Source organism: Siniperca chuatsi, linkage group LG15 (assembly GCF_020085105.1).
Source record: "Siniperca chuatsi isolate FFG_IHB_CAS linkage group LG15, ASM2008510v1, whole genome shotgun sequence".
NCBI lineage: Eukaryota > Metazoa > Chordata > Actinopteri > Centrarchiformes > Sinipercidae > Siniperca > Siniperca chuatsi.
The window spans coordinates 13,937,494-14,007,001 of record NC_058056.1 but is presented as its reverse complement, the minus strand read 5'-3'; the positions used below and the strand labels follow the sequence as shown (position 1 = coordinate 14,007,001).

The window sequence follows — 69,508 nt, the reverse complement described above, 5'->3', positions numbered from 1 at the left end:
ACACAAAAACCAAAACAGGACAAACAGCCCAAAATGAATCAGTGGTTTCAGTCTTAGTTTGTGCACACGTTCACTCCAAAACAAATAAAAAGGACACATGGTTAAAACAAATGATTATTATCTTCACTGTGACAAATGATTGTTTGTCTTCCTTGTGCTCATTTAACAATGTTGGATCAAGTTCTGGTTAAATGTGAGAAGTGAGTTTAAAGAAGGACAGGGGAATGCTAAAAACCAAGCTGACTTTATGAAGCGAGACAAAGTCTATTTAGTTGGGCCTTCTGTCTCAGCAGCAGGATGCCAAAACCTGTTTCAGACACGAAGAGAGAATTCTGGAAGTGTAAAAGGGAGGGGCATGGTAGGCATACTGTTAGCGAGAGCAGCAATTTGCCATTTTGTCCTTTCCACAGTAAAGTCCTAATGTTCTGTGGAGCTTTACCACTGTGTTTTGTAAATTCAGGCAAAGCTGAGGGACATAAGGAGGCTGATTTGACATATCTTGAGGGTTATTTGGTGAGTCATTTCAGGTTAGAGCAAAAGCCTGTTTCTTTTTCATTCCAATTACAAGGGAGGGAGCCTGCACATATACATATTTATGTCGCCTCGAAGTGGAGTTTAACTCAGGCGTCCCACGGCCCCACCTGCGATATTCCGTATAAGGCAGCGTGACTGACTAAACAGCCATGGAAAGATTTTCTTTTTAATCTCCCCTTTACAGGAACCGGGTGGGACACCCCCCTACATTACCATAGGGCAGCCTTACAGCATGGAGACAGGAGCTGAATGGAACAGCAGGGGGAAGAGTAAGCAAGCCCCAGTCCACCCAAACAGGGGTCCTACAGACACTCTTCCAATTAGCCTTAAGTCCACACATGACCCTAGAACATATGTTGTTGATAATGTTGAAGCCAAAGTGCCACAAGAAAACACTATTCAAATCACCAGTTATTCATTCATTATCTGGCAGTGTACCCTAAGGTGTAGCAAAGCTAAGCAAAGCAGCATACCTGTGCTAAGTTGCCTCAGAGCTTAAGAATAATGAATGTCTGTGTGTGTGTGTGTGTGTGTGTGTGTGATGGGGGACTTGAGAAGTGGAAGAAGAAGGTTGGAGGTGGGGGGCAAATGGCCTTGTGGTGCTGCTTCTCAACATCACATGAATAAAGCTTTTCAATAAATCAATAAACTAATTCCCTCTTTCAACATAGGCTGAGCATACTATCAACAATATGCCCATTAGACTTGCATATGAGCCTACTTCAGTTAATATTAACACTATTCCAACTCAAGGATGAGCAAATATTAAAATGTAAATCATGCTGAACACCTAAAGAAAGTAGGAAATGTAATAAAAACATGCTCACATATTCAAGTAAATATTAATATTATGTTAGCAAAGGTTTAATATTAGTCCAAACAAACTGATTGCTAGCACTTAAAACATTTACAAAGCAGCTAATTAACAAACAGGGAGCTCTTGTATAGTTGCTGAAGGTGTGGAAATGGTGTGAGGTTGAAGACAGTAAAACTGAACAGCCTAACAAACGGATCACAAACTGCTCACATACCCTCAACCTCAAGGCTTAACCACCACCGCCTGATGTGTGGATACCTTATCTTTACCATACGTCCCACTCCACCCTGCCACTCAGCAGACTTTCACAGTGGTAGTCAACATGAAGGGGGGTAGTGAAATGAATGAGTAAGTTTACATTTGTGGTAGAGGCCCCCGTCACAAGCTCCACTCTCACTGCTCCACAGCACATGCACCAGACAGACATCAGCAGCTTTTCACAAACTAAACCTCCAAGAAACATTCATTTATCTCAGCTGGGCTACTCCTCTGCCACACATTAAAGCAGCTGGCTTGTTGGTGACAGAGTTGGCATTAGCAGCTGCAGAGTAAGAGACACAAAAATACTTCTAGCAATACACAGCTCCGTGCTCCTGTGTCCTGCCTGGTATTTTCTCCTATTGCCAAAGGCCACGTCGGCATGCATTTCCTGTCAGGCAAGCACACCCTAACATTCAGTCTAAGGGACAGCGAGGACATCAACCCACTCTGAAGCTCGGTGCAGGCACACACAATGCTACCAGTACTACAGCACCTGTGAAATAGATGGTCAGAATGGGGCGTTGGCTTTCTGTTAAAGCAACAAAAAGCAGTTTAGAATCAGTAAAACTATTACTATTCTGTTCTTAGGAGAGTGAGCCTCCATCCAGCCTCTGCTTTTTCTGATATGTAATGTATCTTGCACTGTAAGACCATAATACCAACTGTAGTCTAATATATACTAATGTCTAACAAGCATATATATGATTTCATTCTCATTTTTTCCATTATGTTATACAGTATTGTGCAATAATACAAGTAGAGGAAAAACTAATTGATTTGAGTGCATAGGTTATTGTAATTTTAACTGAATAAAGTTATAGCTATATGCTGACTGAGCAGGGAGCAATTCTGAGTGCACTTACGGCAGGACCAGCGTGTTCTCAGAGTAGTCATAGTAGTCATATAGGCTGGTCTGCTGGGCATACATCTCATCGTGTAGGATGGGCAACTTGCGCAGGCTCATCACAAAAGCATTGGCTTTTGGGGCAAGCACTGTGGGTTACAGAAACAGAAAAAACTGGTTATTGTGATATTTCATAGCTTGCTTCCTGTGGGATTACTGTTAATCAGTAACAATGTAGGAGAATTTTACAGGGGATTTACAACCATGTCAACACCACACAACAGTCTCATACTGAACCCTAGTGGTGAATGTAAGAAATGTCATTGTTGCACAAGATGAAAAATCCATTTATGTTATGATTCTTACATACACTGAGTTAATAGTTTTTAGGCTACTGAACTAGGTACATTTATAAAATCTATAATAAAAAAGTGAAGAACTGTGAATACAGTGGGCACAGCACCACTGCCGCTGTAGAGGAGCTGTGGCTCTGTGCAATCTGAATGAACGCCAGCAGAAATACTTCACAACAAAATGAGATGACACGTGGCGACAGACAGCCACATGAGCATGAGGCCTGACGACATCAAGAAAGCTTCCTTCATAAAATCAAGACAGAAAGATAGGTATACTTTATTAACAGTAAAGGGGGAAATGGCCATGCAATCATAACCCTAGAGAACACAAAGTAAACATATCAGAGGTCCAAAGTAGACTCAACTCATGTTTCAGTAACTGGGACATAGCATAGGTTTGGTCGTGTAATTTCCAAATTCCAGGACAAGCATTTGTCAAGATATTTCCGCCATCCCTGGCTAAAAATGGATGATCCCAGTGTCTTTAAACATAACAAATGTGAGAGACACCATGTTGTGTGTGCATGTAGACTAATGGACCTACATATCCACATTTAAGCATACTCAGTGAAAAGTGTCAGCTCCAGGCCATTTAATCAGATTTAGAAACTAGCCTACAATATATATACACAAACATTATATAGCATTTATCAAAACAATGCTGCATTATGGGGTGAGTAAATACTACAAAGTAAATAACAGAATGTCTTTTAATATAGGAAGTGAAACATTGATGGAGAAGTCTTGTTCCAGCTTTTACCTGGTAGGACCTTTGAATGTTATTTTGACTCCACGTGCTGCAGATGTTGTCCTCATGTCAACATCTGGTTATTCATTGAGAGAATCTGTGATGTTGCTCCAACTACATCATGAGGGGGCAGCTTGTACAGTCTCTTTAGCATTGCCTCCCTCAGAGATTCACAAACTTCAATTCATGCTGATGTGTACACCAATGCAGTTTCATTTAGCTTGCTAACGGTTATTAGCTAGCTTCGGCTGTGTAGTTAAGCGGTTAGCGGGACTATTTTAGGATGCAGTTGCATGTTGTTGTCACGCAGGGCTTACACCATATCTCATGCTCACAGTAACATGAGAGCAACATGTGCCAAACCCGCTAGCAACAAGCTACCTGTTGTGCTGGCGAAGCTGCCACGCTAGAGTTGCCGATGGGCATTGGACAGAAAAAGAGATAAAATGAGTTAAGTTAGCCATAGCTACCGTTATCATGAAGCGTCATCCCGATCGTTCCTCCAGTGTTGATAACCAGGACTCGCGCCTCGGCGACGGAAGGCGAAGTCGCCGTCTCTAGGGACTCAATCGAGTTGCAGCTCGTCAACTTTCTCCTTCGGCAGGGATGAAGCTGAATACTTCGCGGAGGACAAACATCAGCCATTTCTATCAGATCCAGTTTTGGTTGTGACAATGCCCGGGCAAGGGATTTCATGTTGTTGAAGCTGGAGTCCGCCATGATGACGTACAAGTGAGCCGCTGCTGCCCCTTTAAAAGCGCTTGTTTCAAGTGTTCAAACCACGGCTCGCTTTAGCTGCTGTAGGTACCGTTTCTTCTGCCTTATATACAGAAAAGCAGCGTCCACTGTAACCACGTGATGTAGTAAACAGAGTGGGACCATGGTTTTAAGTATAGTTTCACGTAGACTACAGTACTTGACTTGTACTGAACTCTATTGGAATCGCTCAGAATTTTATTTATTGTTTTTATTTTTGTCCGTTGGTAAAAGTGGTACTGCAGCCTACACCGTAAGAGCTATGCAAGTGAAATTCACAGGGGTGGTATAGAACCGTGCACACGCCTCACACACCAAAAATGACACATGTCAACCAGCAGGTGGCGCTATAATCAAGGTAAACGCGTTCTGGCCAGTAACTCCCACAGAGGACGCCGCAAACCTTACATGCACGCGTTTCCTGAATTGAGCTGCAGCCTGTAATATAGGCCACGCCCATTCCCGCCTATATTTCTCCGCAAAATCGGGAAATATGCAAACACCTACTTTTTCGAACTCCTCCTATGCCATGAGTCCGATCTACACGAAATTCTGCACGTGGAATCTATGGACCCTCATGATCAAATGATATTAAAATAATTTTGATACTCCAAAAAATGTGCAAGTTGTAAAGGTCAGGAAGTTGTAAACTTCCTGTAGGTTGCAGTGAAACAGGAAATTATGTCACATCTCCACATAGGTTTGTCCGATTAACACGAAACTTGGGCCAGTACTTTCTCGTGCTCCAACAAGGCTCAGGAAAAATTTGGCGCCAATCGGCCACTAGGTGGCGCTACAAATGCAAACGTTTATATCTCGTAAGCGGCTGCATAGATTCGTACGAAATTCGGTATACACGATCATGGGTCAAGACTCAGTTGATGCATAAAATTTGGTAATTATAAAAGTGGGCGTGGTTTATTACAACAAATTCCATTCCAAACTTCAGAAAAAATCACAGAAAATCACACGTACGTCCTACAGGGCTGAAATTTGTTCAGCACATCCACTGGTGTGTGGCAAGTTTGACTCACTGCAAGCTAAGGTCAATTAAGAAGTCCGTCAACTCCTGCTAACTCCTGCTAAGCGGTGAATCTGATCTTTGCACATAGTATCTATGGACCCCCGTGATTCTATTAAAAGAATTTTGATACTGCAAAAAATGTTGTTCCAAAATCATGACATATGCGAAACCTACTTTTTTTTAACTAATCTTAGATTGCAAGTCCAATCAGCATAAATTGTGGCAAAAATAAAAATAAATAGAATGAGTAATCTAAGGCATGGAACAAGCAGCAGGCAGTGGCTTTAAAATCTTGAATGACACTCGATGTCACTTGACTTAAGGCTACATGTGCTTAGCCAGCTGAGAAATATTTTTTATGACACCACTGCTTTGTCTAATTGAAATTTAACCTTAAGTTTTCTGCCAATCTTTCTATCATCAAAATTGACATAAATTGTTTTTCTCATTTCCATCAAATTTCACAGTACAAACAGTGCCAAACACTCCATTAACAGACCATCCGTAACATCTATATTTTTGATAAGCATAACACAAGCCTTTGTACTAACACTAAGCAATCTATCCAAATATGTTTTTTTATCTTTGGTATTCTTATGTGCAAATCGCCCCATTTGAGGGTTTTTATCAAAATCTTGAGCTTGAATTTGCACAATATCTGAACATACCTTGTGCAACATATTGAAATTATGTGTTTGCACTTCACTGTTTGTTGCAAAAATGTGAAGGTCCTCTGTGTCTTCGCCCATGCCTTTCTCACATTGTTTTAATAACACTTCATCCTCTAGCTCTACTAGTTTTTCCTCTTTGGTATGTTTCCTGAGTTGATTTAGTGCCAGGGCAAACTCTTGGTCTATTTGCCGCACTATTTCTGTCAACTCTGTGTGACTGAAAGTATTTGTCCATAAGTTGGTCCCTAATTGCTCTGTGTAAAGAGGCCTTCCTTTAACTGGTGGCAGCTGATAAAAATCTCCAACAGCTATAACAGAAACATTGCCAAAGGGAGAAAAGTCAGCACATTGTTTAGTTTGTCATAGTCTGCCATGGATATAGGCCCAAAGTTTCTGATTAACCATGGGAATTTCATCTACTACCAGTATTTGTAGATTGATTTGGCTCTTAATGTACTTTACTTTACTTTTTTCTCCCTTAGATGTTGATATGGCAATGACGCATTATTACCAATTGCAAAGCTGTTGTGTTTACTTTTATTAAATGAGACTTTCCTGCGCCTTCTCCTCCAGAAATGAAATTAAATGGGTACTTCACAATTGATGTATTTTGTAAAACACCTGTACCTGTAGCTCATTTAATGAGCACATAATAGTTAATGCTTCTGATCGATTACTTTTCTGCATTTGAAATTCAACTGACACTGCCCTCCTTCCTAGTGGCTGTAAATCTGGAATTTCTTCTTTTTCATTAGGACACACATCCTTGTTAATACTCACTTCTTCTAAACATTCTAATTGCTCCAGTGCAACAAACTTGATGGACAGTGTCACAGCAAAAATCCTCTGCACTATTTTTCAGAGTTAAATAATATTATATTTGAATCATATTTACTACATAAATACATACAAACATAAATACAGTAGATTTGCACCCAACAGCTTCAGGGGTAAATAAATAACAGCATTGGGAAAGTAGTAAGTAAAGTAGTGTAACCTCACTATACCTATCATATCTTGCTTTCACATGCTTTATATTAATTACTTACATTTAGCGTACTCATTTATGTTGTGTAATTAAGCTGTACCATACACTCTGATATACATTATTTATTTTAAATTTGGTTTCAAGTCCACAATGTAATTTTAGACTGTTGCTGAGTTATGTTTTATTATTATTATTATTACTCCAATAGTTATTATTTCATTGTAATTTACAGTATTGTACTTATTATTGCATGTGTGAAATTTAAGTTCATGCCCCCCTACCAGTAATTGTTAGTGCCTGCTGTTGTTTTAAAGGGGAAAGTTCTGATGTAATTAACCTGAGAGAATTAAGCTTGATGATTATTCCAAAAGAAACTACATCCCAAAGTGACTGGAGAACACAACACATCAATAATCCAAGGCTACAACAATACCACAATGTAAAAAACTCCAGTACAGATTCACTGCATTAAAAATCTACTTAATTAAAAGTTTACAAAAGTTTTATCAGCAAAATGTACGTATTTATCAAAAGTTAAAGTATTTGTCAGGACATACATTTTTTATAGGCTATTAATACCATATGGTATATGCACGATCACATGTTAAATTTTAAAACAGAAATTCATCAAATCAAACTGCATGTGAAATAAGTGCTAATAAATACATATAGCAATTACTTCTGTATGTTTGTGCATCTCTTAACTCCTACAGTTTTTTTTATTGCATTTACATGTACATGCTACAGGATAAGAGCTGATGGTGAAGCATGGGGTCACTTTTATATCTGAAAACTTTAGGGTTTTTACCTACAGAGTACATTTACATGTGTGTCCTTCATTTGAAGCCACACAAAAGCAAATCAAGTCTTTAAATGGAGCAGAAGCTTCAAATTTGTAACAACCTATACAGTAACATGATCCAAGTGATCCAAGTGAACAGAACATTTAAATAATCAAATCACCAATTAAACAAATGTGATAAAACACTGAAACACGGGGGGGAAACTGTGAATCAAGAAGAACTGGTTTAAATAGCTCTTTTGATTGGTATGCCAGATCTCCTTTTGCAGCGTCTCTATGTCATTAAAAATGATATTTGTAGCATGATCATAAAACATAACAGCACAACAATAGCATAATATAAATGCCACATTCACATTGCAGTATGTTGGTATTTTTATGCAAGTATTGGAGGTATAAGTATAAATCTCGAATTTCTAATCCCATTTAAGGAATGCTTGAACCACTGTCCCTCTGAGCATAACTTCAGCTGTTGTAACCTTGAGTCATATACATTATACAAGTTTAAATGCAAAGTTACACTGTCAGTATTTCAAATTGGTTGAAAATGTTTGCCACTGAATCAAGTCTACCTTCTTCTACCAGATTGTATTTCTTCACCTTAACAAGGTATGTTTGGCCTCCAGGATCCAGAGAAAGAAAAAAGTACTGATGTATTATATAATGGTTAAACACATCTGACACATATCTGATTTGACCAGTGGCTTAATAATCATCATTTCTGTAAATGATGTTTGTGTGTGTCTGACATGAGCTACAGTATGATTAGTAACAGTAGTAAAAAAAAACTGATTTAGTCAATTAATAATGAACTGCGATTCTGTGAAAATTAGTGAGATTGCAAAAATAAGTGGATATGGTGAATGTTTAAAACGTATCTGTTTGAACATCACACAAATGTGATGTTTAGGTTGCGTAGGCATGAGACTAAAAGAAGACGGGAAAGTTATTTTTAAGTTTCTGGAAAAGAAAACTGTGGTTTGGCAACTCCTACATGAGTCAAACAGAAACAAGGCTAAATGTATCAGACTGCCAAATACAGTAGAAATAAAGAGACAGTAACTGAGGTAGCTATAGGATATGACAGATCGGGGGAACTGTGCAGTGGAGTCTATGGCTCTATTTATTCACTGATCTACTGTTTAGGCCACTAGGGCGCCCCACATTGTTTAGATTTTTATCAGAGAGAAGATTCTGAAACTCATCTGAGACATGTATAAATAGACGCATAACAGCCTCCATCATTCAAGTGTCTTAAAATTTGAAAAAAAGAGCCCGAAATACAATGCATGCTGGGAAGTATGCTAACAAGCAAACAATGTTTCTGAAAAAACTTGATTTTATGATTATTAGTTTTGAACGTGATAACTAATTTAATTAGACCTGATTTGAAACTACCAAACCTTAAAGATGAGCTGATTTAATAACATTGATTATGAGATTTTACATTGTAAAGGAGTCTGGTATAAATTAAATATGGAGTGATATCTGAAAGATGGTCTTCCTGCATTCCACAATAACGAAACAGAAGTTAACAGAGCTTTCTCACTTTGAAACAACGCTCTCACTTGTGCCAAAGCAAGAAATTAGCTTTGTTTGTTGTTCTTGTAATTTATATTTATGAGTTCTAAGAACTTGTGATCCTCAATTATGCCAAAGAATGTACATTTGTGTTTTTACAGTGGCACTGACATAAAATAAAAACTTAAGCTCCTAGAGTATGTCCCCAAAAATGTTCATATCTCAATAACTCAACTTTAAAAAAAGCCATTTTAAAGGTAAAGGCTACAAAGAAATGGACAAATATGCCTGCATTCATAGTTATTACAAGAAATATATATTAGGCCTCTGGCTGAACAATAGAATAATATAATGACATAAGATTAAATACAAACAACAATATTTTAAGCCCAGTGATGATGTCACTGATTGTAGATTGCTACCAGGTGATATTTATAAGGTTGCATCTGACACTTGTGTTAAACTTGCTCTCTAAAAAAACAAAGTTGAAACAGATATTAAGAAACCCCTATTTTTTTAAAAGCCAAGCCAGTTTCCATATTGACATCTTGACCTGCAAGAGGTTCATGCGCTGCTTGGGTGGGTATAGGGCATAGTAGTTTAGGGAGAGGCTAAGAGTTTGACTAAAGTAATGATATTTTGTAGTTTAAGGATAGCTGACACATCTGATATGACCATTAACCTTTTCTGTAAGTGATTCATGCTGATGGATGTGTCTGACATGATAATGACACGCGTAATTCATTAGAGTTGATTAGTTGGCTGTTATAGACAGTTTCACTTGGTTTATTATTACTGAAAATGTGACTCTGTAGAAGAAATAAAAGTGAGATATTGTAAATAATGCAATTGTAGTAGTTAAGTGTAATAAGTCTAAGTGGCTACACCCAGACAATATAAAAAGACAGCATAACTGTTTTTTAAAGATGGGAGGAAGAAAGGGAGACCGAAGGTGGGAAAGGGGACGAGTCGGTGCGAACAAGATAAAAATGTGCGATGTATAAATCATCTAATCACTTTTCACTGGGGCTGTCATGATATCACGCAAAAACCGGGACAATACCAACGCTGCCTATGATCGACCGGTTTGTTGTATACACCACACGGGATTATCGTGCGTAATGGCACTGCGCCTTGGCGCGGCACGTTTCAAATCACAGGTTGCAAGTGGAAGACACCTGTCATGTGGCATCAAATGGCCGTAGGGGTTTCATCAACTGAAAAGGTGGTGTGTATAAGGTACTACTACTGATAAGAACCACCCAATAAACATTCAACTCAGACCGTATTACTAAAATTCTTCTTATTTGTCCCATTTTTGATGTCAGTATCTCGGATGTGTGGGAAACTATGAGACATACGCTGCAGTTAAATATATGATAACATTTACATATAAATTATATTTTAGCAGTTAAATACATGAATGAAACGTGAAAATAACAGCCTTGATTAGTTTAATTTTGGGAGGCTCTATGCCTTTAACTCTTCTACTTTTCACGGGGAAATAGGCCTATTGTAGGCTAGGCTACTATACCTTTTGTTAAAATGAAACTCATTGTTATATCTAGTTAGAAATGGTTCGACCTAAACAAGTTAGAAAACAAAAAATGCTGATTACAGATTATTAAACATTTAACAGTGAAAAGTACATGACCAAATTTGACACATTTGATATTTTAACTGGAAGTAAACTTTACTAATAAAAACGCCAAGAGGGCACTGTGGATAACTGTTATAGTTCATTAGTGTTTGCGTATTAAAAACATAGACATTGAATACCAGAGCTTGCTTTTATCCACATTCGTATATGCTGGCAACAAAACTGGCAGGGCAATGGTTTGTTAAATATGAGTTTAACAAAAGACCTGATTGTCTTCCGTCGTCACAAAAGAGGATTGTCAAGGCAGACAAAAGAAAATACACAAAATGAAATGAAATGGCAATCACACTGTACATGGGTCTGACTGACTTTAGGTGACCTATAACTGCCACAAGGGGGTGATGTTACCTTTTACATACATAGAGTTAACAGCCTAATCAGATGAAAATATTAAATACTGAAAATATGCATGTCATGTATTCCATCAATATGTAAATAAAACCGTTTTCATATTTAATGTTGTCATTCCAAAGAAACCTAAAAGAAAACACTAACGTCGTTGACGGGCACAGTTTAGAATAAAGCATACCGTTACAACCATGAGCGTGAATTGCAGTTAAGTATAGCCTAACGTCAACTAACTACTAGATACATGGTGTACAAAGAAGTAGTAACGTTACATTTTATTTCATGTCAGTTTGGGTATTTCATTGTTTATCCTATGAGTCGTGGATGCCCCAGACAGTGAGAGCTGTACTAGGCAGCAGCAGCTGAATGAAATAGACGGGAGGAAGTGGCGGTTAATGCAGCTCCACACCTTTCCGGTGTAGCAGCACTGCGACCAGCTCGACTTAAAGGAGAAAGACGAGAGCAGGGTGTATTTATCGAGACAGGAGGGGGAGATAGGAGGTAAATCACTTATATTTTAATCAAGTGTTCAACTCAGAAAGATGGGAGCCAAACATTTTGTTACTATTGCATGTATTCTATATCCAGATATGATTAGTTTGCAACAGCTAACAACCGTTATCTAGTTAGCTTAATGCTAGCTTGCTAGGCAACAAGCTAGCTAATGTTAGCTCGCTAGCCTTCTTTAGCAGCCATGAGCGGTAGGTTGCTAATTTGGCATGTCTGACCGTCCTCCTAAATCTGTTTTCAGGGGGACAAGAAGAGGAGTTTCATGAGTGGATACATGTGTTGCTGAGTCACCGAGGATTGTTTTTCAAAGACGTCCCTTCCAGCAAGGTGAAGTTAACCGGCGCGACGCTTGATGGACTAGCTACAGAAAGCTGCTTTTCTCCTCCGGTAACCGTGAAGAGAACAAGGGCGCACCCGATGAGGAGGACCGCCAGACACAGACACCAGAAGGAATTCACAAGTACCGCGGCGTTTTCGGGGCCTTATATACACACCGTGTCTGCTCTCTGCAGTTTTTAATAGCCACGTCCTGTCTTTGTCACGCAGCTTAATGTTGATTTGGGCAACAAAATGAACGTCCTGCAACAGCCGCTGCCAAGTTCTTAGTGTAACCGTGCCATGTTGTGTACAGGCCCTGCAAACATTGTGATACTCTGAACATAAATGTCCCAGCACTTCACAGGACGCACAGACTCTCAAGTAAAAAGTACTGTTTGATAGGTTTTAACATGAGTGTGCTTTTTTGACTTTTTTTCACCCACATATGCTCTTCACTGAGTCATGTTTTCACAAGTAAGCCCATAAACTGAAGCTGTAGTCAAAGTGAATAATCATCAGCACGGTATCAGACCTTTTTCTCGCTAGGGACAAAGTATTTATGCACAAGAGTTCAAAATGGGGAAAGTGCTCTCAAAAATATTTGGCAACAAGGAGATGAGAATATTAATGCTTGGACTTGACGCTGCTGGAAAGACAACAATCCTTTACAAACTGAAACTCGGACAGTCTGTCACCACAATCCCCACAGTCGGCTTCAATGTGGAGACTGTCACCTACAAAAATGTCAAGTTCAACGTCTGGGATGTTGGGGGCCAAGATAAGATTCGTCCTCTGTGGCGACACTACTACACAGGCACCCAAGGGTTAATTTTCGTGGTGGATTGCGCGGACAGGGATCGCATCGACGAGGCAAGGCAGGAACTTCACCGCATCATTAATGACCGGGAGATGAGGGATGCCATCATCTTGATATTCGCCAATAAGCAAGACCTTCCGGATGCCATGAAGCCTCATGAAATCCAAGAGAAGCTCGGATTGACCCGCATCAGAGATAGGAATTGGTATGTTCAGCCCTCCTGTGCGACCACAGGTGATGGACTGTATGAGGGCTTGACATGGCTAACCTCAAATTACAAATCTTAATGATTGAGTGCAGACTGTTTTAGGTCAAAACTATAATAAAGTTGCAAGTAACAAATAACTTCTCAAAATGAGTATGGTTAAGAAAAAGTTGATTATCTCCCATTTATTTTTAATACTACGTTTTCCCCACAACTAATTTATCTTTAACTGGGTTTGCTGGCTTAAAGTTTGCTTGTACTCTGTAGCAGGCCTATATCACATTCATTATTTTGGGGCTTGCTTGATGAATATTGAATTAATTGGTCCTAATGTTAAAGCCACAGAGAACACCATCTTTGCCTATTCTTTTCCCTGTTTTGTATAATTTTTCTAATGAAGCTGAAGTTTTTATCTTCATTCTTGGACTAAAGCTTGTTTCAAGGTGCATCAGTCTCTGTTGCATTGAACTTGGATCTTCTATTTTTTTTCTTCTTCTAAGGTGGGATCTTTAATTTCATGTAGCCTACATGAAGGACTTTGACATTTGTCTTAAAGTACTGTGATGAAAAGTATTTCTTCTCAATGGTATTGACCAAAAAGTTTCACCGTGGCTTACATTTTAATGCCATGAGAGAAAAAGATTACTTCAGACATGTTTTGTTGCCCCTCCAAATCCCCTTATGTGGGCTATATAGTTTACTGATTGACCTTTTGTGTCAAGTCTTGATACCTAATTGTGCTGAATATTCAACAAATAGGCCTCCAGTAACTCTTAAACATGCTTGTCGGGATGCATTTTTAATTTTGGGTAACATGTAGTCAGTCGACTCAATCTTTCCAAAGGAATGACATTCAGCTCTGAGCTCTCTCAATCTGATACCACAGTTGATTAGTCTCAGTATCGGGACATTATATGATAGCCTATATCTGTAGCATGAGTACGAAAGTACAGTAACCCTACATCAGAATCCATCTGTCGTGCAGTCAGAGGGAGCTGTTTAACAGTGAAATGTTGAAGACACCCTGTGGTGCAGCTCTTACTCCTATTTTGACTGGGGGAACCATGTACAGAACAATGTCATTGTAATGTCTTATTAAAAAAGTGATTTTAAATCTGTTATGCCTGGGGGTTTTTTTATTTATTTTTTTAATAGAGGATTAAAGGCAGTTTGTGTGATTAGTCATGCGAGCAATCAATTTATTTATTTGTGAGTTGCAGAGCTTATTCTATGAAGTGATTTTAAAAAAACTGGAACGTTTCAATAATTTTTATAGTTCAAAGTAGAAGTCTGCAGTCTTAAAATTCTCCTGGGTTTTAGTGCTATTGGGTAGATTCTTCATAAATGGTTTATGTCCACCCTCAGACTAAGTTGCTGGCCTCAGTTCCCTTGCCAGTAAATGGGAAAATGTACAAAACAGGAAGTCCAACTGCTGGTCTTTTTGGAACAACAACAGAGCCACATGATAGTTTGCATGAGAGTTGGAGGGACAGCGGAGATATACAGCTGAACTGTGAATTCTTTTTGAATGTTGCGTTTTGGTTGTGAGCCATAGTGGAGTTGATGCTGAGCTGTCAGCTGTAGCTTCCTGAGTTTGCTTTTGGTTGGGACTGCTATTAAAAAGCAAGTCTCAGTTGTTCTATTCAGTGAGAATGATGACTATTCAAGTTGACTAATGCAGGGATGGTGTTGAGGAATTAGAAGGAAATGTATATAGGTTTTAAAAAAAAAATCCTCATGTGAGTAATGCTATTCTATGATTTCCTGAGTGGCCTGACATTTTACCAGCAGGGTAGATGAATAACCTGTGAAGAGATCCCAGCTGCTAATGAGACCATTTGTGGCGCTTTTCTAAACAAGGAGCCACTCACAACCATGTGTCGTACTCTTCCCACATAATCATGAGCATAATGTGTGTGTAATAACGATAACACTACAACCATAGTCTGTGTGTATATATTTAATCTCTCAAAAATGAGTGTGATATCCATCCAACCTATGGAGTGGGAAGAAGAGGCCCATATCCTTTGGTGTCTGCATTATTCCCCCTTTCTACTGCTAAAATACTGACCTCATTTAATTCTTGCTGCTGCTGAATAGTCATCCTAGTTTGAGTGTGTACAACTACATCACATTTTCATTGAAAAAAAGAAAGTTGAGGTATTTTAAAATAATATTCCTTTAAAAGTAGAAATTAATTTGTCAGTTCAACTGTTTACTAGTAAGTCTGACACCACTGTGGAGGAATGTTCACCATTAAAGCTGATTAACAAGAGTGTTTTCACTCCTGACAAAGACAGGATTGATGGTGACAAATGGTCTGACTACTGTGTTTAGGGCTACAACAGATTACTTAGTATTATTCCGCAGGTTTTGAAGGATTTTTCCACTCAGCATACTGAAGGGCACTGTGTCTTTGCCAATGTTTTACACATCCACATAAAAACTGGCACTATGTATGCTGTTCAAAAAGCACTGAGTTTGCTTTTTTTTCTTTTAGCATTTACAGGAATAGGTGCATACTGTCTCTCAAGGATACAAGTAAAGTATTTGCAGCATTCACTGACAATCAGACACTATCCTTGGGTGTACATGTGCCTGCATCCACAGACGTCTGGCTGCATAAACACGGTGACATTCACTGTGTGGAAAATCTGGTGCTTAGCAAGTTGCTGTAGAGGCCTCAGGATGTTTGCTTTAGCACCACAGAGGTTTCCGTCAGACAGGTCAGGTGACACAGACAGATATGACTCCGCTGCTACAGAAGATGTTTCGCACAACCCACACACCTCTTCCAGTTGTGATTTAAATGCTCCATTAAAAAATCATTGAAATTATCATTCACAAACATTGCAAGTCGAGAGAGTATCCAAGCGTCTGAGGGTGTTCGTAAATACTTGCTTTCAGTAAGGGCTTGGTCAAGGGCCTCCATTAGACGCTGATGGCAGTTTAATTGGGCTGTAATGGCTACTTTCGTTCCCACCACTTCATTACAACCATATGATCCTCACAGCTTTTTTGGTAACACTGGGGCCCCTGGGGCAAGGACAGAGACTGTAAGCAAGGTTTTATGACCTCTCCTCTGTAAAGAAGAGACCTCCTGGCCCTTCTGTCAACTCCCTCTGTGCTCGGCTGGAATTCCTTACACTTCCTGAGAGGAAAAGTTAGGAATGGGTTTCAGGTCATAGAAGGAAGCTCATTAGTATGCGCTTTGTGTAATTGGTCTCATTCCTCGTGCTTATTAAGTGTTAGACTGGTAAGCTTTTGCAAAGGTGGGGGTTGAATATGATTGTGTTCACTACAGCACAGCAACAGGTTCTTTTAGCATCTCACAAATGAAACGGACAAGAGTGATTCATAACACACTGGTGTCATAATTCACAAAATAAGAAGGGCGGATGACTTTCACTGGTTTGCACAAGAATTTTGTATGACAGATTTGTCTTACGCAGCCAGAATGCCTGTTTGTTGGGGCAGTTGCTTTGACAACGGCCTGATGGGATCTCTGCTAGTGTGGCCCGGTGGTTTTGGTATCACATAGGTGGCTGACTGTGCTGCCAGTTTCCAGCCAGTTCCTCTATTCTACATGGAAAGAGGAAGAGTGGGAAGAAATCGAAAGAGACCCCACTCTCTATGAGTAAAGTTCTGCAATATTGGAACACACACCTTTTTTCCCTTTTGTCACACCAATAGCTCATCCTTCATCAGTCAACTTGACAAAGATTTAAAACAGCTCAGGAATAACTGGTGATTGGTATTACAGCTGCACTCCTGACAAACCTAGCCTGAATTATGTTTGTGGTTTTTCAGGGGTGTGGTCTGTCTTCTTCACTTGTCTTCACTTCCTCTTAACTCCAGCTGCAGAGTAACATTTGCGCAGGTAGCACTAATATGATACGATATAATCATTTCTGGGCCTGGGTTGTGAATACAGTCATCGCTGGCTTAATGTTGGCCTTCAGTTCAACAGCCACACCCAGCTGGATAATCACTGTAGGATTTGTGTTGCACGCAGACAGATATTCTTGTGCACAAAGATGAACACCATCATTAAAGCGGTTTATTTATCTGCCAAATGGTAGGAGGGAACACCTACTCTAAGCCACAGTTCACACAGCTTGGTTCAATGGCTGCATATCCTCAAGGGCAGTAAAACAGCCTCTGTGGTTATGAAACTTGTCTCTCCCTGTCCACTGGTTAAGTCCTCTGCACCTTTGGTAGCCTCTTCGAGTGAGCTGTTGAATAATGAACTCACACAGAGCTCAGAAAACAGGTCCGGAAGTGGCTGGTTGTTGTTTCAGGTTTCCTGCTGAGGTTAACGTTCTTGAATGCCATGCTAAATGCAAACCCTTGGTCGCTTTCACACACGTGCTCTCTTTTCTGTCTATATTGTAGGTGTGACTTGAGTTTGTTTTGACTGCAGGTGTTGTAGTGTATGTATAACTTATAAATGTTATGATTTGAATAGGGGCTATGCTGTGGTATAGGCCAGCTAAATAAGATTGAAAATGAGGCTGTGAAGTCCAAGGTGCACTCTGGGCATTGGTCCAAAATACATTCCATTCATATCTGCAACTGAAGGTTACTTGCTGTGGTGAAATTACAAATTCAGAGAACCAGAAAATTATTATGAAGTGTTGGAAGTCCACATGACATAACCAATTTGTTTTTTAATGCATAGATAAAGTGCTCATACAAGCATTAACTACAAAATTTAAGCCACTAACCAAACAGTTTTGTTGGTAGTTTCACTGGCCTGTAATCATGTTTGTTGTTCCACTTTAAAAACCATCCAATCTAAGTCCCATTACATTTTTTAAGCCTTGGGGCTTCTATTTATATTCCATTATGTAAAAAACCTGAAATTTGTCCACATGGTTCCTCTTGAGAATTACAGGATGTTTAACACAGCTGTGAGAGAGTGTGGACCGGTTTGTCCCTGGACTCGTACGCTGTGTTTTTCCAGCTGTAACACATGGAGTGTAAAGAGGATCATAGCTGAGTGTTAACCGTCTTGCCTTCAGATGTAAGCAATGCTACAGTATAGGAAACGGAGGGGCAGACATTATAGATAGTGCTGCAGTCTCTTGGCTGCAAGGAACGGAAATCTGAGTGAATCTGTTTCTGAAACAAAATGAAATCAATTGGTTTTTGAGATTGTCCAAGGCTTATTCATACAGTACCCAGCACTGATCTCTGCCATGTGCCGTCTGTAATTTGGTTTTACATAATCTCCTCAACACTCACAGAAACACTGAAGGGTGATTTTAAGTGTACAGTAACATAGACAGGAGTCATTCACCCAGCAGCAGTATCCACCAGCCACATGTATTCACTCACAGCCTCTACACACTGACTGACAGAGTGATGAAGATCCATACAAAGCAACCTCAAAGGCTTTCTTGAGCAGCTCGCCACCACACTGTCACACTCCATGACTGACTACATCTGTATATCCGACAAGATCGCTGTAATTACAGAGGAGTCAGTGTTTGGAGTGAAAGTGCGTCTGGATTAGACAACAGTTTCGGCTTTGGAGGAAAACTCAGATGGTTGGCAAGTCAGGCGCTGCCGTTCACACACACAGTCCAGATTCAGACTACTGAGAGGTAATGACTCAGGGAAACGCTACACACACACACACACACACACACACATGCTGCTTCCATCCCCTCTGCAGTTCTCCCCTCGGTGCTGGGCCGCCACACATCCTAATAATGACAAATACATCATTGCACTAGAATGCCGTACAGCAGTCACAGGCAGTCAAGTCAAGAAACCTGTGGTATTTCAAGCAAAGGATCAATGCACTATTACATTTTTACTGATACCGCGTTGGAGTCAGTCCTTCATTGACTGGCACGCTGGACTTAAACTGTATATATATCACTAACACTATACACAAAGTTTATTATAACAGTTTTAAACCTAACACCTACAAAGACTTATAGGAGTTATAAATATTTTTGTTGTTTTATCGTCAAATGTTATTACTCAAATTCGAAACGAAAGTGAAGATTCTTTTTCTAACTTTCAATGTAGACAATCACTGGCATGTGCTAATAATACTTAACAGGAATGGAAGAAGGGGGCAAGTGCACACAACATTCTCACTGTACTGGATTTGTGTCCTCTCTCAACTGCAGCACAGCTGTCTTAACAGCACCCCCGCCCTCCTCCTGTTCCCCTGCAGGGTGGGTGGGTGGAGTCAGCATTGTGTTTCTATAAGCTAGTTGCCCTGTCAGGCTCTGCTTCCCTGGCACCGTACCACCTCTTGCTTTTAGATCCACTGAACAAGAGTGCCACAAATTATTAGCATTGTTGTGCCTCATTATTCGAGATGGGGACAGAGCGCTGCAAAACAACACTAATCACATGCTCTATTTTGGAATGGAGCTCTGGCCTGTTGTCTCTTTGTGCAGCATAAAGTTCAGTAGGCTCAGTTTGTCATGTGAAAGAGAGAAGGGTGCTCTGTGTGTACGTGTGTGTGGGGGGGCACATTTGCAGGATCAGAGGAGTAACACATTTTGCAGCCTTCCTCTATTTTTAATCAGCCCAGTTTGATGTCTATTCTTGAGCCACTCCCTAATAGTTAGTGAGAAAATGAGTCTTCCTTTCTGGAACAGTGTCTCTTGGCTCCAGGCAGCGTGATGATGGTGACACAAAGGATCTTCTGTGTCACTTGGCTGTGATGCAGCAGAGTGGAGCACACCACACAGGCTGCATGGGAGTCAGACTCTCCTCCGCCCATCTGGTTTGGAGGGGCGCTGCACTGCTCCCTCATGTTTTCTCGTTTTAAAACAACCAGGGAGGATGCGTGTGGATTACGGAGTCCGTGCAGATGTTTTTCAGTGTGTTTTAATGTGTAGAAAGTACAGACTGGCCTGCGGTTGAATTGTGCATGAATCTCACAAAGACAAAACAGCCACAACGAATTTCATCATAATGCCATAATTAATAAACTGACTGTTAAAGCAAAGCACTATGTGGCCTATTTAGCTATTTATCAGGACTGTGCTGTTTATACTGCAGGTTTTCCACACAGGTAAGAGTTATTTCTACTAATAGCACCATCTGTTGGCAGAAAACGCCCCCATTCTGTCTGGGTTCATGCAGCATTTATGCCACATATTCAGTAATGAATGTTTACGGTCACCAGAATCAACTGTAGTGTGTATATGATAACAGATTAGAGACACCACTGCTTCACTGTGGGCTGTCCTCATTTACTGTGAGTTTGTATTCCCCTATAGTGCTAGCCTAATTAGCCAACCACTAGAAGACTATAACAACATTACTTTAATTATTTTTTGTTAACATTTAAGGAGGAGAGAACACCAGAGAGACTGGAAAATAGATTCTAAATGATTTGACTGAGTGAGCTATGGGTGGGCAGGGGGATGAAATGTTGACACAGAATAGTGGAGCTTCCCTCTACCCTTTTAATCTTCCCAATAACCCCTCCGGGTCCCGTCCCCGTCACACTCGGGGACATGGACTTAATACCAGCTGTGAGTCAAATTAATTAGCTGAACACATCCTGGTCAAAGCCAAAGGAGCACTCAGTGGTAGGCTGATTCTGACTGTAGCCGTTCAGCTGCCCATGCAGAAGTGAGAGGGCAGAGGAGGGCCACGGGGAGTGATTGTTTTAAAAGATCCACTGTAGTTATTTTAGTAACTGTAAAAAAAGAAAAGAAAAAAAAGAAGAAGCAATTGCCTATCCTCTTGTGATAGGCCATATCATCAGCCAAGGCCTACAGGGATTCAGGGGTCAGATTGTTAAACTATGATTCAACCCAACCACACCTCTGTCTTCCTCCATCATATACATTTCAAATCACATTTCATATCGGTTAATAATTAATCTATTAGTTGGGACAGGAAGGGTTGTGTTTTTACATGTGTGTTTTTAGATGATCAAACAGTTGATAATGTTGTATTTAAACAATGATTTACTGTTCATCGACTCCATACACAAAGCTAAGTATCTGCTAAAAATAGGATTATGAAGAGATACTTGTTTCTGTTAAAAAAACAACAACATCTAACAGTTAAATTCAGGAATATTCATGGGTCTAAGGCACTGTGCCGTCACAGATGTTCCTGCCATACAGAATCAGCAGATTTCAGGTAAATAGGTTAGCTTTACACTCCTGGATCCCAATAGAGAAATATTAGGATGAGCACAAGGAGCATAAACAAATTTGGTTCCCATTGCATTCTTCTGTCAAGTGATTTGCTTATTTAATGGGGACTTCTGTGTTAATCCCACCCCCTCAACATCAGTATTAACATTTTTATTTGGTCTGAGCGTTGGAGGCCACCCTGTTCATTACACTACAGCTCCACCATGTAAACAGAGAGCAGCATGAAAGGCTGTGAGGGGCCCCTGCATGCCTGTGGGAGTATGGGGCGTACTTCATGGTTTATGCTTGAAAAAGAACTGTAATCTTCCAGCTTATCTGGGGCTTGGAGTGGAATTCCCCTCACATGGAGGACAGAAGCTTTCAGGAGATCTGGTATACACTATGTTGGCCTTAGTTTTAAAAACTGGGTAAGCTACATAAAGATAAACACATGGATTGAGAATTTTAGTCATAATTTATTTTCCCACCTCTCTGTGTAGTAAATTCTTATAATGGAACAACATTGTCTTCACAATTTAAGTTAATATTTAATTCTGAGATAACCAGCTAGGCCCTCAGATTATTAATCTGATCCAACTACTAAACATTTACACAGTTAAATACTTTTTATTTTTTATCTTAAGCAACTATTGCCCCCTAGTGCTCCAAACGGGCAATGACTGAATTTACATACCTCGTTCACGATTAGAAGAAATCCTATAAGTTACAGTGAAAACCTCTCTGACAGCAATTTATGGCTATGAGCAAGTGCTCATTTCTGGGGGAATGTCTCAGGAGATAAATGTGCTCAACAATTTCAATCTATAAAAATGTGATTGTGCGTATTATCCTAATATAATAACCCACTACGCTCTATGTTTAATCATGCACAGCAGAAAAAAGGGCAGTGCTAGAGAGCAAAAGCACAGCAAGTCTCATGTTTGTAGTTTCTTGCAGTTTACTGGGCTGTAAACTCACTTTCACTGCATTTTGCATAAAAATAAAAGAAGCACAAACATTTGCAAAACTAATCCTCAACCTCAAACATCCAAATGAACACCAAGAAACCATTGTTCCTTTCCTTGTCTCTGTTTGTGACCCCTCTAGGTTAAACAACTAATTTATTAAAGATAGGCACAGTCTGTCATGCCTGTGCTTGCACACGTCTGCCATCTACCTTCACAGCCCTTCAATTACACAGACCAATGAAACTGCTGATATTATCTAAACTTAGTTTATAGTGTATGAAAAAAATTGCATCAGGACAGTGTTTAGTGATATATCAGAAAATATATTTCTTAAAAAAAATGTTTAAAAGAGTGCAAGAATGAAGACACATTGACTATTCCACACATGCCAGTACAGACTTCAAATTTTCAATTTCACAACCAGATTTTCATGTAGTAGGGTGGAGCACTGATTATTGTACGCACAACTTTCACCACACAAACTCAGAGACTTTTCTTCGGATGTGCAGGATGTGGATGTCTGGACTACTAAACTCTGGGTCTTGCTTATCTGAAGGGATCTCCTCACAGCTGAAGTTTTGTTGCAGCAACTAAAAGATAACACAAAAGACCACAATGACTCACTGAGAGGTGATGCCAAATATCTCTATAACTTCTTAATATTCATTTATTAGCATTTACAAATGGAACACACAGCTGGGTTCTCACCTCAAAAAACTGCCTTTCCACTTTTGGGTTGATGCCCTCTGTGCGTTGCTCATAGCAGCAAATAATGCAGGTCTCTGGTCCAGAGAGCAGCTTCAAGCTCTCCACCAGTGGAACAATAGACTGCGTGGAAATAAATGAGAAATACAGTGCTACACACAAGTTTGTTCTGTTTTGCAGTGATGGTGATACAGTGTAATTTTGCAAAGGTTCATGTTTGGATGGAAAAGTCTAGGTAGAAAACTATAGTAAATTACCTGCTCATAATAGATGCAATCTGCCATAAGGACATAATGTGGGGGAGGCAGGAACTCAGACACATCTTCACCCCTTTAAGGAGAGTAGAAATCAAACAGTTAGCATTTGAACATGTCTTACAATATAATGAACATGCAGTTTGGATATAAGACTTAAATCCAATCCGAGAATATATAAAAAAACGAAATATAGGTACAAACCATTTCAGTACCTTGACAGTAATTGATCCACTACTGATAAGTGCCTGGTTTTCCAGGATGTTCGCCCTTAGGAGGGTCTGCAAATCCTCCAGGTCAGTCACAGTAACTTGCGCTCTATGGGATTCAATACACAGTAATGAAAACTACCTTCTGGCTTTCTATATGTTATTAGTTTTTAATCAGTATCAAAGAATGTTGCCAACACTGCAAGACAAGGGAGTAAAAGCAACTAGCTAGTCGTTAAACTGCAACACGTTGTTGATAAGAGTACATGTATATTAATATGTATCTAAACGACAGAGTAATACGTGGACACACAAACTAACCACTTAGCATATCTCACCCCAGTGTTGCTGCCATCAGACCAACAACTCCTGTCCCAGCTCCTAACTCCACTACACTCTTGCCAGCCCAGACGTTCACTCCTGAGGACGGATCATAAAATTGTTTCGTCTCTAAATATTTCGCAAGAACGATAGCTGCATCCCAAACAACACAGCCGACGTCTCCTAAATAGCACTGCTTCACTTTTAAGGTACAACCGTCGTTTTTCTCAATTTCTCTCACAAAATAATGACCCTCATCTGCGTCAGTCGCCATGTTGGCCGCGGCAAGAACAAGAAGAGCACATCCGGTCTGATTTTTCCAGAATAAAAGACATTACACATTGAGTGGAAAACCACTTCCTTTTTGCAAGAACAAATTATTAAGCAAATTATTGAGCAAAATGCAACTATTAATTCTGTAGATACTGTCTGTGGTAATAATTAGCCTTCAGTTGTACTGTACAACTGTTTTGAGATATAAAGTGATACAGTACATTTTTTATTGATAGAGACCACATAAGGTATGTCAAGTCAACAGTTCTACAGGCCTCCACCACAAGGCACTTATATACACAAGTATTTTCAGATTTTTTTTCCTTCCTTCCTTTCTTCGCTCTTGTTAGTTCATGTTCTTGACAAAACAAATCTCTGGGTTAAATTTCTGCTGTTTCCTTGTCAAATGGAAGTAAAGGAGCAAAACAAGTAATGAGCCGAGTCATGCCTACGTTCTAACATTAGGGTCTACTGGCAACTGCAACTAATGAACAAATCTAAGCAATCACAAAATAACATGGCAATTGTCCTACTGAGGATACATTAATTATTAGTTTGTACATGGTCAGTTGTTATTTGACTCAACATTGTGTATTTCTGTGTAACATAATCATTGCATTGTGTAAATCAATACAGTTTTGTTGGTGCTTTGAGGGTTGCTTCATAAATCTATACTGTTGAAGCTATTACACTATACAGTCAATTCATACACCTCAAAAAGTAACCAAATCAATCATCCAAATAGAACTATACACAATAAATTCCACTTTATTCACTCTAAACACCATTGTCACTTCTCTGTCAATGTGCCTCCTATAGGCATAGTCTACATTTAAGTAAAAAGTGCTTTCATTTCATGGTCTCTTTTTTAAGTATGCTCATTATCAATAGAAAGGGCCAGGATATCGCATCTTTCTTTCTTTTTCCCTTTTACAGTATTATGTTTGATCTCTAAGATTTTGAAAATGAAATTGTGTTATTAGAGTTTTGTGCAATAAGGTGCACACTGCATGCCTGTGTGTAGCCTACTTGAGGGAAAGGAGTAATCTACATGCACCTTATACAAAGTCACCATAGAGTTGTTGGGGGCCCACAATCAATCAATCAATCAATCAATCTACCCACCCTCTATCGCCCAGCAGCTCTGTTGTTCTGCTAGGAACGAAAGTTATTTTCGTATTAACGACTATGAAATCAATCAGAACATATAAATAAATATGTCAATAATGTCAATCAATCAGTCAATCGCCTTGGTTTTAAAGTGTGACGGACATGCGCAGATGCAAGCTGCTGCTGACGCAAGGATAATTGATCTAAGTGGTCGCGCGCGGCGCAAATTTGGCCAGTGCCTTCGGTGTGGCTGTTCTTGGTAGCTAGCGTTACCTGTGGGGCTTCTTTGCATTTCACATAGCACTAATTTTGTTGTTACCAGCATATTCTCTGAATTTTACAGATGTACAAACGAGTTTGGTAATATACATCTATTAACCCGCCTTTGCGAGGTTTTAAAATGTTTCGCAGCAGCACCGAGGAGGTAACAACCGGCAGTGACACCTCAGAATGTGGACAAACCTGGGGGGTGTCCCCAATGGACAGAAGCGGACTGAATGAAACTACCTCGTACGGTCCCGCATCAGCTTCCTCCGGTTCATCCCACCAAAGTTTAGATAAAGGCAGTACCAGCTCCAGCCATAGCCCAGGAACGACAGGTGATCTTATGGATAGCCAGAGCAGTTTAAGCTAACATTAACTGTTAGCATCATAACAATGACATTTCCGATATTAAATTCTCAAATCTCTATTTGTTTTGATAGTGGATCATAAAAGGACAACGGGGCCACATTTGTAAGACTAAAAACTTTGTCTTTGGGCAGTGCACTGCAGTAATAACATGACTCATATTTTGTCCTGACATAGGTCAGTTCCATCACAGCTTCAGGTTAGGCAGGACAAATTCATCACTCCTTGCATCTACCTCGGACAGCTCCCCCCTCCGCGGCCATAGAGGAACACCGAGTCTCAGGAGGACCCTGGGGTCACACCCTGCACGGACACCACTGACTGATCCCACCGGTACTTCAGCCCTAGATAATGTTTCAAGTGGGTGTCAACATGGCTGAAGCTGTGTTTATAATTCCGATTTCTCTGTTTTTGCAGCAACAAGTTGCTCCTCTGCGACCACAACCTCTGGTGCCTCAGTGATTGTGGTAGTGGTTGAAGGGCGCGGTTTGGCCAGGGGAGAGATTGGCATGGCCAGTCTCAACTTGAAATGTCCAGAGCTAGTTCTCTCTCAGTTTGCAGACACTGGGACGTATGCCAAGGTAACCCATGCATTGTCTAAAGCTACAAACTACATGCTTGATTGACTGTTAATCATAGCTACACTCAGCAGGAACTCCTGTCTCAGTCATATATTCCTCTTGTGAAGGTCATAACCAAGATTCACATCTTGGTGCCACTGGAAATACTGATGCCAGACACAGCCAGCGAGAAGGGGAAAGGGACAAAGCTGTTCAGCCTCATCACAGAGAACTTCCCGGTACCAATGCAGAATCGGTGTTATGAGTAAAACACACAATTCATTCAAACAGATACCCACTTTTAAAGCAAAAAGTAGCTCATTCGTGCTCATTCATTCACTCACTCATTTACTCATTTACTCTAGGTTAGTGCTACTGTGAACTGTGTATGGTGCATCCCACCTATTGACATGTTGTGTTCTTGTTAACTGTTGAGGTTAGTGTGAGGTCATGTGCATTTTATTATGTTTTTTGACAGGGAGTAGCTTTCACTGCTATCCAAAGGAAGTATTTTAATGAGAGGAAAGGGCTGGAGTACATTCAGCAGCTGTGTGCTCCAGAATTTGGCACCGTCCTCATGGAAGTGCAAGCTAAGTACGCCACTGAGTACAATAATGTAGAGAAATAGATATACTGTTACACTTTATTTATATAGATATATTTTATTACCAAATGTCATGATTTGTTCAGGTATTATTGCCTGGCAGCAGCAGCTGCTTTGCTGAAATATTTAGAGTTCATCCAGAACTCTGTCTACGCTGCCAAGTCTCTCAAAGTGAGCTTTAAAGGGAGTGAACAGACGGCAATGATTGACTCAGCATCTGCCTCTAACTTGGAGTTAGTGGTCAATAATAGAGTCCACAGGTAAGAGTGCAAGACTATGACAGTGTTATTTTTGTATGTGTAGTTCATAAGTGTTCAGTCTGTCTATCTCTGCTTATGTGTGTATAGGAGCGAACATAGTCTTTTAGGGGTACTTAACCGCACTAAAACACCTGGTGGTGCTAGAAGGTTGCGCTCCAATATTCTGGAGCCTCTGGTTGATGTGGACACCATCAACATACGCTTGGACACCATACAAGAGCTTCTGCAGGATGAGGAGCTCTTCTATGGCTTGAAGAATGGTCAGGAACAAGCGCAAACAAACAGTTTTGATCACACATTAAATATTGTGCATACTGAAGATGAGAGCATGACACAGTATTTGAATATCTGTTCTTTTGCATTCCTTAGCCATAGGTCATTTCCTTGACATTGACCAGCTGCTCTCTGTTCTTGTCCAAATCCCAAAGCAGGAAACAGTACGTACAGTACTTTCATGACCCATGATTGTATTTGAAGATTTCATTGCAATGGAAGGTCTTGTCATGAAGTAAATTCATGTGTGTGTATTTTAAAATGTTCAACTAACTAAATGCCAAACATTGCGCACATGTGAAATATTAATCTGTCTTTCTCTTGTGCACTTCTCACTACTATAACTATATTTCTACAGGTTCAGGTTGCTGAAGCAAAAATTACACATGTCATTCAGCTGAAACACACATTGGATCTGGTGCCACGGTTAAGGGTCTGTGTCTGTTCGTATGCATGAAATTTGTTTAAAATCATCCTACAGCCATAGATAGAACGAGAAAAAAGCTTTTTTTATTCCAGGAAAAGCATTGCACTAATTGTTATTTAGTTACAACTCAAATAGTGAATCCTTTAAGCATTATACTTTATGAACAGATGGTGTTGAAGAACTGCAACACAGCTCTGCTTAAGGCATACAGCACCTCACTGGAAGACAACAGGTACTAAGCCTTGTGCCTGTGTCAGATGTAAATGTACTATTACATACTCTCTACAGACTACTTCCACTGTGTATATGTGTGTCCACCCCAGGTTTGACATGATCCTAGAGCAGATCAAGACAGTGATTAATGATGACACTACCTACCTGAAGGGGAGCCTGAACATGCGCACCCAGAAGTGTTATGCTGTCCGCCCCAACATCAATGAGTTCCTTGACATTGCTCGCAGAGCTTACACTGAGATAGTGGACGACATTGCTGGTGTTTTTTCTGGCTGTTTGGTTAATATCTTTTTTTTTTGTATAACTGTGTTTATACCACAAAGCTTATTGAATGGCATTGTGTTGCACAGGGCTAGTGAACCAGATGGGGGGGAAATATGGTTTGCCAATGCGTACCAGCTTCAGCACAGTTCGAGGTTTCTTCATCCAGATGAAGCTTGAAGGAGTTGTCTTGCCTGAAGGGAAACTCCCCCCAGAATTTATCAAGGTATAGTCCACTCGAGGCAGGGATAGTGAGAACACCGAGAGCTAACAGACTAATTAAGAACAGAAAAAAGGATAACTCAACATCAGCTGTGAATGAAGGAAGCTAAATCTCCCCCATGGGGACAATAAAGTTTGAATCATTGAATGAACATAAAAGCTGTGTTTCAACATCTGCCACCTCAGGTAACCAAGCACAAGAACAACTATGGCTTCACTACTGCGGACCTGATGAAGATGAATGACCGCTGTGATGAGGCCCTGAGGGAGATCTTTCACATGTCATATGTGTGAGGAGCTCATGTATTGTATGCCCTTAATTACACTGTACTGAATATTGAAAGAAAGAAAGATTGCTTCGTACAAGGGGTGTCCTCAACTTACAAATTATTTAGCTGAGTAATCATAGGATTTCTTTGAGTAATTAGTTGATTTAATCTGTCAAATTGTTTCTCTGGAATTGTTTTCGTTCCACAGATGAATATGATTATGCAGACGTGTGCCTAATTTCAAAGCTTATCTTTAAATATTGTTGATGCCAGAGATGTGACTATTATTTTACTGTAATGACTGACTTAATCCACTGATAAAAGGCCACAAAATAATTCTTAGCTAACACTAAAAACCAATCAGTCAACTCATTCATTAAAAGGGGGCACTGCAAGTTTGTGCATTTCTCTATGAAGCAAGTTTTCATCTCATTAATGGCTGATCTAGATCAATATATTTTTTACTACTTTGTGTCCACTAGAGGGTGCTGTGTGTTTAATATTTTCCTCCAGTGCTTGGCCTCTGCAGCACCTAACCTGTCTCCATACAGGGTGATATGTCAACTGCTGAGCACTATCCACGAGCACATTCACTGCCTCTACAAGCTCTCTGATGCTGTATCCATGCTGGACATGTTGCTGTCCCTAGCCAATGCATGCACCATCTCAGACTATGGTAAGTATGAATCACTGTTGACTTCCAATCTGTCAAATTAACCTTGAAGAAGTTTGATCTGTTGTCTTAGGGAGTGCTGTATGCACATAAGGTTGCACCCAGCCAATGTCACACATGACAGCCAGAAACTGCTCCACTGAGCTGGCAGCTCTGCTGGCCTCTGTTGTTTTTTGTGGGGGTCAGCCATGTGGGTGGTGAGCGCTGGCTCTCAGCTGTCTGAAAGCATATCTCCACAGACATGTGCCTGCCCCCTTCTACCCCAGCCAGCCTGTACTCAGATTACCCTTGTTACATAAGTGTGCACTGGTGTGTTGTATTCCCCGAGACAAATCTCCCTAGCAGAGGAGCTAGCTGGCTGTAACCACTGCACACACCTCTCTCAGAAATCTGTTTTTCATTATATTGTGATACACCTCTAAGTTAACCAACCAACAATTAATTATGTAAGAATTTAATGATATAGATGAAATCATATACCTTTCTTTTGATGTGAAACAACAACACAATGCAACACAACACAATTACAAGATTTGTAACAAAATTGCCAAATACTAACTCATACAATGTAGCTGTATTTTCATGCATTTTGATCATCCCACGGAAATGCATGAGAGTTATTATATAAACAAAATGCCAACAAATCAAGGTATTTTTGATCGTTTTGCTTTTTTTCCTGCTGTGTCTGCCAGTGCGTCCAGAGTTCACAGACACACTGGCCATCAAGCAGGGTCGTCACCCCATTCTGGAGCGAATGGCTGGACAGCAGCCTGTATCGAACAATAGCTACATCTCTGAGGGCAGCAACTTTGTCATCATCACTGGACCCAACATGAGCGGCAAATCCACCTACCTCAAACAGGTGGCGCTGTGTCAGATCATGGCTCAGATTGGTCAGCTGCCAACCTTTTAGCCTCAAATGAAGCAATGCTGCTTGATTTGACTTGATTTTTAAGTGAAGCCCTTGCATTGTTATTCCAGGCTCTTTTGTCCCTGCTGAGTATGCGTCTTTTCGTGTTGCTGACCAGATTTTCACCAGAATTGGTGTAGATGACGATTTTGAAACTAACTCTTCCACCTTCATGTTGGAAATGAAGGAGGTATGTTGTTGTTGTTTTTTTTTTTACATCAGTGCTGTTCTTGTTCTTTAACTACATTTATGAGGGGGAAAATCATTAAATTATCATTGACTGTATATTTCCTCCCCAAAGATCTCTTACATAATCCACAATGTAAGTGACAGGTCCCTGATCATCATAGACGAGTTGGGGCGCGGTACCAGTGCTGAGGAGGGCATCGGCATCTGTCACTCAGTTTGTGAGTTCCTCCTTAGCCTCAAGGTAGAGTATGCTCCAATACAGCCCTGCACAAATGAGATAAATCAGATTCCTATGCTTTCTTTTAGTTATTTAACTTTCATTGTCTGTTGTGGTACACCTCTTAGGTCAACAGTAAAGTAGTAAAATAAATACAGGAGTAGCTTAATCTTTAAGGTGTGTGTGCTGTTTCCCTGCTGTTTACAGGCGTTTACCCTGTTTGCCACACACTTTCTTGAGCTGTGCCAGCTAGAGTCTCTTTATCCCAACGTGGAGAACCAGCACATGGAGGTTCAGCACACACGCACTGGTGACACTGGTGCTGAGAGTGTGGTGTATACATACTTGCTGAATCGTGGATGCTCTGAAGAAAGACACTATGGTATGGAGTCAGTGTAATCGAAGTACAACTCTTGAAATCGGTCATGAAAATTGGTTACAGAGCTTGTTTTTGCTCTTCTAGGTCTGAGAGCAGCAGAAATGACTGCACTTCCTTCAAACATAATCCAAGAGGCAAAGACAATTGCCTCCAAAGTTAGGAAGCAGCTTTTGGTATGGTTCACGCATTTTGAAGATTTTGCTTTTTTGTCCTACTGTCTTTGGTGTACCGGAGTACCTTTTATTTACAGAACATTTTAGTTGGTGCTTTCACAGCATGTCCCACATTGTGTGCAACAGTAAAGCAAGCTTTCATTTACAAGAAACCAATATTAGACCCTGAGAGAGTCAAATGCTGTGCCTCTCATGACAGATAGCACAAATATTGTTGTGTCCCATCCTGGTTTATATCAGAAGTGCTGGATAAAGAGACAATACCCATGGTGTGGTTTATTATTATTCTAGGCCAAACATCACAGTGATCCGGAAACACAGAGGCAGAGAGCTGTGTACCACCTGGCCACCCGCCTCCTGCAGACTGCCAGGAATTCCAGACTGGACCCAGACAGCTTGCGTATGTATCTAAAGGGCCTGAAGAAGCAGTATGAGGCAGAGCTGCAGACAGCAGGGCAGCAGGCATCCACTGGCACAGGAGGAATGACTGACTCAGCCGTATAGTGGGGAGGGGCAGTGATACACTTAGAAAAATTAAAGATCAGTGATCATTACTGGGCATATCGTGTTTATAGATTGGCTTGTTTAATGTTAAACTGATTTATTTGAACTCCAGTGTTCATGGGTTTCTTTTTGATCATACTATTAAAAGCAATATAATAACATGTTAATTTTGGAAGTGTCATGTAAAATGTAGCAAAATGTGTTAAATATCTAAAGAAACACTGTCCTGATACCATTAAAAAATAAAAATAAAAAGTGTGGTTCGATCACTAGATACCACAGATGTACTGGAAGTCCCCGTATAAATATTAAAGTACTTTTTGTACCCATGTGTCTTACGGGGGAAGTGCAATGACCACTCCCCTCTTTTGCTTTTGTCGCTCGCAAGATATATGAGCCATGGCTGTCTTGAAAAGGCGGGGCTATCTCTTGTTTAGCCTCATGCAATAACGGCTCCGGACGGTATGCCCCGAGTCACAAAACAAGCGATCCCCAGCATCCTGCCTATGACCCGCCCCCGCGAACCAGAAACGGGAGATAGTCTGACGGATAGCGCAGAAAAAAATCCAGGCTGGAGCTGTCCCGGGAAGTCAGGAGTCTGCTAGAGTCTACGCAGAACAACGCCATTTCACCACTTGCTAAAGGAACAGCAAACTGAAGCTACGGGTATGTTGTGAGCGGCGGTTGTAGGCAATATTATGTTTATTACTTGTCAAAAGGCCGCACATCCTGGTCTTAGCGCAGCTAAGCTCTTTACCCAGGCCTGGGAACGGCCCTCAGGACTTGAACGGAAGAATGAAGCATCAGACCGGGTCAGAGATTTCAGGAGAAAGGGAGGATGGGTCACCAGCAAGACGAGGCCCGTGGGGGCAGATGTCCACGCCTCCAGACGGGCTAAGTGTTCGTGAAAGAGAAACAAACTTGGGTGTTCCTATTAACATTTTAGCTGGTCAGTTTTATATGAGTCCCTCTATACTAATAATTGGATTGGCCGGTTAACATTAGTCCCTGGCTCTGTGCGTTCGTTAGTTAGCTTGCGTTTAAGTTAGCTAGTTAGCTCATTCATAGTGCTGGGCTCTAGCCACTCAATGAGACGAACTTGAGTGGCGACAAGCCTTTCCTGTATGGATATAACTATTATAGCAACTACTTGTAGCCATGCCCAGGCCACTATTGAGCCTCCACTGTTAAAATAAATATTTGCTAGCCATGTTGGTGAAGTGAGCTGGTCGTCGACATGTGTGCCTCCTCTTTATCTTTAATGGTTCATTTGATTATAACGTGAGACTTAAGAGCTAGCTGGGCTAACTTAGCAAGAACGATTAAAGCTGTATCAGTTCTGCTTTTTCTGTGATTAATGGCCACATCCACAAGCAGCCTATTCTTTGGTGTAAGAACAGCTGCCATTACGTGTCTTGGTTCAGCGGTCTGCGCAAGGCTGACAATTAGACATGATCTAGCATGCTGGCACATTTGGTACTCGACCATAGTGAACTGTCCTTGTTGAATGGTGAGGTGGCTTGCTGGACATCACCCTACCTCAAAGACAAGTCGAGGTGTTGTAACGTATTTCTGGTATTTCAAATGTACGAGACTTGTGTTGGCAACCCTACTTCATCTGCAATAAGGTGATAAACTGTGTCCTGATGACTTCTAGATCTATCTAGTTTAGTTTGTTAAACTTACTTTAAAGTGACCCAAAGTACTAATCATTGGATCATTGGAAGGGCCACAATTTGAGAAACTTTGGCTTAGAGTCCATAAAAGTATTCCTGAGCTTCTCTCTCTTGTGGCATGGTGTCAGTTCTGACTTGTTGGTGTCTTTGCCTGGTTGACCAATAACGTTACCTATTGGTTAATGTTTTCCACCATAACCAGATTCCCTGCTGTGTACTTTGCTACTTTCTGATGAGTTTATTACCAGAATACTGATAATGGTGAATGAGACGTTGGGTGGGTGTCCTCCAGCTTAACTATTCAGACAGAACCATCTTCCAGTTGTCCTACCTATTATTATTATTATTATTATTATTATTATTATTATTATTATTATTATTCTAAACTAGATTAGTTTTAATTACCTGCAATCACTGAAACTTTCTGGGTAAAAGGTACTGTCATTGGAGAGTAAAAGTAGTTCCATAATCTAAAAGTGGTTCTGGTATTATTACAAGGGGATAGAGTGACTGCCAGTTTAGCTTTAATAGCTTTTATTTTTCTTAATTTGTGTGTGTAATTATGTGCCTAAAATCCAGTTGTTACACAGCTGTTAGACAAACTGCAGATTTAGTGACACTTACACTTCCAGAACTTATACTGTTAGTTATTAACACATATTATCATAACGTTTTCAGCCATTTTGCCAAGCACATCTTAGTCTAATTCTGAGCCAGGAAAACAGTGGTTACATTTGATTTTCATGTTGTAAATTACACTTGTGGTCTGTGTGTAATTTATACTAAAGAAATGATTCGCTTCAATAGCTCCAAGTTTCTTTGCTTCCCTGGACCATTGATGTGCTTTTTAGTAAATTGTTGCCATCTTAAAGATGTTAAGTGTAGAGTGCTGCATGGCCTGGTTTTCAAGTACTGTCTGCGCTGCTTTTTGGGTCTGATAGTTATCAGGAGTTGCCTCTCTGTCCAGGCCTGCCAAATCAGGAGGCCTGGCCTGCCAAGTGGCTAGATTCCGGGGAGCCAACAGCCCGAGAGGGCTTTGTCCCCTGGGCTCATTTTGATGCTGGGACAAGGCTCAGGATGTGCAAGGAAACTTATGCACCTTCCACTCTGAGGTCTGGGATTGAAAGAAAGCAAGCAGGCTTCAAACTTTTCCAGCATTTACTCCACCCATACTTAAAATGCCAAGAAGCAATGTTGCTTTAAGAGTTATATCACAGTTTCATTTTCTCTGATATGGGAGTTCCCATGAACATACAGTGAATGTGGCATAAAAAAGAATTTCCTGATTTGGTAGACTCTTAAAGTTAGTAGTTAAAACCTTGTTTCCCAGTTCACCCAAACTTGCAAAGTGGTCTAGGTAGTTCATGCACAGTGCTCTCTAAAACCAACTGCTATTTCAACCTCATATTTTTAACGAGTTTGCTCCCAGCCATAGCCTATCGAGTGTGGAGGAATGCATGCTGTTTGACACAAACGCCATACAAACACATCAGAGTGAATGGATAGTGGATAGGTGTTGAATGTGTAAGGCAAACATTCCTAATCAACTAGTCAGCCCAGCCAATCGGATGTGTTTGTCACAGTCAAAGCTCTTCAAAAAATGTTATATAATGAAAACTGTTAAAAAATAGTTTCAAAAATGTTATATAAGAAGCTGTTTAGTTTATGCTCAGAGGAAAAGTTTGGTGCTTAAAAGGCAAAATAATTTTTCGGAATAAGAGAAGTAAAATATTAGTCATTATAACAGGCCTGGTACATTTTTGTGTGTATTGTGAAATATGTAATGAGAGGTTTTCGAGGTGGTAGTGAAACAGGGTCAACATTACACTATAGGACTAAGCCTGCCAGTCCTCAGGAAGCCCTGCAGTGGAAAGTTATTCTTAAATGTATTATCATGGGTAATCTGCTTAATCCAAATTACTAAAGAGGTCTGCTCTATGACGCTGACTCCTACGCTATATTGCTGCCACAGATCTTGGGTATAGTATGGGATTGTGCTGCACCACGTCAGGTCACTCACTGTTGGTGCCTCTCTGTATTGTTGACAACACAATGTTGCTGTCGTCACCCAGAGCTTAACTTGTCCCCGTTTTCAAAACGGTGGTTTTATTTTGTAATAAGTACGTAAGTTTGCACAAGGCATTGCTGTGTGTTGGTTTCAGAGACATACTCTCCAATGTTTGAAAAGAGTTCTATTTATGTTATCAGAATTGCATTACTATTAACCTCTTACAAAATTGCAGAACTACCTCAGTGATTGTCACATCATACATGTTACATGCCATCTAGGGTGTAGTCAGATTGATAAAACAGAAAAAATATGTGCTGCAAGAAAAAGTATTTAATAAAAAAAAAGATAGAAATAAGAGGAAAATCAGGGAAAATGCTAAGCTCCCTGCCTGCCTTAACAGCTGGCAAAGACATTTGATATATTTTTGATAATATTTTATATTGTATTGTTTAATAGTAAATGTTTGGCAGTGTTGGAACATTTCTTTAACTAATCAGATTCATTGGCTGAGAAACTGCATTAATTGATATTCATATGTGTAAAATACCTGAGTAACTTATCTTAAAAGTCATCTTGCAAACATGTACTCTGTCATGTATGCTAATAAATGACAGTAATGCTTATAACTGGTTTGGTTTTATTTGCTTCTAGTATTAATAGTGCGTTGGGTTTTAAATTATTACTGCTTTATCTTTATTGATTCCACCCCAGTTTTATTGTCACTGCGTAGCCTTGAGGAGACAACACATGTTCCTAAGAATATCTTTGGCAGAAGCTAAAATGAAGTCTCAGGACCTCTTGACTCTGTAAACTTTGCCTGCAATGACTTGAAGCAGGCAGGGGCCAAACTGCAGCTGCAGCAGACCTCAGCGGGTGACACTTGAATGTGGGTGTATTTTTGCCTCTTGCAAATCCATCCTGATATGAGTTTAGAATATCACTGTGTCGTCCTTGTGGGGGCTGAAACAGGGAAGTGACTAAATGAGACAGTGAGCCATCTTCTTTTTAGCCTAGTTGTCTATCTGATGTTCTTGACCTATTTTGTTCCGTTTTAAGCCAGTGTGAGTGAAGTTGATGGCTTTTATTCTCTAATAAAAAAATTCTATCTAGCTATTACCAAACCATGTTTAAAGTAGATATGCCTTATTCTCTATGAACTTGTAGGGAGGATGTTAAGCTGTGTAGCTGGGGTAGTGTTATCTAATTGGATCATATCACTAAGAGGACAGTGTGTCAGTGAGAGTCCTCTCAGTTGCACCCTCTCAGCACTGTCAAAGTATTGGTAGATGCATATTGTGATGCGGAATGGAGCAGGTCTGCTTTTTAACTGCTGGTGTGACAAAGCGGCCTAAACTAAACATCGTTTCTCCTTCTCCTCAGAATGGCGGTGGATATCTATGACTCTCAGTACCTGCTCATCCTGGCCCCTTCCCTGGTCATTGCCCTCATGTTCCTCTTCTTCTGGCTCTTCATGAAGGAAACCTCCTATGATGAGGTGCTGGCCAAGCAGAAACGTGACCTCAAGGTACCATCATCCAAACCAGACACTCGTAAGAAGAATGAAAAGAAGAAGAGCAAGAAGAAGGAGAGTACCAGCGGAGGAGTTGGCGGAGGTGGCGGAGGTGGAGGAGATTCAGAAGAGGATCTTCGGGATTTTGACGTGGCTGATGGTGCCAACAGCTCCACACTGGAGGTAGAGGAGGAACCTGCACCAGTGGCTACACCAGATCCTGCCCCACCAACACCTACTCCCTATGTGCCTGTTTCAGTTTCACCAGAGGCTCCTGTTGGTCTGAGGGAGAGAAAGAAGAAGGAGAAAAAGGCTGCCAAGGCTGCTGCTGCTGCTGCTGCTGCTGCTGCTGCTGCTGCTGCTGCTGCTTCAGCTACAGCCCCCTCTTCTGAGGAGCCAGAAGTGAATGGCTCAAAGCTGGTCAGCCGCAAGACAGAGCCACCTCTGGCTGCGAGCAAACAGTCCAGCCCTCCCTCTCCCCAGCTTGAGGTCCAGGTTCAGGTACAAGCCGCTCAGGCTCCTGTTCAGGCTCAGACACCTCCCCAGATCTCTGGGAAGAAGAAGGAGAAGAAGAAACAAAAAGCAGAACCTGGTGAGTAGCTAAGAGTTCAGTTACAAGTGGGTGTGTCACTTAGATTCTCTTGGAAAAGTTAGCCATGGTTGTCACATCTTCAATACCTGTAATGATAATTGAATATCCTCTATTGTCAGCCTCGAGGCAGACTGGCTGAAACTGACAGTATTATTCCCTTACCTGTCCCTTTCCAGTGGATGACCAGCAGCCAGAGGTTAAGGCAGAGCAGGGTCCAACTCCAGTCAAGAAGGAAGCTCCCATTGTGGCTGAAACCAAAGTTCTGGATGGTGCAGCCTCAAGTGCTCCCAGTGGCAAGAAGAAGAACTCTGCCAAGAAACAGAAGACAGAGCATGGTAATGATGATTCAATGGTCCCACATGCTAAGTTATATCTCAGTTTCTTAAAAATATCTGGACATGTGCTCAAACCGAAGCCTGAACTTGTTGCCTTGTAATCAATTAGTTTTCTTCCAAATCCAGTAGATGAAGCCCATGTTCTGGCTGACTCAGCAGCTTCTGCCAACCACCAGGCAGCCCATAACGATGACGTACCATCCAAAGGGAGTGGCAAGAAACAGAAGAATGAGACTGACAAAGGTAGGAGGCAAAAACAAGTCTGATCCAGTATTTGGTTATTTTTGCTATCCCACATCCACTGTCCAACCATATAATAATGTGCTAAATTGCATCCCCTATCTTGTGTATTTAAACAGAGAACACGGAGGTGAAGCTGAAGGAGTTGCTGTCTGGTCTGTCCAGCCTGGCTCTGTCAGAAGCTGAGGCTGTCAGTGTGATGGCTCTGCTCCGAGAGAAGAGCCCCAGTGCCTTGGATGCCTGGCACAAAGTGAGAGATTAATAAGTGATACATTTGATTTAGGTGGTCTTGACAAGTGCAATTTCACACTATTTGCTTTTGGCAGGAGACCTGCTATGTGGAGTTGGACTTGCTATGCCTGCTTTTTTAACGTTATTTGTCTCACCACCAGTCTGCAGCTAGGCCTGACCCAGCTGCACAGGAACGAGAGAGACTTCTCACAACACTGCAGGAGGAGGCCTCCATTGCCAAGGACAAAGTGAAACAGCTCAGCCAGGTCTAGATTCTCATGTTCTGCTTAATGAATTACATGATATGATTAATGATCTATTCCCAACTTATTCTGCGTATTGCTGGGAATAATTCCATTTGTTTCAGTGAATTGCTTTATATGCCCTCTTCCCTCTGTGCTTTAGGAGCTTCAGGTTGAGAAGCAAAAGACGGGCCGGGTGGAGGCCTTGATGAGAGAGCAACGTGCAGCCATGGAGAAAGAACTGGGGAGCATGCAGGGCAAAGCACAGGGCAGCTACCAGGAGCTCCAGACCATGCAGATAAAGGTGAGGGCTTTGGTTTCTTGCAGAAATATGGATATTAATTAACTCGTTTCCAATTTTGTTATCTGAACAGATATTATATTACACTTTACATTTTATCATCAATACTGTGGAAAAAATCTGGAATTTGAAAAATGTGAAGGAACCCAGACCTTCTTGGTATTCTTCTCAAGGCTGCAGGGAGACTGAATCCTATTGTTTATGTGTAGTTCCAGCAGGTGAGGGAGCAGCTGGAAAGCCAGATCTCTCGACTGCAGCAAGAGAACGGCATCCTGAGGGACGCAGTCAGCTCTGCCACCAACCAGATGGAGAGCAAGTCAGTATTACACTACAATAGAAAAGACCCTACTGGTTGCGCTCTCTAGAGCTTCATACATGTCATCTGCTCACTTGTAGTTATCCAATTCATATTAGAATTTCAACTCATTGTCTTTGCATTTTAGCTCAGACTTCCTATCTCAACATTTCTTCTGCATTTGCTGCTCACATTAAGGCAGAGATCTATCTACATGCACAGTTACATAATGTGAAATGCCCCTTACAGGCTATTTGTAGTTTGATTCATCAACAACATCCACATTAATGCCCATCAACCTTTTTCACATTTGCAATTGTGCTTTTGTGTGTGTATGTTGCTTGATAGAAATTCAGCAGAGCTGAACAAGCTGCGTTCTGAGTATGCTGGCCTGATGAAAGAGCTGGCAGAAAACAACGGCAAGCTGCAGCAGGAGGAGCACCAGAGAAAGTCACTGGAGGTCAACTACAAGCAGAACGTGTCCCAGCTGGAGGTACACTAATCCAGATGCACAATGTGTTTATTTAGCCTGTACTTCAGTTTCCCCCAGTCGAGACAAAAATTAACTGAGTTGTACAAAACCCGGGCAATGCCGCACAGCTTCAAATCTGGTTTGCGGGTGTGGTATCATTACCGGGGGAAATGGGAGGAGGTTGTAGTGGAAGTCCTGGGGAGGGGTGTGGGAAATAGAACCTGGGTTGGGAGGATTGTGTTGGCTTTGGAAGCTGGAATGTTTGAGGCTTTGTGCTGTGTATAAACAACACTTTCCTGTTAGACACCCAGCCCATCAACCTTTCCTGAGATTTTCATGACATAAAACATGTTTTTATTCCTGGCACAAACTAGAAAAATCAATAAAACAAGGTCTACAAGATGTTTTGTAATTTGGACTATCCATTAACTTAGTTTGACAGATCCAGAGCTGTATTTGAAAAACAGACCGGAGGATCACAGGCTTGTAGAAATTCAGGTGGCCTTTCATGCAAATTAATCTGTCATTGACCTTACAGTAATGATCTTGACTGTGAGAGGAAAGAAGATGGATGGATGTAATTTGTTATCTTACCCGGTGTAGTGTAGCTGTACACTCCCAAGCATCTTGATTCCCACTCACACCCCTGCCAAAATTTTATAAGTGCTTGTTTTCTAGTATAATGTGTGGGAGAAAAGTGTAACACAAGTGATACATGTCTCCATCCCCAGGCCCAACTGCAGGATGCTAAGCGACGTTGGGAAGAACTGCAGAATTTCCTCCACACTGTAAACACTGAGAGAGAGAAACTTCAGGCCTCAAAGCAAGGTGATGAAATATAAAGTCACACAAAAAATGCGATCCTTTTAACTTGTTGCTTCTGCTACGTCAAAGTGAATTGTCAGGTTATATTCAGCAACTGAATGTCCGTGTATGTGTGGGCGCAGAGCTCCACAGCCAGCTGCTGGCAGTGGAGACGGAGATGAACAACAAGAACAAGGAGATCCAGACCCTTCGCGGCAGCCTGACTGAAGCCATGGTCTCAAATGAGCGGCTGGAGCAAAGAGTGATAGAGGTGTCCGAGCACAGTATGCCTGATGACTCATTGCAGGCCCGAGTTCAGGTGAGTCACCACAACATCACATACACCAAATCCCCTTTTATAGTACATCTTTGCTTGATTCACTATATTGGATCAGATTATATGGAAGTTTATCAAATTGAGCTGTCATATTGTATTACATTTATGGATTCTTAAAATGCATTTTAGTACTCTGAAATGTTGATTCCACATTGTGATGCAGAGTGAATTTCTCTGTGAAGCAGAGTAACACACACTTTTTGTATACACTAATACAATCTGTGTTTAACAGGAGCTTATGAATGAAAACAAAGGTCTTCAGGTCCAGAATGAGAGCATGCAGGCCCAGATCTCTTCACAGGTATATTTGTCAGCCTCATTTACCTATGTTTAGTCAGAATAAGATGCTCACCTGCATAACAGTGAATGTATGTAGGGTAATAAGATTTATTTTCTTCTCATTTAGGCCACCCATGTCTCCCACATTGAAGAGATACAGAAGCTGTAAGAAAATGTTTTTGTTGTTTTGTTTTGTTTTTTTACCTTTTCAGACGTACTGATTGCATTAAAAGTGATACTGTTGAGCCATTTTTTGCTCTCCCAACTCTTCCCCTGTTCTGTTCAGATTGGCTGAAAAGGAGTTGCAGAGGAAGAGTCTGGAGGATTCTCTAAATGCTGAGAGGAGCAGCGGGGCCAGTAGAGAGACTAACATGCAGGTATATTAATTTACAGATTCTTATATTAACAAGCATTGGTTCATTAGTCTGCAGGAATTTGATAAACATGTTCTAGGCCTCTCATTGTGTTGTGAGGGAATATGGATTGAAGACCTAACCCTAACCCTGCCAGAAAGAGGGCATGTTGGTTCTCATTTTCAGATATTTTGGGTTCAGATCCTAAACCTAAGACAGAATAATTATGAGCGCTATGTCATTGTTCAAACTATTGCACAGTCTGTCAGAACCTGTATTGTCTTGGCATAATAAGTGTTGTCATCTCTTTCCTGTCTCTTGTCTTTTCCTCTGCAGGCCTTGCACAATGAGAATATGTCACTGAAGGCAGAGATTCAGAATCTGCAGGCACAGATTTCCGATCAGGTCAGCTACGTACCTTGACTGTTTTTCCAAATTTAAAACATCCCTACGTGTTAATGCGTTCTTCTGTTTTACACACCCTCTCTTTCTATTTGCCTTTGACTCTCCCCATGCAGACTGCCTCCCAACTGGCTTTGGACCAGTTTCAGATGAGGTGTGTGTGAAAACTGGAACATATTTTAAATACTTCAGCTGGTTAGGCGTGTTGCTCTGTCCATGAAACAAAAACAAATAAGCCATAATCATTAACTGAGTTACCTTATAAAACATTACTTCCTACCCAGTGTCCGGGAGAAGGAGGAGACCATGAAAACCGTAGAGGGCCTGCTGGAGAAGGGGCTGATTGAGGTGGCTAACAAAGAGGAAGAGCTCCAGGTGACTGTTTTTCTCTTGTTTAGAAAGGGACGGCCACAGGTAGCAAAGCTTCAAGAAACAACTGAAAATATGCTGCCTCACACACATACCCACATTTGACTGCCATCAGCATACTTTAAGTGATTCTGCATTTCGCTGCTTGCCTCGTAATCACAATCCCTAATGGGTAAAAAATCTTTAAGCAATGTCTTTCCCTGATGCAGGCTGTAAGAAAAGAGAACAAAGCACTAAAACAAGAAATAGAGGCTGTTAAGAGAAAGACAGCAGAACAGGTGAGTTGTCTAAAATCTTTATTAAAAAGGAGTTGCTGTGTTTTTTCCACCTTATTCTGTATTAATTTGTTTTAAATCGTCTCTTCCCCTAATCACAGGCATCATCAGAGTCAACAGTGGAAGAACTCCAGAGCATGTAAGATCAGTCAAGTTGTCTTTGGTATTTAGGGATCATGACAATGTGACAGTACAAAGTCTTATGTTTACCCACCCCCGTCCACAACACACAAAGACACACAGATAAAAATATCTAACTTTAGTTCCAGTAACACTCGTCAGTCAGTTGCAGCAGCTTTACCAACTAGCTCAGATGAGTAGTCATGATTACATGTTATGAAACCAAAGGCTACTACTTACTTTACTGTAAGCATATCAAAACTGATTCCACCTGGCACTCCAGGCAACTCCCTAGACAGACCCATGATAGTAGGTCTTTTAACATCTGATTTCCGCTTGCTATTGTTAAATGTCCTCTTGTAGTGGATATCATTATGTATGTAAATGTCAGCAGATTCTGTGTGACTTCAAACTGTTCTGTATGATGAACCCTTGTTTCATTTTGCTTAATAGGATCCAAGAGAAGGATGTGACGCTAAAATCAATGGAGAAGAGTCTACAGGCAGCACAAGACAGCGGCTCAGTCAGAGAGAAGACTGTTGAGGTGTGGGCTTTACTGTATCAATGAAATACTGGGTTTGGATATTTCAAATGCTACTCCTTCTATTGTTCATGTTGTATTGTCCTAGTTTGAGCTCTTGTTTGAAGCAGTTTTTGTCTTGCAGGCTCTGGAGCAGCAGTTGGCCGCCCTGCAGGCAGAGATGGAGCAGCTGAGACAGAAGGAGACGCCAGAAGAACTGACCAGTTCTGGTGCCCAGCTCCAAGAACTCCAGGCTCAGTAAGTTAACCTCCAATCATATGTTTTTGTTTCACCATTTCTAGTCCCCATCTCTTTCCCCGCAATTCCTGTTCTGTTCCGTCTAAAAAATGGAAGAAAAACTTAATTACGTTAAAGGCGCGCTTGAGCAACACATCATGGCGACTCAACGGCAATGTAGCTAGCCATGCTTGGCCGTTTTGTAGCCTTGTCGCCGGTAGTCTGAACACAGCATTACAAATCAGACTAATGATGAGCACATCTGACCCGCAGGCTAGTGGCTAAGGACCAGGAGATCCAGATGCTGCAGGCTGAGCTGGAGGCAAGGAATAATGAGCTTAGTGAGAAGATGGAGCAGATACATCAACAGGTGAGGAACAGTCTTTAAAAAAATTGCTCACTACAAAGTGCAATTGTGACATGTTTTATGGTTTGAATCAGGAAGATTTGTCCAGCTATAAAAGACATTACCAACTAAGCATAAAAGAAAAAATTAAGCTTGAGGAAGGGGTTCTTTTTACTTGGTATATGTTATTCAGAACAGACAAAGCTGTTCATGTTTGAATTGTTGTTAAAGTTTGATCTCTCTGTCTTTGTTATGAGTCTCTGTTTTTTAATTGAGTCTTTTACCCCTCTTCAAATAGCAGTCCCACACAGCAGTGCCAAGCCCAGAGCTTCTTACAGCGTGAGTAAAGTTGCATGCCATTTGATAACATAACATAATAATACATATTTTTCACACACATTTTCATTTTAAAGGACCCTTAACTAGGGGTGTAACAGTACGTGTATTCATCCCAAACCGTTGGGTATAGGACGTTCGGTTCGGTATGCGACTTCCTCAGTTCGGTAAGCCCTGTGACCCAAACAATTACTGTCAAAATAGCCTATTTTTGTCGACTACTTGCACGTGCGGAACAGAAATTCTAGAGTGTGAGTTGTACCCGGAACGTTTTAGCAGTGCACCAGCTGTAGCATGCTAGTCTGCTTAGTCTGGTTAGCCAGGTTAGTCAAGCTCATGTAGTGTTGCTGCCTCTGTATTGCAAACACAAATAAGACACCAGAACTTGAGGACCCCCCCTTGACATTTAGATCCACTGCGTGGGAGCATTACGGTTTCCTGGTTAGTTACAGGAAATGGAAAATGAAATGTACAACGATTAGTGTCAGACTGTATGCCGAATTGTTTAACTCAAGTCGGGTATGTCTGTTGATGCACTTAATTTCGTCATTCGTCATTTACAACAGCATCACCAGAATGTGTGGATTAGCGGAATAAGGCAACAGACTGGAAGGCGAGTTTCTCCCCACAGCGTTCAGACAGCCTCACTGCAGATTCGGACCGTGCCAAAGCAATAACAATGCTATAGGAGTATTTATAGCAGCAGATATGCAACTATACTCAGTCACAGAGAATACAGAATTTGAGCATATGATCAAAGTGCTTGAGCCCTTACTACAATGCACCTTGATGTGTGCATGTTATTCAGTCCGTTGTGCCTCCCCTGTATAAATGAGCGCAAGCTGCAGCTGTTCGGGAATTATCAACAGGTCAGAGTCTTACAATGGAGTATTATTTATTTGTTATTTTTTATTTTTTCTTATTAACAATATGCTAGTGTTTGAGTGCCTGTTACTGTTAGAGTAAGAATTATGGCCAATAAGCCCATGTTTAATGTTTACATTTTCAAAATAAATAACAAAAATACTATTCTCTATATTTTTTGTTTTGTTTTCCCTGCTGTACCGAACCATGATCCCAAAACTGAGGTACATACCGAACGGTGAATTTTGTGTACCGTTACACCCCTATTAATTACATAATGTTCATAATGAGTGGTTATGTTGTTGTTTATCAGGTTGTCAGAGAAGGACAAGCAGGTCTCAGATCTGCAGGGTGAGCTGGCTGAGCTGAGAGACTCCCTGGAGCTTCATAGAAAGAAGAACAACGTAGGTTTCCTACAGCGACGACCTGAACTATGTAACACCAGTAACTGCTCTGCGCCCCCCACCCCCCACCCCCCTTGTGTGGTATCCCAACACACTCCCCTCACACTGGAGTTGCACACTGCATACATCCATACTTCCTGTTGTCTACTGCCACTTAGTCTCAGTTGTTTTGCTTTTTGTTCTTTTTAAACAGTTTTTAAACCAGATAGAAAGCTTTCTTTAGCTAAGGTTGTGTTCTCAACATGATCATACACATCAGTACAGATGTCTATTTTGATTTGGATTGCTTAAGCTGAGTGTTGCATAACAGGGCTTCCAGCCTACTCTTGTTATGCTCGCCGTTGGGCATGACTGTTTCAGCTAGCTTGTCTGTGCTTGTGGGTGATTCAGAGCATTAGAAACTCGCCTACCTTTTTATTTTCGAGAGAGGCATATTTGATTTGATATGTTTATGTGGACTTTGTTTTTCATTTTTGTATCTACTGAAAAAGTCTCTAGACATTATTACCATTTTAATTTGAATAGAAAGCACTCACAGAACATTGTTACTATACATCTTGCGTACTGTGTGAGTTGCTTTAACGTGAGGTGCGAGACTGGGACTCTCCAGGCTATTTGTTCATACTTATTTTTAGCGGTTGGAGCATGGGTGAAAAGCAGAGTGTAGTAATTTTAAAATGAGAAATGCGTTCAGTTTGTTCTGTTACTCTATCAGTCTTTATTTGAGGGTCACTGAATGCATTTTCCCTGAGGCTGAACTGAAAGTAGTATCTCTCTGGAAATGACCAAAACAGGAGCTTCGGGAGAAAAACTGGAGTGCAATGGAAGCTCTGTCAGCCACCGAGTCCATGCTTCAAGGGAAACTCAGCAAAGCTGTCAAGGTTCGACACCCCACCTCAGTCTGCTTCACTCTAGTTCCAATCTGATGCATCCACCCCCCCCCAAAATGCTGTTGTTTGTTTGTTTGTTTGTTTTGTTGCCATAATTGACCCAGTGAGATTTATTTTCCACCATCTTCCATAACAAAGCTGCATACTCATTAACCTCACTCTCGCCACTCCTCTCTGTTGTTTTGGCCTCAAGTTTTCAATTGGCTGTGGGTTGAGCTGTTGAACTATTACTATTATTATTACTACTACCCTCGGGAATCTCAGACTTTAACTTTAGCGAATATATTTTTGCTTTAAGCTCTGAAATATAAAAGATTTCTCCCTGCCCAAAGCTCAGGCTGATGCTTGGAAATGAGTGTGCAGTGACCCAGAAGTTATTTCACTAGATGTCATTAGATTGAGATTCATGGCAATCATTTTGCAGCTTCCTTTCTTTCTGTCATGTGACTCATTTCTAGCATGTTTACCCCATTCTGCTTTGTGACATCCATACTGTCAATATCACCAGTTAATCAGTCAATGAAAATCTGTTTAATTCACTTCGATTTTAATGCAGTTTATTATTTTTAAAGGAAGTGTGATCATTTAAAACTTTTAATGAATATACAATATTCTCCATCAGGAGAAGCTAAATGTAGCTAAATGTAAAGCAAAATCTACAGTGTATTTCTTGTAGCTGCAGGTCTCTTGGTGTAGACATAGAGTGGGCTACCAGATAACTGGTCTATTAACAGTTGCAGTGACGTGTGTATTTTTGCCGTCCTCCTCCTACATTAGGGAAATGTACATGCTGAACCATCGGCACAGCAGCTGCGCTCCTGCCATCTGAGTACAGTAGAAAGCACCTTCTCAGCTGAGCCAGGGAGTTCCTCGGCAGCTGTTGTGTACTGTCAGTGCATGCTGGTTGTATTCAACTCAACACTCATCTCAGAGCTGCCTTGTGACACAGTGTGTTAATGTGAATAGTGGTTAGAGTGCCAGCTGGCTAGTGCTTGGCATACGTTCTCCCTTCAGGCCTCAGAGTGACAGTGCATGATGCTAGCCTATTGTGGGAGAACTGATAGCTACCTTTTTTATTTATTGAAGAGTTTCAAGGTACTTTGTACAATTTCATGAAAGCAGATTGATGTATTTGTGGTTGGCAGGAGGACTGAAGAATGTGATGTGCTCTGAATCTGAGGTTGCTGACATATGGTGTAGGTGTGGCCTGTTGAAAGATGTTTTCTCAGGGTAATTGGAAGTAGGAGCGAGACAGCATTTATCCTAATGCTCTAAAATGATAATTTAAGATCATGTTAAATGAATAATCCCTGTGACATTGATTGGGGCGGCTCGATGGATGACTTGATGCTGACTGGTTTAAAACAAGATAATGGAGAGTCGAATGAGGAAGAAGGAAAGATGGTGGTCATATCTGCTCTGATGACCACTGGGCCTTGTCTTCGAAATGACTGAATTATTTGAACAGTCGGTGCTCAACCTCCTCTCCTCTCTCTCTGTTCTTTTCCCCCCTTCCATTGCCTTGTAGGAGAACCAGACAGCACTGGCAGTGTCTCAGGCCGAGTGTCGAGATGTTCTGCACAGACTTCTGCCCAATGTGCCTCTGCCCAGTGAGCAGGTATGGCTAGTATTGGATTTTTATCTCTATGATAATTGTGTTTGAAGACCCTTCTTACTCCATCGCACTTCTCCTTGTGTGTCGTTTCACTGAAGTTTCTCTTTACTCTTCATCCCCTCTTTCTACTAGAACCATCAGGAGTGGCTCCACAGATTTGAAAGGGCAGTAGCTGAAAGCTCAGCTGCACAATCCACCCCTGCATCAGGGAACTCTAAGGTAAATAGAGTGGAAATGTACATTTGAACATCTTTCCTCTTAATCTGAAGGTATCTTTAGCAACAAATGCTTCCCCCTCTCTCTCTCGCTAGGGACTGGCTGAGAAGCTGAAAGAAGCTGAGGAAACCCAAAGGATTCTACAGAAAGACTGTGAGACATACAAGAAGGTTTTGGCAGAGACGGTGAGATGAGGTTTTTCGTTTTAACATTTGTGGTTCTGTAGTGGTATGTCTTGCCAAACTGAGCTGTCATTCCTGCTGCATCCACAGGAGGGCATCCTGCAGCGCCTCCAGAACAGCGTGGAGCAGGAGGAGTCTCGCTGGAAGGTGAAGCTGGAGCTATCGCAGGGAGAGCTCAGAGAGGTATGTGTTCAGGTTTAGCAGGAGACAACTTCCCAGATTGAATATCAAATCACTAAGGTGATATATGATTGCACCTTGTGCTCTTTTCATTGCATTATTCTTCTGTCTCTGACCTTAGATGAGCCAGAAAGTCACAGCTCTGGAGCAAGAGATTGAGAGACTAACTGATGGAGCAGAGTTGGAAAATGTCAGTCCTCTTGAAACACACATCTCATGCTTACACTCTGACATTTTTTCTAAGACTTATTGTAGTTCAAACATTCTGCCATTTTAACTTCTCTTTGTCTCAGTTTTAAGTATCTCTGAACCTCTGTTGTGCTCTGTAGATGAGAAGAGAAAAGCAGCACTTGGAGTCTGAGTTGGAGAGGGCGGAGCGTGAGAGTGCCACCTATGTGACAGAAGTCAGAGAGGTGAGCAGAAATATGACTTCTTCACCCAGTCTTGTGATCCTCAGTCATGTCACAGCGTTCATCCTCCTGTGGCAAAAAACAAGCTCTGTTATGTGTCATTTTCATGTTCATGGTGTGTTTTGATGTTTTTGTGACATCCTGTACTGTTTATTTGGGGGCATATGAAATCAACACAACACCAATATTAAATATTGTTGAACTAAAACCAGCTCTAGCACTGACATAGTTAAACCACTTACCAGACTAACTGGTAATTTACAGTCATGCACATCAGGATCCAGTTCTTTATCACCACACAGCTCTGCTAGCTATCAGTCATATCACTGCGTAGACTGTGTGCTAGTAGTGCTGTCCTGGACAGACTCCCACAGACATTAAACACATCATCTCAAACTTAATTTCAGCTCAAAGATCTGTTGACTGAATTGCAGACCAGACTTGATGGCTCATATACAGAGGCTATCAGACAGAATGAGGAACTGAATTTGGTAAGCGTTGCTCACCCTCTAGCTAGAGCTCCTTTCAAAACTTATCCCTTATCGTGCTCAGCAGTGGCTCTACACTGACTGCCACAGGACAGGGTTCTCCATCTTCTGCAACTGTGGGTCATCATGCATAACCTCAGTGAACGTGCTTACTCAACCCTTAACTCTCTGAGCCAGGAATGTGACTTTGTAAAGTAGCAAAAATCAGAGGTTGAGAATGATGACTCACCTTTGCACTCAGTGAGACTTATAAGACTAACTCTTCCTTCTCTACACTGGCACTCCACTTCATCTCACTTTGCCACGTCAGGTGACTAACAAATGGCTTACTGGTCAACTTGGCTTCCTTGTGCAAAGTCCAATAAATGCTCCCATTTTGTCCATCTTCAACCACAATTTTACTCCACACCTTGAACTGCTAACTATTATTCCCTCTTCAGCCTTCTTACAAACCTTGTCTGTCTGTCTGTCTGTCTGTCTGTTTTGTCTAATTGTCTTTGTCTTGCCATGATGTCACTGGACATTTTTCTGTGGTCTTTGTGAAGTGTTAGCAGTCAGTAGTTTTTTAACAGTATGTTGGCTGCGTTCAGATCGACAATAGCACTATCAAAAATGTAGCCTCCTGATTTAATTACAATGAGGACCTTAACAACGCATTGCTACATTGTTTGGCAACAATGCATTGGCCAATTGGGTACGCACAAGTGCATATTCCTGGTAGGTTACTTTGTAAGGTGAAGGACGTAATTATACTGTTAATCTTGCAATCGTGGAGACACAGGAAAAAATTACTACAGCAGTGACAATTTTCCAGAGTTGTGCAGTGTTATGGCATCTGATAAGCCTTAAAACATGAATGTATTGCTCAAACTGGACTTCCCAGATCGTGATTCTGTAATAACATGTCCACACCAACCCCTTGCACTGTTTTATACAGTGCTATTTTTGGTTTGAACATGGCCTAAGTAGGACAAGAAAAAACAGTTAAATCTGTGTTGAGGAAAATGTTGAGCATTTTAATGTACCCATTTAACGTAGGCAATGTTGACTAGAGGCTCTGAATAAAGCCTCTTTGTGTACATACAATGCTAAATTATAACTGGGCAGTCTTCGGGAAGCTAATAATGTGCTGTAGAACATGTGCTGAGTGTCTGTTTTGATTCCAGCTGAAAACCCAACTCACTGAGACTCTTTCCAAGCTGGAGACAGAAGAGAACGAGAGACAAAGGGTTGCTGGTGACCTGTATAAGGTAAGAACGCTCATTTCTATTTTATTATGCTGCTGATATGGGTCAAACTCCAGGCCACATTGTTAACAAGTGGAACTTTCTGGTCCTTTATCCAGGCCCAGCAGTCTGTTGATCTGATCCAGGGGGAGCTCTCAAAAGTGACGGACCATGCTGATGACCTGATAGAGAATAGCAGTCTGATGTCACAGACAGTAAGAGTCTGGGGTGTTGTAACAGTTTGTGGTGTATGTCTTTGCATGTATGGTAATTGGGTGGTTACATTGCGCTCTAAACCAGTCATTCTGTCTCTGACAGGAAGAGATTGATAGAAAGGAGAAAATGACTGCAGGACTGAACCAAACAGTCAGAGAACTGCAGCAGCTGCTACAAGCCGTCAGCCGGCAACTCACCAAGGGACAGGAAGGGGTAAGGCCTGTTGCTGCGCTGTTCTTACCGCCCAATAAAACAACAACAACATAGTATCATAATCCTGTCTTTCCACTTGCAACAGTATATTTGAATGTGGAGTCTGAACATTCTACATTTGGGATTTCCTCCAGGTGGCTGACAAAGATCTGCCCATGGTATAGTGAGAGGAGGATAGACCCCCACGCAGTCATCCTGACTGCACTACAGAGACCACCTTTGACCTTCGGTCTCGTCACTACCACCATCACACCATACTGTCACACCCAGCCACCCCTTTTCCCCAACTTCCATCATCTCGCCTGTACTGTAGGCAGCCTCCAACTGACTCTGGCCAAGGTGCTGGCAAACCACTCCCAGTCTCACTGTTGGCCATGAGGGAGCAGGCAGAGGTTACTGTTAATTCCAAACACTCCAGACACTGTACCAAAACACACTACTCCGCTCCCACCACATTCCTCTTCAGCAGCATCGCCAGTTAATTTTTATTCTAAACTTATAAATGACATCCAGCATAATTTTAAACTGCGTGGCAACCATTCCTCTGTTTAAAACACCTGTATTTTTCAATGAAATCCTTTTGAATACTGCAGTAGTTGTTTATTTGTCAAGAGAGGGCAGTGATACAAATTTTCAACTTGACGAAACAAACTTTGGGTTTTCAGTCCTTTTTTTTCTTAACTTAAAGACATGTATTGTTTAAATGTACCAGTTAGGGCCTGCTGAAATACACTGTTGTTGATCTGTTTGCCTCCTGACCAGAAAATTATCACAAACTGTGCATCATCGTGTATTCATGAATTCATAGCTCCATGCATACCTTGGCTCGTTATTGGGTGGGAGAAGGGAGATCAGAAGGGGTCTCAGCATATCAGAAGGGTCACTACGTGACTGTAACTATGGAGATGCATGGACAAATTGTAGTCAAGTCTGTACTGCAGTTCCAGAGAGAAGGGAATCTGTGACCCTGGCTGTGGAAAGAGAAGGCCAGGTCAACAGTGTTAGAGGTTTTTAATCCTACTGCAACTACTCTAGGAATAAGCGTCCCATATCATCTGTAATCAACACTCGCTATATTGTTGGTAAGTTCATTAACACTGAAGATTTTGTTCTTTTTGTAACAGGTGATGTTAATAAAAGGGATGCTTGATAAATCTGTCCAGCGTCCTGTGTTGCTTCTTTTTCTTCCACTGCACTTCTTTCTCCCTACCACTGTGGGGCAGCACACAACCTTAGTTAAAATTTCAAATTGATTTGATTCATAGCCTTGACAAACCTGACTGCACAGGGAAATTACAAAGCTTCTGCTTCATGAAGCTTTTGCTGCCAGGTATATTCTGCTTGGCAAAATATTCATCTGACTTTTTTGTACACAATAAACATGTTTGTCATGCAGTGGTGTTATTTTAGGTAAGTGTTTTGTATGACCGTAGAGAAGCTGACAGTCTGTGCAGCCTTAATTATGGAACATTTGGGGTGTGACCAGTTTCCTGTGATGGTAACATGCTGTATAATCCCTTAGAACAGGAGACTGTTTTCTCAGTGAGAATGCAACTGGTAGCTGAAATAATGAAAAGCTTACCATGGACAACATCTGACTTGGCTGAAATGTTGGGGGAAAAAAATCACTGTTGTGGTCACTTGATGCTGTGAGTGGCTGAGTGTGAAAGTGTATTGTAAGCCCATATGTGCCATGGTTGTGATTTTTCTTTTTAATGTTTTAGATTTATCTTTACCACTGCCAGCATTCTGTTAATTCGGTTCTGTGTGACTGGACCGGACCTGACTTGACTTTGGGTATCTGCACAGAAGAAAAGCTCTTGCTCTCATCTTTTGCATGTTAAAAGGCTTTTAAAACAACAGGACTGTTGTGCTGGCTGGGGGCTTTTTTTGGGGGGGGGCAACATGGGATCAGCACATTCCTCACATTCTCCCACACTGTCATGCTGCAGTCAGCTGATTGGATCTGCAAATCTGGCTTTTATCTTCATGGAAACCTCGCGACGGAACAGGCGCCACTATCCTCAACATACTCGTCATTAACTGGATAACACAGACTTCCACAGCTTGCTGCTGTTGTAGCTGTTGTAACACAGTCCCTTATTACGTAGCTGATTCCTAATATACAGTCATGGGTTTAAATGTTTTTATTCCTCTGATTAAAATAAACTGTTTGCCATACATTTCATTGTATGATCTCTAAAACTAACGAATGATGAAATGTTCTACAGTTCTGTCACTTTTATCCCATATGCGTGTTCTTGGGAAAAGCCTGACATGTCATCCTATGTGGGTAAATGACTTAAAAGATTTAAAATTGTGGGAGAAACCAGCGATAAAAATCTGCCTGAGTTTACACTTAGTCAGACACTTACGGATAGTCTCATGACTGCCATTGAAGGTCTGACGTGTAAAGCCTGCCGAAGAGCAGTGAGGAAGTTAATGGGGGCTTTGTCTTTCATATGTCATCATTGCTCATGCTGTTTATCGCAGTTGCACAATTGAGCTTGTAGCATGCTTCTTGCCTGGTAACATTTGACTCCTCCTCCTAAACATAGATTTGCACTGACACTACGCCAGCTCAACTTCAGCAAAGCAGCCCACTCCCTGCATCTGCTCTCCATCAGTGTGGTATGTGCTAGAGAGCCTTTGATCCCCCCCCACACACACACACCACACACACACTCACTCACTCACTCTACTGTGTGTGTGTGCGCGCGCGCATGCGGGAGGGTGAGTCAGATAGACAGAAAAGACTGTAGTGCTCTTTTACACAGACAATGCCCAGTGGATGAAAGCAAGCGGAAAGAGACCGTGGCACAAAAGAGCAGTAAACATTCATTATACCCGCAGCTTTAAGGCCAGGCCCTAGGCCTGTAGTTAAGACCTACTGCAGCTTGATCCTTGCACAACTGCTGAAGAAGCTGAAGTTCACTCCTCTGCACTATTAATGGACAAGTATGTGTAGCTATGAACAGAACCAACAAATGCCATGGATTAATCTGAGTTGTACTGCTTACAAATGGAATAACACATCAATGTTGTATCTTACTGTACTGCAGAGTTTAAGTTGCAGTACAGGGTGGGAAGGCAAGTATCTTCATGGGCCCCAGTGACCCCCTGCTACCTTTTGTTTTTGTGTCAAGTGTTATTGCACTTTGAAACTGAACACCAGTTCAAACAGAAGGCCATAATTGCAGAGGCAATAGGACCACTGCAGGGGCCTGAAGCAGTAAAAGCACCTCCAGCCATACAGATTCTTGTGAAAACAAGACAGGCAATAAAATGTTGATGAGACTGTCAGACAAAAGTGGAGAAGTGGCACATTTATCAGAAAGGCGTGAGAACAACTGGACATGAGGGATATTGGAAGGGGTGACATTGGTGGTTGAGCAGTTCTTGACATTCTCACATAAGGTGTGGACATTTGGTTACATTAGTCTGTGAGTCATTGTCAGAAGAAGCAATTAAGCAAATTACTAGGCCTTGGTGTTATTATTAGACTGATTTCAATTTCCTCACATGGAGCCAGGTGACTAATAAAATATTACAGAAAGAAATAAGAATATTCCTGTAAGCCTGCAACCAACAAAAGGAGATCTGAAAGTAGGAAGCCAGACAACAAAATTAAATGATCAAAATGATCAATGGTAATGTGGAAATAAAACTTCCAGGCATGCAGATAAATAGTGATGTCATTATGTTGCATAATCAGTCACATGCATTAGCCAGCTGCAATAAAGTCATAATCACATAAAGTTCTTGAAAGGGCCCTGGGGTCACTAATAAAATAAGCAAATCTGATTTCACCATCCTTTCACTGTTATCTCAGTCAGGAAACGTACCAGGATGATTATTTTCACTGCCCCACCTTCTGTATGCTCGCTTAGGCCTATGTAACTTTATTCAAAAGTCATATCTTATAACATTATGTGATCCATGTTACATGTGTGCTGAAGTGAGTCCTATGATGCAAATACTCACAAGATGTTATGACGAAAAGTGTGTAAAACCTTATTCTCGTTAAATGTGGGAAACTGGAAACTTTGCAAACATATCAGGAAAAGTATGATCCCTTTAAGAATACCCAGATTGTACTCTTTGTTTACATAACACAGGGTGCGATCCATGGACCATGCGAGGTGGCAAAAGTAGGGAGTTTTACAACAAAGTACGACAACGTTGTTTACCCAAGAATAAATATAACGTAAACTACTTTTCTCTATTGCAATTAATAACTTTTAATAACCATATACGGTACACATGGGTCAAAAACACTTTTTTAAACACAGATTTGGTATGGAGTCACCCCTACACAAAGTAAAGAACAAGGGAATGGTACATTCCGGCCCTGCTCCTCGCTGTTTTTGTATCTGCTTCAGAGCGGATTCAACCGCCAAGTAAGTTACATTTTGCCATGTCACGCTAAAGAAGTTTGAGACCAGTTTATTTATAGAAAACTGGATTGGTGTGGGCACAGAGACATATGCCGCTGGATATATGAACTGAAATGAGAGCCTGTCGTGTTTTTTGACGGGAATTCCGGGTGATTTTTGAGCCGCTGTTTCTACTGTATAGCTAATGTTACACAGTGAAGCCAGAAGCCTAATGTTTTCGTCAAGCCAAGAGGAGCACTGTGCCCCGTCCAAAGACCCAGTGAAATACGGGGAGCTGGTGGTGCTGGGGTAAGTTTTATATTTATATATATATTGTGATACTTTTAGTTGATATACTCCCCTACGTTTACGTGAAAGCGAGTGTTTATCTTAAGGAAGTTTCACAAGAGGGTGCTAACGTAGCTAACTTAGCGACGTGACTGTAAGTTTAGAAAAGAAGCTGTGAACTTTAAGTAGTGTGGCTTATTTCAGACAAACATCGACTTTTACACAGCTAACTCTCTAGATAAATTCAGGAAAAACATCAAGCCCAGTTGAGATTAAGGCGCTCACGTTACTCCACTAATCAGACACGTGCGCAATCAGATATGTGTACATTTTAGTTTTGCAGAGTTGATGGCGATATTTCATTCCCTGATAACCGGGAAAGAAACAACAGTCTTCCTACATTTGAACAAGCCGATGTCCGCCAAATAGAGGACAGGACAGCTTTGGAACCCTTGTGAAATGAATCCCATACTCAGCAGCTCTGACCGGGACGCTCCTTCCTACCTTAAAGTTGGATTCATGGGGTTTCAGGAATTCGGAAGTGGTGATGGTCCCCTCCCCCAGTCCTCAGGGTTCTTCCTGTTTTTTTTTTGTGTGTGTGTTTTTTTTGTCAATACTATCTGTAGCTCAGACCGCACAACTTGGCATCTGCAGTACACACAATATCGGTAGTCGCATGCACTACAAGGCCATAGTTTGTATTATTTCCAAGATGCAAAAATTGGTCTACAGATTATTGTTGCATTAAATAGTTTGAAATCACATACCTTGCTTATCTCAACACACTAACACACATTCATTTCTTTACGTTCTCTAATGTCTGCTGTCAGGTCGGGTAGAAGACCTGAACCGTTACCAGGCTTTTGGACCACCAAAGACCAACATCAGTGTAGGGATGGGGGATATGGCTAAAATCCTTTATCACAATATATAATTTAATATATTAATATATCCATGATGTAATACATTTTCTAATTCATTTCACTTTATGGATGACATTACCAAACAGGATATATCTGTTCTTGGCTAATCCAGCTAATTAAACACTTGAATCACACTTGCACACTTCATCACATTGATGCAAAAATCATATCAAAATATTGCCATAAAACTGTCCAGCTCATTGATTTGCCAAATTGCCCACAATGGCCTGATACAACCCAAGATAGAAAAGGAAAAGCTACCACAGATACATATTGTCAAATTGCCCTATAGCAGCCTTTATCAGAGAACCCAAACTCTCTGTGGGTACAGTTTTCTTTCATGGGCTTTTTAGTCAATATACTTTTTCTGTAAAGTAGCTAGTAGTTTGTCTTTGTTTATATCAGTAAACTTGACAGTACTTTTTGTCACAGATTTTAGCATTTTATGTTAAAATACCATTAGAATCTTGGTACTTAAACTTTTGCCAATAATCTTTTGTAGTGCTGGATATCCAACCTCAATACTTTTTTGGTACCAAACAAAATGTGTCTATGGGAGTATCAAAAACTGTCAAGTAGGGCTCCCACTAATGATTATTTTCATGATCGATTAGTCTGCCGATTATTATCTCGATTCATCGTTTGGTCTGTATAATGGTGAAAAATGCCTTTTACAATTTCCTGAAGGCCAGAATGACGTCTTCAAATAGCTTTCTTTTGTCCAACCAATAGTCAGAAATCCAAAGATATTCAGTTTGCAAAGATATAAAACACTGAGAAGCAGAAAATCCTAACAACTGAGAAACTGGAACCAATGACTAGCATTTTTACTAGAAAAAATGACATTAACCAACGATCACACTGATTATCAAAACAGTTAAACAGTTTTCTGTCCATCGACTAATCAATTAATTGATTATTTGTTTCAGATCTACTGTCAAGTACTGAAAGTTGGCATCAAATGCCTAGTCAGATCTTATGTATTTTATCAGATATATCGAAACTTTGCCCATTTAAAAAAATTTTAGACTACTTTATTAAAGCAAAGTTCTTGCATTGTGTTTAGACAGCATTTAACATGTGAGTACTTGGGCTTCTTTTGTTAAATTAAAACACATTTATACTTAGCAATAAGGTTTTAATGGTATCACATCACGTTGACGCTAGTGTTGCAAAATTTCAAACAATACCCAGCCCTAATCTGTTGATGAAAAACACACAAGGCAGTGGCATTAGTATACGTGTCTCATCCTGCCACTGAGTAAAAACTGGTGTGGCTTTTTCTTTGTTTATGTCAGAGCTTTTTCAAAACCACTACTGTGTTTTTTTTCCAGGATTTGTTCAGGAGAAACTGCAGCCAGTTATCATTCTAAACAATCATGTTTATATTTATAAACTGTCTAGTGCAACAGCTGCCACAGATGATGGAAAACACCTGCTGTGTCATCAGTGATTGGAGTTTGGCCAGTACTACAACTCACTTGAAAGTTATTAAAACTTAAAATGAACATTTTTAGGTGTTTGTGCTGTGAGAATTACATGTATGCAGTGTTAGTTTGAAGCACTGAATGAGAGGCTTATAAAGGTTATACACAGATCATGGTAAAGTGTGGTCACTTGCCCTCCACCCATACACTCACAGCCATACTGCTTATTATAAGGGACAGAAAGTGCTGACTGCTTATTACCCCAGGCTGAATATGTGGTATGCTTGAAGCTGATACGTTTGTTCTCTCTCCTGACATAAAGACACATATTTGAATCAGATGTGGTGGGTGTATAATCACTGCCATGACATCACATCCCATTGATAAAACTGATGGTAGACAAGATAGCTGACAGCATGGAACAAAGCTTGTTTGAGCAGCAGTTCCCTCGGTGGTTTGTTGCCATGACCGTGGTGGCTCTTATTACTTGCATGGCTGCCCCCCATCTCTGCCTGGGCGAATTGGCTTGGTGCTGGCCAGGGAGGAGGGAGGGTGGCTGCGTGGGTATCTTGGAAATGAAAGGATGGATTGATCAGGACCCAGCCTTTGCCTCTCCTCAGCTTCCTCTGTCCATTGTGGCTGAGAGACCGGGCCTATTGATTGAACTTTGTACATTTCTCCCTAAAGAACCACTCAGTAAAGCAAATGTACAAATCAACTTGGGAACCATCTTTGGTACAAACTGGCACTGATTGTTGAGATGTGAAGCCTTTTTTTCTCCATTCATCCAAGAAGGAAAAGAGTTATCCTTTTGCGTTCCTAAACTCCACAACAAGGTCAGAGTGTAGGTGGAGCTGGTGTGGTGTCAGTGTCTTGTGCAAGGTTATATCAGTCAGATGGATACTTGGTGCCATGGGAGCTTGAATCTGAGTCTCTTGAGTGATGGCTGCCTCCCATGTAGTGATGCTATACTATTGATGTATTTGTACAGTTTAGATTGACCTATCTGAAGCACTAATAACCTTTAGTCTTGCTTTTCAGCATCATCTAACCTCTGTGCCATCTTTTGTGACCCTTTTAAGGCCACCCTGCCTCTGTGTCATGCTAATGAGGGTTATAACAACTCAGCATATCTCCTCCTCATTCTGCGAACACTAGCCTTTCATGTTAGTATAAGAGGTAGGAGGTGCTGTTGGCTCCTTAGTGCAACCCTGGAGGTTAGGTGATACGCCAGAGTCTTCTAATCCCTGCTCCTAAGTATTGGAAGGTAAATCCGCTGTCTGTCTGGCACAGGTCAAAAGGGAAAGCGATCACAATTAGTTGGAGCGTAGCTTTAAAGAACCTGTCCTAGCTAATGTGACGGTGGCGGTTCCTAGCTGACAGAATATTGTTCCTCCAATGTAATGATGAATAATAGAAGGCATGTGTGGCATTTCTCAGAGAGCCAGGGTTATATTCTGCAGTTGGAATTCATCATGGTGAAAATGCTAAGCTGCATATCATCTTATTGTGTGTTGTATGTGAGACATCCAGGCGCAGGTATCCAGCAGATAGCCCCCCCTCAAACTAAAAAGAAATCTGAACAATATATAGGCCTAGCTGCTCTTTATTTAGGTAGTGAGTTTCTAGGACAGGTCTAATGAAATTGAAACTGGAGTATAGAGTCAGCACACTGTCAAATTAGCTTCAAAAGTGTGTTTTATTAATGAGAGATTATCAGTATTTCTATTCCATATGGATCTTCTTTAGGATCAAGACCACATAGGATCAATATATATAAATTCTGATTAATAAACATAACTTAGGCGCAGAGAAAGAAAACCACTATTATAGACAATAATCAGCAAGAAATAAAAGCAATAGTGAACAGTTTAAAACACTAACACAATTATGTATCCACTATTATTTAGTCATTTTCCTCCTGCTGTCAGTGTATTAGTTGTAGTTTTGTCCACAGCATCACCCAGTGCCTCTCTAGCTCTCTGTGGGTGGCTTGTCCTACAGGCCAGCTTTGTGCACTGTGCTGACTGGGACCATGTGTTTCCATGCCTGGCCAGCCGTGTGGAGACATGGGACAGGTGGACTAGCTTTGGAGGGAGGGAGGGAGGGAGGGAGGGAGGAGCAAAAAAGAGGCTCTTGTTGCTACTGTTGCATTTGTGTTGCAACAAAGAGGAAAAATGTCAGACTATGTAGTGGTTGGTTGGAGTTCATTCCCTCATCATATGCATTGCTCTGCAAAATTGAGGCTCTTAGTAGAGATATCTCCGTTGTGCAAAGTGCCTGTTCAGTACACTGTGGTCACATGCGAGTGTGTGACAGAAGGTCTGTGTGTTGGATGGGAGTAGAGCATGGGGTGTCCCAGCTGTAGGAACCAGCTGGTGGATAGGGAGAGGACCAGTCCTACCGGAAGGGGCTTCTTCATTCACAAGGAGCTGCTAGGCTAGGTGCCTCACAGCAGACTGAAGGGCAAAACTGGAATCTGGTATTGAGAAGTGAAAACAGAGAATGCTCTTAGATGCTCTTCTGGCCGTGCTGAGTCTTTAAAATTGAGATCTTGGAGCTTTCTGTGTTGGTTTATAAAATTCAGCTATGAGAGAATGTGTTTCAGTCATGTGAGCCACTTCTTCACCCAGACTGTTTGTTCCCAAAGTGATCGCAAACCTGACGTGCATCTTAAAACCTGCTCCTGCCTGGGACACAGAGCAAAAGAACAGCTGCAGTTTACACAGAGTTGGCTCACTGAAATCACCAGTACCAGAGTGCATTATGTAATAAGAGACATTATCCAAGGTAACGCTTAGATTGCTAATAGGGTGCATTAGATTGCCAGTGATGTAATGCATTGCAAAGCTCCTTTTCAAAATGCATGAATGTTTCTAATTCCCCATGTTTACTTGTTATGTGATTACAAGAATGAATTTTGCCTGGAAATCTCATCAGACACGTCTTTTTGCAGCTACAAAAACATTTTCATAAAAAATGGAACTGTGAATTTGCTGTCCTTCTCTCCACCCCCACCCCCCTTCTGTGACAGGTACAATGGCTCTCTGCCCAATGGAGATCGAGGTAGACGGAAAAGCAGATTTGCGCTATACAGGAGGACCAAAGCCAATGGTGTTAAGCCAAGCACTGTGCACATCCTCAACACACCCCAGGCCAGCAAGGTACAGAATATATCAGAGGATGAATAAGTGATTCATTGAACAGACTCTCAGTGAGAATGAACAATTGTCTGCTTGTCTTTTGATGTATATTTTAGACAAAAACGTATATAAGCATGCAACTGATTAGCTGAGACGAAGGATGATGAGTAATTTTGTCAATATACAAGGCAGTTTTGTGTTCATATTGTGATTGAACTCAGCTGATTAAAGGCAGAGGAATCACAGCTGAAGGAAAATCTTGAAAAACAAAACAGAGCAGCAGAATGTAGCTTATGGAACGTGCAGTAAACTCCTTTACATTATTGTTGGCAGACCTTAATGTTGACATTTCCAGTACAATAAGCGTAGTTTCTAGCCGGGCCTCAAAGCTTTTCTTTGCAGCGGAGTGCCTGCCAGAAACTGCCCCGTCGAGTATAACATGTCTGCCTTCCTGCATTCCTGCCTTTGGTTCCCAAGCAAAACTGCTAAACAAGCTGGAGGACGTGCTTACCTCTGCACCTTTCAGAGGCCAATATTCCAGACATTTGTTGGGAGTTTAGCTCATTGGGCAAAGGCCCTCTGGTTCATGTTACTCTCACATTGTGGAACTTGACTCCTGATATCTGCTTAGAGGTTTTTCTGTGACAGATGCTTTTTCATTGCAGAGATTGTGCATCATTTCGTTCGAGTTTGAGCTGAATGTTGTGCTGCAGTGGTGTATGAAATATGGCTAAATGTTTCTGCTGCTCCACACTACAAATTGTTTCTCAGACAGTTTGCTCAGAAAACCATGTTGTATTGGAACCTGGCTGTTTTAACTGCACAGCTCAACTGTGCAAAGAGCACTATTTGCACAATTAGTCACGTACTGTTTCAGAGATAGGAACTGCTGTGAGATTCTTCCCCTTTCATCGCTCTTCCTCTCTGCCACCCTGTTACCAAGTTGTTGCAGTTGCCTGACCTTGCACTCCCAGCTGTACACAAGGTCAAAAATAGCCATTCCTTGGAGACTAGCAATGTAGTGAGCTTGATTTGGGGAGAGCCTTGTTTTCGAGTAAGGAGTAAAGTGAACAAAGCCATCTCCCCCTTTTTCTATTACTTTCTTTTCAGTCCCCCAACCTGCCCCAGCTCCCTCACAGTGTGGCAGCCTCGTACGAATGAACTGAGAATGCTCTGTGGCTCAGAAGCTGAGAGGGAAAGCTCACGTGTCTGTGCACACTCTGGTGTTCATGACGGATAATGAGGAGCTCCCACAATGCCACTGCCAGCCTCATATTCAAATCCTGCCCCTGCTTTCTCATCTCCCCACTTGATCTCAATTACTGCATTTGTGCATGTGTGATTGTTTGCATTGGCCTTCCTTTGGGGGTTGCATGGCCCATGGCTGTTTTTTATTTTCACTCCTTCACCTGAGGGAGGGGGGCGTGTGACATTTTGGGGGTGTGGTGTTGTGCTTATACATGTTTCTGTTTGGAGTGTGTATAAACTTGTTTTAGCTGCTGAACAGGTGGAGCACCATTTGTTTGTAGCAGCGCAGTGGAGACAAGACTGCATGTGATGATGACATTTGTCCCCGTCTATCTCTGAGGTTACAGTAGAGTGTGGTAGCGCTGATGACCCACTTTCTCTTTCCCTCTTGCACGTGACGGGGGTGGAGGGGTGGGGGTTTGGGAAATGGAATTTGCAGATTATAGAGGGATGATAGTGGCATGTGGTAAAGTGTTGATGGGAGCTGGGCCTGAGTGGCTTTAACCCACCCTCCGTCACTACACTGACTGAGGCAGTTCAGCTGGTAGACGAGCTTATGTTAACTGAGGCCAGTGGGCACTAGTTTATGGTCACTATCATGGGAGTGTGACTTTACATGCTCCTCTCTGTTCCTCTACCAGAAATTCCTGCCACACATCTAGGAATTATAATGAAGTCTTCTTGCTTTAATGTCTACTATAAAAAAACACAGTAATAATCTATTGTAATAAAAAGCCTGAGAATATTTTTGTTGTAAATAACAGGGTGAAAATGAGGACAAATATATATTCTCTTCCAACAAGCATTATAGTTGTTGTTGAGTCTTTGTTGTTTTGCCCTGTTCTGTAATTTAACTGCAGCAATGATGCAATGATTTCATAGGGTATATGGTAATCATTAACTCTCCTTTGTTGTTGGTGTTCTTATACGTAGATTGTTAAACTATCTATTTGTTGTGTTTTGATATGGTGTCACAATGTGTAGCATGTTTGTAATGAGTGGTTTGTTATATTTCAGGCCGTGAACTGTAAAGGCCAACACAGCATCTCCTACACACTGTCCAGAAACCAGACGGTAGTGGTGGAGTACAGCCATGATAAAGACACAGACATGTTTCAGGTAAAAATGACCTTGTTGCCTTTTTTAGGATTTTATGTACGATGCTTTTGAATAACCTGTTGAATCCTCTACTTTTAATTAGAGCTGCAACTAACAATTACTTTCATTATGGATCCTTTATAATTTCCCAGAGCCCAAAGAGATGTATTCAAATTGCTTGTTTTATATGGCTTGGTTTTACTGTACTTTTTTTGCAGTCCTAACCCAAACATATATCATTTACTATATATATGAAGAAAAGCATCAAAACCTTACATTTGAGAAGCTGTAATCAGTTAATGTTTTGCTTTTTTTTTTTTTCTTGAAATGACTGGACGCTTTATTCTGTCGATTGACATAGTTTAATTGACTGAACCTTTCAGCTCTACATTTAAGAATATTTACAGCTATGCCTTCTATGCACATTTAGTTGTTTGTACAAACAAACTCCACGAGTGAGTGCATGTGATCTGCTTGTGTACTGTCAACTGTTCTGTTTGTAGCATTAATCTGAATGTACAGCAAGGAGATGGTGACCAGAGGGTTAGTTAGCACTGCAGACACGTGCTTCACATTCAGCCCTGTATTGTGTCCATGTGTCTGTGAAGAAACACAGACACAGCAGAGACGGGGAAAAACATTCAAAAAATAGGACTTTAGGACAATTTGAGATTTTGAGAATATTTTAGAGAAAAAAATAGAAACTTGGATTCTCTTCAGAGGTGCACTAATATAACAGCATGCTGCTGTATGACTTTTTTTGGCATTTTGTGTACCAAAGTGTGTCGTGTCTCAGCATTTTTACCACACACACACACAGCCACATGATCTTGAGCGCTGTCATTCAAATTTCAACCCGCCACAAACTGGCAAGTGACTGAACTGCCGGGAAGCAGAACAGTTCAGAGTTCAAATGTCTGCAGGGAATTAAAAAGAAACTTCTTTTCATCCATGCCAATATATTGACAAGAGTTCACAAGAAACCATATAATAATATAGCATGATATTGATAAATTACTGTGTTGGTTTGTAGATTGGGCGTTCCACTGAGAGTCCCATAGACTTTGTGGTGACTGACACAATAGCCGGAGGCCAGGAGGGAGAGGAGACTCCGATCACACAGAGCACCATCTCCCGTTTTGCCTGCCGAGTTGTCTGTGAGCGTAACCCGCCCTACACTGCTCGCATCTACGCAGCTGGTTTTGATTCTTCCAAAAACATCTTCCTTGGGGTAATTACTATTTAGTGTACTATGACATATATACGGTATCTCTATTTATGCTGCTGTCTGAATGTAAGGTTGGATATTCAGTTTGTGTCTTTAAATCTATAAGTTCTAACCAGATAAACAAGTAGGACAGCATGTCAGTTTGCACCATCATCTATGTCCTGTCTACAGGAAAAAGCCGCAAAATGGAAGAACCCTGACGGTCACATGGACGGACTAACAACCAATGGCGTGCTGGTAATGCACCCTAAGGGTGGGTTCACGGAAGAGTCGAAGCCTGGCGTCTGGAGAGAGATCTCTGTTTGTGGGGATGTTTACACACTGAGAGAGACCCGCTCAGCACAGACCCCAGGCAAACTGGTCAGTAGCTCCATACATACAGTAATTGAAGCATCACAGAGTATTAAGCAGATGTTTCTCAATTCACAAATAGAATATGACATGCATGACATAAGCATTCTTTCTTCTTTCTTTTTTTTTTGCTAAGTGAAACTAAATGTGTGTCTCACCCTCTGCAGGTGGAGATTGAGAGTAATATACTGCAGGACGGCTCCCTGGTGGATCTATGTGGAGCCACTTTGCTGTGGCGTACTGCAGAAGGCCTCTTTCACACTCCCACCCAAAAGCATCTGGAGGCTCTCAGGCAGGAGATCAACGCAGCGCGGCCCCAGTGCCCCGTAGGTCTCAACACGCTCGCCTTCCCCAGCATGCAACGCAGCCGTGCCCTCTCCTCTCTGGAGGACAAGCAGCCTTGGGTCTACTTGGCCTGTGGCCATGTGCACGGTTACCACAACTGGGGCCACCGTTCAGAGCAGGAGCCCAACACTCAGCGAGAGTGTCCCATGTGCCGGGTGGTCGGGCCCTATGTACCACTGTGGCTGGGCTGTGAGCCGGCCTTCTATGTGGACACAGGTGCGCCCACGCATGCCTTCGTGCCATGTGGACACGTGTGTTCGGAGAAGTCAGTCAAGTACTGGGCGGAGATCCCTCTGCCCCATGGCACCCACGCCTTCCACGCCGCCTGCCCCTTCTGTGCCACCCAGCTCGGTCTCACTCAGGGCTGTTCCAAGCTAATCTTCCAGGGCCCGGTGGACTGAGCTGAAGGGTCCTGCTCTGGCAAAGAAGATTAGACAGGAATGCCAACATGCTGTGAAACTGTTCAGATTATTTTGTGCTTTCTTTTGTTCATGTAAGCCAGCTGTGGAAAGGAGTAAGTCTTCTCAAGTTCTGGTCATATACTGTGGATTCTGCACAACAGAGAGCCATTAGATTGTTCAGGGCCTCTTGTGGCTGTTTGGATGGCCACTGTGGGATACAGAGATGTGGAGCACACTGGACCACAGATGCCTGGCTCCTCCAGAATGAAATACTGTTTCAGCTGCCCCAAAAAACCTACCGCTTTAAATAAGGCTCCAGCGCTGGGCTGTTTTAAACTACAATGGCTGCTGGTTTTCCATCAGAGGGCCATATAATTAAAGTTGTAGAAGGAATGAATAGATTTTACTTATGAATCAGACTGAACCAGATAACAGTGGTGTAGTTTGGTCTTTTGGGAATGAAAACTGTAGGAGGGTTTATAGTTCAGTTCCTGGTGAGACAAAGTTTTTACAGAGCCAGACAGCTGGACTGTTGGCTGGGAGAAAAGCCAGGAGAAAGTTGGGGTCTAATGGCTAACTAGTTAAGTGCTCCCCATCGCCCTCTCGTCCCTGAACCCCTAATGGCATCTAGATCATGTAGCTCTCCAGATTCGACTTTGATTTGCTGAACAAACTTTAAGGAGGGGAAAAAGACTTGTATAGAAATATAATCCAGTGCCTCAAATCCCATTAAACTGTGGGAATATTTTTCATAAATGAGAAAAGATATTTTGTTGAAGGCAAAGGGAGAGATAGTTTTGCATACATAAGACATAAGGAAATGACAACCCACATGTATTCTTCTCCACATTTTTATCTGACAGAAGAGGTATTTTACTACACTGAGGCCCTTGTACTGTTTTGTAATGCAAATGTTAATATATTTTTCTCCTGTGTGTGAGAATGTTTGAGTGTGTGTGCATGCATGTGTGATTGTGTGTGTGGGTTGGACTGTGTGGGTGCCCTTGGGCTTTGTTTAAATCGCCCTGCATCATTTCACCCCAATCCCCTTTCTATGATCTCGCCCACCACCCAAAAACGCTACCAGAGAGAACACAGGAATTAAACCAACATCGCAGGGTTTGACAATGAATGTACTGAAACACATTGACTCTCCTCACTGGTCGTGCTTTAATTATACAACTTGCTTTCTCAATGGCTGTGCTGTTAAATGTATAGGTAAGGCCTATTTGCAGTGAAAGACAACATTGGGGCTGTACTACCAGTATGCATCAACCACACGTGCTCGCTAGCTTGCTAGCTAGCTGTGCCCCTACCCCACACAAGTACTGTATTCAATCTGCACTGTCGTTAGCTTTATCCCATGCTGGGTCTGATCCAATGATTTGTACGCTGTCAAACCTGGGCACAGTCTCAGCAGCATCCAGAGATTATACCAAATATAAGGAAGAGCTGTTTTCTCTCCACATGCAAGATGTAACAACCACTCTCTCCGATCCAAAGTGTTTCTGTAAACAATCCTAAACCCAAACTGCTGCTATGGTGGAATGTTGACAGCTCTGGATTACAGTCGAGGCTGTTCAATTGCTCGCAACCAGCTCCATGGGAATAATGATATTATCGCACACCTTGCCAAATTTGGTAAGTTCTGTTGTGTGTAGATGAGTCACATTCAAAACAAAGCAGCAGATGAATTGTAACTAAAGAATCTGGGATGAATCTGTGCATTTTTCTGTGATGTTAGCTTATCAGACTGTGCCCATATGTAGAGTGTAGTTGAAGGCATTAATTCTGCCACGATATTGAGCATTCAAATTCTGAGATGTTGAGGGTAAATTTCCTATTGTAACATTCAGATTTTCTTCCACGTTGCATTATGATGAATAAAACTCAGAGGTATAGTTGAGGGGCAAAATCCACCTTGATTAAGTTAGGCTTCTGGACTTCACAAAAATAGATATGATCTCAACAGCAGTGGTGGACGGCTGGAGTATTTTTCTTTTTTGGTTCCTTCCTAAGAGAAACATACCTAGCATTCTTAAAAGTAGTCAGCAGCATTACACTTTACTCGTACCACAGAGCATTTCTGAATGGCTTGATTTCTTCAGATTAAATGTAACTGCTGAGCAGGGTCAAGTACTAGGCCACATACTATACAGTAGCATTCCTTTCCAACACTTTCAGCTCAAACACTGTGCCCATTGCTTAAGACTGTGTTCTGTAACAGCTGCAGAGTAGCTGCCTCAAACATTCCTCCTTGGTAAACATGGGTGGGGCCCTCAGTTCACCCAAGGGCTTGTTCTATGATTTTGTCTCCTACAGGAACTCTGTACACAAGCCATAGAACGCACTGATGCTCCCAATGCCTCCTTTGCAAAGAATAAAACATTTTTTAAAAAGAACCTAAAGTGAGTTGGTTGTCTCTCTGATTTTAGACCTTCTTAAAATCTGACAGTTGTGTAAAATTTCACACACATAGATGAGGCTGTGCTAATGATTCAGTGATTTTTAAAAAGGTATGTGCATTTGATGGGGATTTGTTCCTTTTGTAAGGCTACTGCTTTTGAACTCCAGTTGTCTCAGCTATGTATGCACAACATAGCAGTAATGTTTAATCACAATTACATATTGGTTTCATCATTTCTCAGTATGAGCATTTCCCTGCTATCTTGGTCACCAAAATGGCTCTGGGTTTTGATAGCTCTATCAAACAGCATTTTTTTTTTTTAGATAAGGGACACATTTTTCTTGAAGTCTGTTTTATTCACATTTCATGTTCTATCTTATCAGCCTCATCTTAATATTTACCATAGAAAACTACTGCATGAGCATCATTCCCTGGTGTTCAGTGCTGGGTATAGTTTTCCTCTGAAGCCACAAGAGGGCACTATTTCCTCAACAATAGAGATGTTGGAACTAAGTCCACCAAACCACTGAGCCTGCGGCATCCAATGGCCACAAACACAGAGCAAAGAAATGGAAGTTTGATGTTTATTATGAAAAAGACTGGGTATTAATACATCACAAATATATTTGAAACAACAGAAATTGAATTTGCTAAATTGTCATGCCCATAGATGCCTGAAAATCCTCTATATGTACAATTACGCTACCAGAGGAGATGTACTGTATGTAGGCTATATATTTAAAGTTGGACATTTACTGATTAGTTTTTAACATTCCAAATGTCTTTGCTTTTGCTTTTTTTTCAAATTAATTATACTGTTCTTAGAACAGTAGATTTATTTCAGATTTAAATCCTTGCATCAGGCATGGCTGACACATGCACAGTTGTGAGCAATATTTAGCCTTTATTTTTATGTGCATGCAAAAATATTGTACCATGATGATGATGACATTTCCATCATTCGCATGTGACTTCATCTCCTCTATAATAAGGGCACATGAAAGGGATTTAAATACATAACATGTCAGTTAGGCGTTTGGAGAGGAATGGAGCCGTGGGATGCCTTGCTTCCTAATTAACATTTCTGCAGTAGATGTGAGATGGGTTCATATGTCTGCACACTTGCCTGTTTTTCTGAATGACAGAAGAGACACT

At 41.3% G+C, this 69,508-nt stretch overlaps 6 protein-coding genes across 15 annotated transcripts in view; 4 read left to right on the top strand and 2 right to left on the bottom strand.

Annotated features, from left to right (window-relative positions):
* Positions 1–7,669, bottom strand: part of aspg (asparaginase homolog (S. cerevisiae)) — an 18,888-nt gene extending 11,219 nt beyond the window's left edge. For 2 of the 3 annotated variants that reach the window (XM_044165964.1, XM_044165966.1), the window contains exons 1-3: positions 4,031–7,669; positions 2,476–2,605; positions 2,106–2,141 (exon numbers count right to left, since the gene is read on the bottom strand). In XM_044165964.1, the coding sequence (XP_044021899.1) occupies positions 2,106–2,141; positions 2,476–2,605; positions 4,031–4,280 (416 nt within the window). In that variant the 5' untranslated portion in view covers positions 4,281–7,669. The remainder of the gene's footprint in view (positions 1–2,105; positions 2,142–2,475; positions 2,606–4,030) is intronic. The other variant, XM_044165965.1, reaches the window with a different exon arrangement.
* Positions 7,670–11,661: 3,992 nt separating this feature from the next.
* Positions 11,662–14,298, top strand: arf6b (ADP-ribosylation factor 6b). The gene is made up of 2 exons (XM_044165967.1): positions 11,662–11,831; positions 12,082–14,298. The coding sequence occupies exon 2, from the start codon at positions 12,735–12,737 to the stop codon at positions 13,260–13,262; it is 528 nt and encodes a 175-aa protein (XP_044021902.1). The 5' UTR covers positions 11,662–11,831; positions 12,082–12,734; the 3' UTR covers positions 13,263–14,298.
* An 8,226-nt stretch (positions 14,299–22,524) lies between these two features.
* On the bottom strand, positions 22,525–24,076 carry vcpkmt (valosin containing protein lysine (K) methyltransferase). The gene is made up of 5 exons (XM_044223929.1): positions 23,781–24,076; positions 23,438–23,551; positions 23,237–23,309; positions 22,983–23,102; positions 22,525–22,864 (listed from the first exon to the last, which is right to left on the bottom strand). Exons 1-5 carry the CDS (start codon positions 24,035–24,037, stop codon positions 22,745–22,747), a joined length of 684 nt encoding a protein of 227 aa, XP_044079864.1. The 5' UTR covers positions 24,038–24,076; the 3' UTR covers positions 22,525–22,744.
* Positions 24,077–24,897: 821 nt separating this feature from the next.
* Positions 24,898–32,218, top strand: msh4 (mutS homolog 4). 2 transcript variants are annotated; one of them, XM_044223926.1, is made up of 20 exons: positions 24,902–25,745; positions 25,954–26,109; positions 26,194–26,357; positions 26,465–26,575; positions 26,815–26,930; positions 27,027–27,200; positions 27,288–27,460; positions 27,570–27,637; positions 27,832–27,906; positions 28,068–28,132; positions 28,224–28,393; positions 28,485–28,621; positions 28,804–28,907; positions 29,438–29,562; positions 30,252–30,452; positions 30,541–30,659; positions 30,771–30,899; positions 31,083–31,257; positions 31,339–31,427; positions 31,719–32,218. In XM_044223926.1, exons 1-20 carry the CDS (start codon positions 25,547–25,549, stop codon positions 31,929–31,931), a joined length of 2,763 nt encoding a protein of 920 aa, XP_044079861.1. In that variant the 5' UTR covers positions 24,902–25,546; the 3' UTR covers positions 31,932–32,218. The 2 variants fall into 2 exon arrangements, with proteins under 2 accessions (XP_044079862.1, XP_044079861.1); XM_044223927.1 differs by lacking the exon at positions 30,252–30,452 and having other exon boundaries at positions 24,898–25,745.
* Positions 32,219–32,429: 211 nt separating this feature from the next.
* Positions 32,430–52,276, top strand: ktn1 (kinectin 1). Of its 7 annotated transcripts, none has more exons than XM_044223919.1 (36): positions 32,430–32,597; positions 36,999–37,720; positions 37,897–38,055; positions 38,185–38,298; positions 38,415–38,545; positions 38,688–38,792; positions 38,932–39,072; positions 39,279–39,385; positions 39,713–39,857; positions 40,568–40,664; positions 40,784–40,959; positions 41,210–41,278; positions 41,384–41,421; positions 41,543–41,633; positions 41,946–42,014; positions 42,128–42,165; positions 42,296–42,386; positions 42,590–42,658; positions 42,757–42,794; positions 43,229–43,319; positions 43,441–43,553; positions 43,806–43,902; positions 44,177–44,217; positions 45,392–45,482; positions 46,277–46,363; positions 47,901–47,990; positions 48,120–48,206; positions 48,299–48,388; positions 48,476–48,568; positions 48,687–48,755; positions 48,895–48,978; positions 49,383–49,466; positions 50,630–50,713; positions 50,809–50,904; positions 51,008–51,118; positions 51,253–52,276. In XM_044223919.1, exons 2-36 carry the CDS (start codon positions 37,000–37,002, stop codon positions 51,280–51,282), a joined length of 3,837 nt encoding a protein of 1,278 aa, XP_044079854.1. In that variant the 5' UTR covers positions 32,430–32,597; position 36,999; the 3' UTR covers positions 51,283–52,276. The 7 variants fall into 7 exon arrangements, with proteins under 7 accessions (XP_044079854.1, XP_044079855.1, XP_044079856.1 ...); XM_044223920.1 differs by having other exon boundaries at positions 38,182–38,298; positions 44,180–44,217; XM_044223918.1 differs by having other exon boundaries at positions 32,432–32,597; positions 38,182–38,298.
* A 3,197-nt stretch (positions 52,277–55,473) lies between these two features.
* peli2 (pellino E3 ubiquitin protein ligase family member 2) lies at positions 55,474–68,348 on the top strand. Its single transcript, XM_044223928.1, has 6 exons — positions 55,474–55,803; positions 61,167–61,296; positions 63,541–63,642; positions 64,655–64,852; positions 65,021–65,209; positions 65,368–68,348. The coding sequence occupies exons 1-6, from the start codon at positions 55,700–55,702 to the stop codon at positions 65,944–65,946; spliced, it is 1,302 nt and encodes a 433-aa protein (XP_044079863.1). The 5' UTR covers positions 55,474–55,699; the 3' UTR covers positions 65,947–68,348.
* Positions 68,349–69,508: the final 1,160 nt, after the last annotated feature.

What these genes read in the sequence shown, in the direction of transcription:
- peli2 (XM_044223928.1), top strand. Translation starts at nt 55,700, where the DNA reads ATGTTACACAGTGAAGCCAGAAGCCTAATGTTTTCGTCAAGCCAAGAG. An exon ending in ACACACCCCAGGCCAGCAAG is followed by an intron (nt 61,297 to 63,540) that starts GTACAGAATATA and finishes GTTATATTTCAG; the next exon opens with GCCGTGAACTGTAAAGGCCA. An exon ending in CCAAAAACATCTTCCTTGGG is followed by an intron (nt 64,853 to 65,020) that starts GTAATTACTATT and finishes TCCTGTCTACAG; the next exon opens with GAAAAAGCCGCAAAATGGAA.
- msh4 (XM_044223926.1), top strand. Translation starts at nt 25,547, where the DNA reads ATGTTTCGCAGCAGCACCGAGGAGGTAACAACCGGCAGTGACACCTCA. An exon ending in CTTCTATGGCTTGAAGAATG is followed by an intron (nt 27,461 to 27,569) that starts GTCAGGAACAAG and finishes TGCATTCCTTAG; the next exon opens with CCATAGGTCATTTCCTTGAC. An exon ending in ATCTTTCACATGTCATATGT is followed by an intron (nt 28,908 to 29,437) that starts GTGAGGAGCTCA and finishes GTCTCCATACAG; the next exon opens with GGTGATATGTCAACTGCTGA.
- arf6b (XM_044165967.1), top strand. Translation starts at nt 12,735, where the DNA reads ATGGGGAAAGTGCTCTCAAAAATATTTGGCAACAAGGAGATGAGAATA.
- ktn1 (XM_044223918.1), top strand. Translation starts at nt 37,000, where the DNA reads ATGGCGGTGGATATCTATGACTCTCAGTACCTGCTCATCCTGGCCCCT. An exon ending in GTAGAGAGACTAACATGCAG is followed by an intron (nt 41,634 to 41,945) that starts GTATATTAATTT and finishes TTTCCTCTGCAG; the next exon opens with GCCTTGCACAATGAGAATAT. An exon ending in AGGCACAGATTTCCGATCAG is followed by an intron (nt 42,015 to 42,127) that starts GTCAGCTACGTA and finishes CTCCCCATGCAG; the next exon opens with ACTGCCTCCCAACTGGCTTT.
- vcpkmt (XM_044223929.1), bottom strand. Translation starts at nt 24,037, where the DNA reads ATGGCGACTGACGCAGATGAGGGTCATTATTTTGTGAGAGAAATTGAG. An exon ending in ACTGTCAAGGTACTGAAATG is followed by an intron (nt 23,310 to 23,437) that starts GTTTGTACCTAT and finishes CTCTCCTTAAAG; the next exon opens with GGGTGAAGATGTGTCTGAGT. An exon ending in ATTGCATCTATTATGAGCAG is followed by an intron (nt 23,103 to 23,236) that starts GTAATTTACTAT and finishes ATTTCCACGCAG; the next exon opens with TCTATTGTTCCACTGGTGGA.